This window comes from Anopheles nili, chromosome 2, assembly GCF_943737925.1.
Source record: "Anopheles nili chromosome 2, idAnoNiliSN_F5_01, whole genome shotgun sequence".
NCBI classification, from domain to species: Eukaryota; Metazoa; Arthropoda; class Insecta; order Diptera; family Culicidae; genus Anopheles; species Anopheles nili.
In genome coordinates, this window is record NC_071291.1 from 50004645 (window position 1) to 50075165 (window position 70521).

Genomic DNA, 70521 nt, shown 5'->3' on the forward strand with positions numbered 1-70521 from the left:
TAATACGTCGACACAATAGTTTGTATAAATTTAGCTTCCGCGACATAAAAAAATCTTTCTGTCCCTTTTTTTGGCGCGAAGCCCAGTATTATTCTTTATTGAACTACATTTATCTAGACACTATCCTAAGCCGTTATCCGCATCAACATGAATTAGGAAGTGGAGAGGACTAACTTAAACTGCTGCCCAAAAACACAAGAAGAATATAGTTATTAATAGTAATAAGCTATAAAAAGCTAGTAGCAAAGCACAACGCATTATATTTGTATTTTAATTTTTTTCTGCATGTTCAATATGATGTATCAGACTGGACCATAAGAAATTATGTGGACATTTACTGGAAAATAAATTGTATAAAAGGTACCTGATTAAAGTATAGATAGATATATAGATACACATAGATATATAGCCAGGAAGGAAGAACACATCTGCCGTACAGTTTGTATGCCTCCTCGTGTTGATTCAGTTTCATGTCGGAACCTTTGAGGAAAGCCACACACTCGTGTGCTCCATATTCCAACACAAATACCATACAAACTGATCCTCCGCTGTGTATCATTGGAGTATCATTGTGGAGTATCATTTTTAGATACCTCGATATTAAGTATAAACGTAGATAATAGGTGTAAGTATGTATGGTATGGTCGAAAAGCACCGATAAGGAAGCTTCTGATCGTAGATCGTTTGGTTGCGAGATGTGATATATGCGAGAGAATAGAAGGATATTTCATTAAACAATCATTTGCTAGTGTAATTGTTTCAAATATTTTTGGCTGTCACCATACGCTCATGAAATCCGTTGAACTGTAATCAAAACACCTGGCATGGATGGAATAACGGTGAAACAGTGATTAAGAAATTCATCATTATTCATCATCATTGCTACTTTATGATTGGAATCTCGGTATCATCTATGTCTTTACAAGGAAATGTAGATGGACTACAATGTAGCTACTACAGGTGTATTACGGTGTTGAATACCGCCTATAAGATTTTCTCCCTTGTTCTCCCTCCAAGAAAGTAATCAGCCGTTCTTATAATTATAATTGAGATAATTCGAGCACTGAGTAGATTTTCACTACATGGCAGATCTAAGAGAAGCCAACCCTGCTAACACATGCAAATACATTTTTATTCAGGAGTTTTATATAGATAGCTGACTGCACCTTGACGTCGTGCAAAAATTGCACCTATCTCGGTTCAAAAGTCTGCATCGACAGTTATGTTGAATTACGCGCAAGTGTACTGGCGTACATTATTAGTGCATGATAATGGCAATGGTAAAAACTACACAACATCCTCTTCCGTTTAATACCCAGCACTCACTAAGCTCATATAATGCCATACGGATCCTCTTCCTAAATAGTCGTGTAATCCCATATTAACCACTTAATGCGGTTTAGAAGTAATGCATAATTTGCCAGTGCTCCTAACAATTCCTGAGCTAGCATGACATCAAGACTTAAAATATGAGTTGTAAATTCATTGCCTTTCTGATATTAGGGAACAAAGCCCACGCTTTTTATTCATTCGACGAAGTATGTTTTTTACATAACATATACAATTATCTAAAAAAACTCATGCAGTTCATCTTGAATAGGGTTTTGTTATTTGAAAAAAAAGTTTGCTATAGTCTGGGAAACATTTCTGATTCACACTAGATACTAGGTACCAAAACGTCAATCGTCTAACACGCATTATGGCACAACCTTTTCACATTAAACTTGAAGTAAACCGCTTCCTCCTTGTGTTTATATTTTTTTACGTAGTTTAAACCTAAACACGCACTGACGCGCTTTTACAGTACAATTTTTGTTTATCATTTGCTCCATGGAATCGAATGATACGATCGATGATTCGGTTAATAAATTTAACCCGGTTTTAGATAGCATTAGTCATACCACTGATGAATCCAAAGAGGAAATACAAACCGATTGTAAAAATTATTACAATAATGCCAAAAAATATTGGTCGAACGTGTCACCTACGGTGGATGGAATGCTCGGAGGATTTGGAAGTATATCCTTCATCGACATCCGTGGTTCAGAACAATTCTTAAAGCATATCTACAAGCAAAAATCAAATCCCGGAAGTCGTAGAGCATTGGACTGCGGAGCGGGCATTGGAAGAATTAGCAAGAACTTACTGCTGCCCATGTTCGAGCAAGTAGATCTGGTAGAACAAGATGAAATTTTCTGCCAAACAGCACGAATCGAACTGGCGGATTTCGGTTCAAAACTCGGTACAGTGTTTAACGCGGGATTACAAGACTTTACTCCGGAAGAGGATCGGTACGACATTATATGGATTCAGTGGGTGCTTGGCCATTTAACGGATGAGGATGTTGTTCAGTTTTTTACACGTTGCGCAAAAGGACTTGCCCGTGGAGGAATGATTGTAATAAAAGATAACTTTACCACTGGCAACGAAGTTGACGTCGATACTCAAGATTCTTCGGTTACAAGACCTTTGCTACTGATGAAACAATTGTTAAAACTTGGACATATGCGCGTCGTAAAAGAGCAACGTCAATCAAGCTTTCCGAAAGAACTCTACCCTGTGTACATGTTGGCGTTACGACCAACGATAAAGAAATAAAACGAAACATGATTTGTTGCAAACAATAATTTCTTGTTACATTAATGTATATGAGGGATATATTATATCTATATTACACTGCATTGATGGTATCCTGTCATTTACCAGTTGTTAAACAACTGCATATCAAACAATTATATCCTCATTTTCAAATAACTCGCGGAGCAGTTAATGTGTTTCTTGGGTAGAACGTATTGTTGATAACTTTAATATCAATATGGCCAACCAAGAGGCTAACAACATCATTTGCACGACACGAGTTTATTTAAATTTGAACAATCGAATAGTGACCGCTGATATTTTAAACCATGTAATTTATGTAGGATCAAATTTAGTATAATTCTAGTTAGATTGAAAATGGATACATTCATAAACATTATATCTTCTATACAAAAATTGTTTCTGTGCAACAAAATTGTTTGAGATAAAACATAACTTTATATTATGTTTACAGACTAACATAGCAGTTCAATCTTTAAAAACTATATTTCAATACAGTCGTACTGTGCTACAATGAAAATTTGGTTTTATACCAAAAGACAAAAATGGAAACAAGCAGATGAATTAGCCATTGTTCTATACCACAAATTATGACACGATTAGAGTTCATTAATCTGTGGATAGGATAATATGAACTTGTACTGGATATGCCAGATGTTAAAAAAATCATTTTCTATATAAATACTGAACATAATGACAAACTGATCATAACTACTCATTTTTTTTAATATATACAATCCAATACCTCAATATATTTCTGACGCTGTATCCATTATACGTTCATAAAATAAGAAATTATCGCGTACTCAAGAAAACAAGTCTCATTCTTTGTTGTTAGATTTGTCTATCACACCTAATTTAATAGAAACAAGACAATACATAAACAAATAAGAAACATAAACTAAAAAAGGATTTCATTTAATTTCATTCATAAAACAAAAATTATCGTGTACTCAGGAAAACAAGTCGAATTCTTTTTTTAAACTTAATGAAATACAAACAAAACAATACATGAACAAATAACAAACAGAATAAATATATCTGCAATTAAGTTGATTTCTATCACTCTTCATACCTCTTTAACATAACTTGCTTATCTGCAGCAAACACTGATCACTATTGGAAAGAAATATAAACTACTTAAGAACAGCTTTTTAAATACCGTCCGAGCTAGTGTATCTTAAATGTTCTTTTTTATAATTCTAAAAAACCACACATATTTATGTTGCCTTAATTTCTACTATCTTGCCCTCTTATTACTTTCCATTGTTACCTCAATCCTAGATAGAATATTAACAACTTTATTCTTTTTCGCGTTTTTCTTTATGTTTTCTGCGTAACTGTTTTCGATGGTATTGAATCAATCACTAAAGTAAATGTCCTTTTCTTGTTCTCATCTCATGTTGCAAATGACGTGCAATTAAAAAAGCGCGCGCGCGAGTGAAACTTTTCCTGCATTTTTCTGTCCTTCATCAATTTGTGTACTTTAAAGAAAACTAGATAAGATAGCAATACTCAAGCTAAGGGTTATTTCTTGTAACATCAAATTCTTCTCAAGCACTAAGCACAACGAAGCTTTTTTTATGTTTTGTATCGGATGAGTGTGAAAAAGCGGATCCATTGTGCATACGGATTTTGTGACTATAATGATGCTTAGATGAGTACTTCAGTTTCACCGTGGCGCATGGTCTACTTGGGTATTAATCCTCGCGCTTTTGGGAACATTTTACCTGTTCCTGAGCCAGCTCCATGGCCACTGCTAATCAACACGGAGGAAGGAACCTTCTTGGTTGATACTGCAGAATGCGCACCAAACGCAGGAGCTGCCGATTTTCCACGACTATACATTGAAGACCGAACACGGATACTACTAGCACCAACAGGAGCCATTAAACCACTGCTGATTGCGCTACTGGTCGATCCGCTTATGGTAGAACCTCCGCCACTAGTGTTGACATTGATACTTCCTGTACCAACATTCCCCGAAGAACTCGTTATGTGCTCAGGGACATTACGCTTTGTAATTTGATCGAGCCGCATTTTCATCATGCTAGCATAATTTGATTGATCGGTAATATCAATGTCATCTTCAGTTTGCATTGCCTCCGCGAGTACGGCTTGTAACGATGCTGATACTTTAGGATTTGAGTACTCATAAGTCGTCCTCAGTGGCATATCTAGCTCGTAATCAATAATATTCTCTCCCTAAAATTACAAATTGTTAAAAAATAATCGATTCGACGCCGACGTCTGTATATTTACCTTGTAACGAATGGCATCGCTGGACTTTGATTTGATCATTTGAAGTGCATAATCGCTTATCGGTCGTCTACGATTCGGATTTGCCACAGGTCGTGCGATCATTTGATGGTTGTTTAACATTATGCATCCATTCAGGAACCATTCTTCAGCTTCATCATCGTACTTGGCTTGTGTATAAAGTCGAGACTTGACTTCGGCTGGAACAAAATTATCAATTATCAGTAACAAACGCTTTAACTCCTTTATCAATTCATTCTGAGTCATTTCAAGCTCGCGCCGGTCACGATTGTGTTCGTCACGGGTATCCTGGAGCTCTTGTTTCAATGCCATGCATTTGGTATAACACTTTTTCAGTTTTCGTGTTTTTAGTTCTACCTCCTGCTGGAACGATGTAAACGTTTCGCGAATTTCCATCGTCGATTCTTCTTGCAACTCTAGCTGTTGCTGCATTTCAATTTCTCGTTTTTTTCGTTCGGCGATTTCAGATAATTTCTTCTCCAACTCAAACTGTCGCTCAGTGTAGGTGTCCAAAATATTTTTGCCCCCTTTGACTAATTGTCCTTCTAGTTCCTGTAACTTAGCAGCCAGGGCAGCAGTAGCTTCTCGCTCTTTAAATAGCTCTTCTTTTGCCTTCGTGTCCAGCTCGTTGAATTCTTGCCCGTTTTCTTTCTCATAATCTTCCTCTTCTTCGACTTCTGAATCTGATTTCTCATCCGATGGCACGAGGCTAGGTTCTCGTTTAATCCTAATAGCCTTTCGCTTAGCTTTCTTTTCTCTGTGTACAGTTTTCTCTCGTTTCTGTCGTTCACTTATAAGCTTTCGTAATTCTGCTATTTCATTTTGATATTCGCGTAGTTTCGTGTCCTGTGGATCTTCATTTTTCACTGGTTTATTTTCGATCGTCTTTGCCCGATGAGCGTAACGAAGCGTCGTTAATGTTTCATTGTAGTTAAATTCAGATGGACCGATATTTGCGATCATAATCGTCTTGGAATTACCTCCAAGCGAGTCTTGTAACAAGCGCGTTAATTTGGAGTCACGGTATGGTACATGAGGAGACTTTTCCGCCAGTGCAGAAATTACATTTCCCAGCGATGAAAGAGCGCGGTTGATTTTGCTGGCCTCCTTTAGACGTTCAGCGGTAGCCCCAGTTTTTGATTGCCTTTCGCTACCGGCCAAATCGATAAGATTTAATTTTCCTACCTTCACTAATGTTGATCCTGCTTCGCACATTTCAATTTTAATCAAAAATATTGCATGCGAGCGTGAACTGTGTTCGTTCATGTTGGTAAATCCGACTGTACGGTTTTTGTTACCATGATGCATAACATTCAACATATCCTCAACGCTTTTACATAGTACAAAATGCAAATTCGGTACTACAATGCCACCATCACGCTCGCGTAATTCCAACGAAGAAGAAGAATTTGGCTTTAGCAGATCTCTCAATTCTTCCATATAAATTTCTAAATATGACACTGCCACAAGGAAGTTCATATTTTGAGCCCGATTGATATGAGCCCATATCTGCTCAAATGCTCTAGGGATAATTCCCTTCTGATCGTGGTCATTTTTTATCCCTTCCATAGTATGCGTTTTACCCGTTCCAGTCTGACCATATGCAAAAACACATCCATTGAATCCCTCCATAACGGAAGCAACTAATGGACGCACCACTTCATCATATATCGTTTGTTGTGTAGAGCTACAATTATATAAACATTTTACACATAATAATTGCACCGTTTTGGATTCAAAAATAACTGTAATGCTCACATGCAATCATATACAGCGTCGTACGTAAACATTTTTTTGTTTTCTCTTGAAGCTTCATTGCAGTTTAATATTTCTATAACCCCACGACTAGGGAAAACATCCACGACTTTTTGAAAATTGCCCGTCAATTCCTTATTGTTCAGAGGCCGACAGCGTACCACAACTTGGACACACTCGTTCTTCGTGGACTGTAGGAAAAAAGGACGTTATAATAAATAATTATTACAATTGGACGTATTCGTTTTTCGTGGATTGTGGGAAACCCGAATGTTGTAATAAACCAGTAAAATATTTTCATAGTGATATGGCTTCTTTTTTATATGGTTTAACGGATGTTATCCAATGAGTGTTCGATATATCGTTTACTACGCTGCTGTAACATCGATTTATATTATTTCAACACTTAGTGCTTAACAGCCTTCAGTCACATCAGGACGAAGTTATTCATGAACGAAGGCTAACACTACTATCGTTTTGATCGAATGATTTTTGTTTCTTTTTAACTATTATATATATGACAAATTGTTATTGTTATTTATTTAAGAACGGCCTGGCCGTATTTAGAATCTATATGACAAATAAACAGTAAAAAAAACTACAATCGTCATGTTTTGAAGATATACATGGAAAAACAATACGAATAGTCCCTGAAGCCAGATGCAAAGATGGTGCCATACCCCTTTTATCATGTCAATAAATGAACAATGAAAATCATATATATTTCTGCAACAAATACATGTAGTGCGAACGTACCGACAGGTTGTTTTTCGATTTTATGTTACGATCCATTGCAATGGTTTTCGAAATTTACTAACTGTACGCTAAAAAAGCCACTTTTCCCTGCTTAACTGTGATTTTTCATTCTGGAAAAGACAGATTTGAGAATTTGTTTGCGTTATTGATTCAGCTGGTATCCAACACAATGCCTGACGTATGGATGAAACAGAATATTGAAGAGTGAGCAGAAGAGCAAGTCGTCTGTCAACTCGAAAAATGACAATTTACACAACATTTGTAAGCTTCGCACTTGGCTAGTAGCAATAACAATCGGTGAAATAGCGAAATTCCTGACTATGGAAGTAGAACTTCTATTCACATTGATTAACAAGTAGCACAATGTTTAATATCTATTATAACAAATGAGTGATGGAACATTGATTTGGAAGAAACCATTTTCAAAACCTTTTACTACTTTTCATCATTTCATTCTCCAATATTCATTTCCTTCATTCTATACATTTTCCATCTTTCATAAATTTTTGAGGAATTTATTGATTAAAACACTGGTTCTCTGTGATTACACTCGAATCTGTAGAGATGTGCGACATATCGAAATTGTTCAGTTTTGCAAAAACTTCTGCCCGTAATATCGTGCCCAGTGCCTAATCAAGACAATCTTCTCTTGGCGTAGTAGCCAGCTACGATTGTGATCCATTCCGTTAATAAGTAAGAACGCCCTCTACTTGTGAATAGGTTCATGAATAACTGCTCGATTCGTTAGGGCAAGAAGCATCTTCTTCTTGCTCTTATTCTTTAGTAGCGCAATAACCATTGTCGCCCAGAGCATATCGTGTAGGATCTTCCTCAAATATCAAGTGGTATTAAATGAAAATGTAACGTAGCAAACGTAGCAAATTGCACTTTCGATGCGTTGAATGACTCAATATTGCTTTGTTATCCTTACTTGATTGCTATGTTATCCTTAGTTGTACTTGATTTAATACGTGTTTAAACTAAAATATCAATTAGTATTACTGAATATGGAATAAAACACTTCAACATTAGTTATAGCACTTACAAAAAAAATAAAAATATTAGCTATAGCACTTATGCATTTTTTTTCTTTCTGAGTTTTAATCAAATAAATCCTTGTAGATAGAGTTTCCTTAGTAATGTGAATCGTAGTGTAAAAAAAAAATGTCTTGTTATTTATTTAAGAACAGCCTGGCCGTATTTAGATTTGGATAATTTTTTGTGAGCTGTAAGGCATTTCCTCCCAACAGCCGCAGATAGCCTTATCCCGGGCTGACTCGGTTAAAGAAAATGTCTCATGAAGCAAATTTATGGAGACTTTTGTCATGATGAAATCATTTTGGAAAATTACTAATGACAAATAGTTTGTTACGCTAGGAATTTCCATTCATTTCATGACAAACTTATGGAAATAAAAAATGTCTCAACAAATCAATCACCTAGAATCAAACAAATCGTAACGCTGTATGGGTATAAGCGGAGATGCCATTACAGCATCGTGGGTGTCAAACTTTTCTGGTTGCCAAATACTTATCACGTCTTACTTATATCCTACTGGGTATTGGAGCTTTGTTTTTACAATAAAAACATCATTTTTTAAATTCAATAATTTAACTATCATTCAAAAGCTGTCTTTGTCAAACTCGTCAATAGATATGTATAGCCGCTTCGATAAAATAGGGCTATGAAGGAAGTGAGAGAAATTAAAATTGACTACAATTTTCAAAATACAAACGATTCGTACAACTTTTGCTGAAGATTTTTTCTTTTTCAATTTCACCCTTTTTCTTTTTATATTAAAAGGTTGCGCATTATCAAACTACTTTTTGAATACATAAATACATACATGCATAAATGTATAACCGGTTATATTTTGCAAACCATTGCCTCATGATGATGGACAACGCATGATACACTAAGTTTGACACGCTTGTGATTTACTCATCAATAGATAGAATGGAATCATGCAACTGTAGTGAACATGCAATGAAAATCAAACAAGTAAAAAATTATTGCATCAATGAAACAGTCACAAATATGGATGCAGTTTAAGTGCAGATGAGAGCATAATATAAATAAAAGAAACCCGTTACAAAGAGCGTTAGTCAAGTCGCGATAGTGTAACAGGAAAGAGCAAACTCAGTTATTTAAAGGTTTAAACGTGTTGTATAACAGATAGCATTTTCAAGTTTAAATTTTTCGTTTGCGCGTATCTACGGCATCCTGCTGCTTCAGAATTGCAATGGTGAATGAAAAGGTAAGTTTCAAAAAATGATCTATTAGTAACGTGTAGAAAATGCAACTGCGACTGGTTTTTGTTCAATCGAAATGTCTGTGAACAATAATGATTTAGTTTGTTATACTCAACTCAAGTGTGTAGCCTCCATCGATGAATAGTTTACCCTTAGTTTCAGCCTCTGGAGCATAATCGGATGAATGTTTTTTTTTAATCAATTAGTTATTTGATTGTGTGGAATTAGGAGAGGAGATAGGACATTAGTTTTTTTTTGCGATAACTTACTATGATGGACCGTTAGCTGTGATTTTATGCATTTAATTTCTGTTGGGGTTTGTATATTGAAGTGAAAATAATTCAAAAAAATAAATCAATGTTTATTAGTGTTTTTGTTTTTCACTTTTGAAGGTTAAATAAATTTAAATTGAACTATTCTTATAATATTCGGATAATAGAAGAAAATAAGGCGGTATTCATTACATATTCATATAACAAGTGTTTATCTGTATAAATATAGTGTTCATTCTGGGCTTGGTAGTATTCAAAAAAAATGCAAAATAGCTTTGATTGCTATTACATAAATGATACAATTAAACATACATTTAAAGTGTAAAAGGCGAACCAGACTAACCTGCGTAAGCAATTATGTAAACCAATTCGAAAGCAGGCCAATGATATCGTACTGAATTAATCTGTCCTAATGCAGTTGGCGTCACTCCACCTTCCAAAAGATACCTATGTCAATTGTGTATGTGAGGCTAAGAGCCAATTCTTATCTATTTTTTTATTTTTCAAAGCGGCTTCAACAAAATTAAAGCGCTTGAATTCCCTTTTCTCTTAAATTCATTAGTGAAGGATCAGTATTTGTTTCGTGTTGATAAAGATAAGAACAAATCTTGTCGTCATCATTGCGCTTAGTGTGTTGGCGCATTAGGCATATTGTATTATCATACATTACTAATACTAACAAGTACCAAATTTCCAATAAATAAGTTTTGTATTTTGACATATTTTGAAATCAAGCATGTCATAATTTAGTGGATTTTATGTTAGATAGATTTGTTCAGCATAACAACAGCTTATCAGCTAATTCGATTTATTTACCTGATACATAGCAACAACCACAATACGCAATCTATTACCGTTTGATTCTTAGTTTGAAATCAATAATCTGAGAAGTCTCATCAATGAAAGGCTCAGTTTTCTTAGTGTTTTAAAAATATATAAAGCAGAGAACTGTTACAACATCGATCGTGCTTGGGATAATGTTAAAAATGATAGGAAATTACGGAGGCTAACTTAGCTGCCGTTACATTTAAAAACTGTTACTGCACAAAAACAAATTGTCGGATATTGAAGCATTTGAAAAGTATTTGCTGCTACAAAACTTCATATTCTGTATATTTTTTTTATTTTCGATTTTTGGTTAAATGTTGTTCAATTTCTTATGAAAATACTGTCCAGCACCGAAGAATGTTTAAGGATATCTCCTTCAAAATACACGACTGCTGAATCTTCTGCATATAAAAGATTCTCTTTTTTTATAGTTTTACAAGCCAAACGATTAACGAGATTATGCTTTTCATTTCTGTGTATGCCCGTAGCAAAAAACTAGATATAGTTTAACCGTTATGAATATTTATATACTCATACCATGTGCATATTTTTGATAAAAATCTCAACATACACGGAATAAAGAGCAAACGTGCTTGTAATATAAAACATACAAGACGGAAGCGAGATAAACAATGATTATTAATGATGTTTGCGGAAATAGCAGTGGAACGCATATAAACACATGTACATCAATTTCACCGATAACGTTTAAGCTCTAGCTGAGAATAGACAAGCAAGATGAATCAGAATAAAGAAGCCTTACATACCAAATAGGACTATCACATTTCCGACCGATCATACAAGCATCATTGATCGTTGCTAATTGTGTGATTTATTGTAACGTGTTGTAAAGTACAATCAAAGGCAAGGTCGATTCACGCTAACTGGATTAAACCGATTTAGATCAGTTAGCCGTAATAAAAATGTTGTTGCATATTTTATGTTTCCAATCTATGAAGGTTAATGGGACGTTGTTATAATTATTCGTCTTCTATACACTTTGAACAGTTTACATTGATAATTGATTGGATTTCTATATGCCCTTCGAAAATAAGTTAATGCATGATGAAATAATGTGGGAATAAACATCCAATGCATAAAACTATTAGATTTCTTACGATACTAGAATAAGACAGATAACTTTAATTTATTTATGGCAAAAAGATTAATTTATTTATGGCGAAATGTTGAGATTTTTTTAAAAGTTATGTTTTGGTTATCTAAAATCTACTTACAACTAATCTAAAAAAGGGTAATAAAAAAAATCATGTCTCCGGTAGGTATTCTAAATAACTTCTTTCCAACTTGTTCGTTTTTTGTTTAGATCAAAAGTACGTTTTGCGTAATAGGAGCAGGAACGGCAGGACTATGTGCAGCACGGCATGCATTGCAAGCTGGAGGAAAGGTTACTGTCTTCGAGATGGGTACACAGCTCGGTGGAACATGGGTGTTTAATGAAGAAACTGGAAAAAATGAGTACGGTATCGATGTACATTCAAGTATGTACAAAGGGCTAAAGACCAATCTACCCAAAGAGATCATGGGCTATCCGGACTTTCCTATTCCGGACCAAGAAAGCTCTTACATTCCTGCTGAAGATATGCTGAGCTTTTTCCAACAATTCGCCGAATCGTTTGGAATTTTGGAGCACATTCGATTTCGCCACTATGTAGTAAGGGTAAAACCAACTATCGACGAAAACGGATGGGAAGTAATCGTACGCGATTGTCCAAACAATACTTTATTGACATATGTGTTCGATTTTGTATTAGTGTGTAATGGACACTATCATACACCGAATATACCGAAATATCCTGGCACCGCTATTTATCAGGGTAAACAAATGCACAGTCATGATTATCGCAGTAATGAACCATTTGAAAGTACGTATGAGATTTACTATTTTATGAGATTTTACAAATTTCTCGATATATTGTATACTAACTTTGTTTATTTGATTGCATTATAGACGAAACCGTTCTTGTAATCGGTGCAGGTCCGTCTGGGATGGATATGGCGTATGAAATATCGAAAACAGCAGTCCGTGTATCCTTGAGCCATCACTTGAAAGATAAACCTCAAACTAATTTCCCTAATAATGTTACATTAAAGCCAGATGTGGTGCGTTTAACTGAAACTGGTGTTGTGTTTGCAGACGATACTAGCGAAAACTTCAGCGTAATTTGTTACGGCACTGGCTATAGGTACACATTTCCATTTTTAAGTGTTGATTGTGGCGTTACAGTTGAAGAAAATTACGTTCAACCACTGTACAAGCACTGCATTAATATCCGTTATCCAACGATGGCGTTCATTGGACTACCTTTCTATGTGTGTGCGGCACAGATGATGGATTTACAGGCACGATTTTGCATCAAATTTTTTAGTGGTTCTAAAAAGTTGCCCACACAGAAGGAGATGAGTGCTGATACGGCAGCTGAGATGGAAGAGCGTTGGAAACGTGGCTTGAAAAAACGACAAGCTCATATGATGGGTCCGGTAGAAGATCGCTACTACGACGACTTGGCACAAACCGCAGAAATTGAACCAATCAAACCAGTCATTAAGAAACTGCACAAGATAAGCGCAATGCGGTTTTCTGAAGATTTAGTGAATTTTCGAAACGATAAATTTCGCATAATTGACGATGAAACATTTCAAAAAGTAAATTAAGTCAGATATTTCACTATTTTGACAGAAAAATGGTTGGAGATTAAGCATCAATTGGAAAGGAAAAATGTAATTTATGAAACTAAATATGTAAATTGATATAGGAATAACAATAAGCACAATTGATATAGGAATAACAAAATAACAATAAAAAACATCACTAATTTATTTAAAAGCATGGACAAAACTATGACTTGTACTACTATGATTTGTACCAGGGTGACATATTTCCAAAACCGTTGCACTATTCACAGCTTTTACAAAGTACTTTATAGAAAGACTAGCTGCATATTGCTTTAAAATTCCCATCTAAATAAAGTGTCAAGATGAATTAATTTAATTTGATTTTCTACTTCACCAACTCCGTCACCACCGCATAATAAGTGTTACAAGAAAATGTATCACCAGCAACAGATGGTATCTAATCTAATACCAGAATATGCTTAAAAACGTTATAAGCGTTTGGTGCGATTCGTGAAATTTTATGTTAGTATCTTGTTCGTTGTACAGCGGCGTTTGTTTCACTTGCTTGGTTGTCTTGTTATGTAACTACGATTACCAGAAAAGACAATTTGAAATTACTCTATACGTTTTGTTTATAGATGGCTACCATGAATCTTCCTATATCTAATTACCTTCTCCTTTACGATGATTTTGTTAAATGGATGGATTAGTAATTTGAACTTGTGAAGCAGTTGGAACTAGTCAAATACGAAGGCTTCGTTATACCATGAAAGCGTTGTGGTTTGTAACGAAGCGATGTTTATTTTTTTTAATCAATAAAATTTATTAGTGCATGAGTGCATGATTTATGAATTTTTGAGCGTACACTTTTTGAACTATTTTAATCGACATTTCTGGTTAAAATTATTTTACCTTATTTTATGTCATATAAAGTATTATTAATGTATTCAAAGTTGTCCTTATCAATAATTCTAAATATATCATTTCGAAAATCTATCAAATTATCGATAAATCGTTGACTACTTTCGTTGTGCAGCTTTGTCATAACTGGAGCAATTGTCTCAAGATCAGCTGTTCTTGCTAGTTTGTTGTAATATTGGTCCTGTTCTGGACCCATCATGTGGGCATGTCGTTTTTTAAAGCCGCGCCGCAAGCGATCTTCGATTTCTTCCATCATATCTTCGAGCATTTCGTTCTGGGTCGGTAAGCTTAGCTCGCCTTTGAAATATTTCAAGCAAAATCGCACCTGCAGATCCATCATTTGAGCAGCACAGACGTAAAAGGGCAAGCCAATGAATGCCATTGTAGGATGGTTTATATTGATACAATGCTTGTAGAGTGGTTTTACGTGATTTTCATCCACATGTATTCCGCAATCTACGCCAAGAAAAGGAAAATTATATCGAAACCCTGTACAGTACAAAATTACATCGTAGGATTCTTCATGCCCGTTGGTGAATTTTGCCCCGTTTTCCGTAAACAAAGAAACGTCTGTTTGTTGATTTAGGTTTGAAGGAAACGCAAAGGTTAACAATTCCATGTGATGACTAATTGTTACACGACGAGCCTTTTTCGTTAATTCTAACGCAATGTCCATCCCGGAGGGACCAGCTCCAATCACGAGTACTGCTTTGTCTATGATAAAAAAAACACATTTTTGTAAAGCACAATGCACTAGCGTTGCATGCTTTATTAGTACTTACCTTCGTAATGATCGGCGTTCCGATAATCATGGCTGTGCAGTTGCTGTCCTTGGAAACGATTACTTCCTTTTATGCATGGTATGTTTGGAGTGTGATAATGACCGTTACATATAAATAGAAAATCGAACCTATAAAAAAGTTTCTGCTGTTCCGCGAGATTCTCCACTTCGACAATCCATTGTCCATCCTTTGTAGGATGGACTTGTATAACATGGTGCGCAAACTTGATATATCTTTTGATGTCGTAGCGGTCAGCGTAAAGTCGAATAAACGATAATATATCTTTGGAGTCTATGTATGAATTCTTTTGTGCGGGTACAGGAAAATCAGGGTATCCCATCACTTCTTTAGGCAAATTTGTTCGGAGTCCTCGATACATGCTGGTATGAATGGGAAGGCCATAACGATCTGTTCCTACGTTATCGGTATATATCCAGGTTCCTCCTATTTGGTTGTTGCGTTCGAAAATAACAACCTCTTCTCCAATTTCGAACACACGTCTAGCAGCAGCCATTCCTGCCATTCCAGCTCCTATTATACAGTACCTCATGATCACAAACTTTCTGCTAGAAATGCTTAACGAACAGAGTAATAAAATTAAAGCCGATGCAACGCTCACGCAACACTATCTAGGACTACATAGATTTAATGTTATTCGACATATTTATAGCTTCTCTTTCATAAACAAATCTTGTCGCACGAATGAGTTGACGCAATCATCATATTCATGCACTTGTGGCACATCACAGTCTCAACACAAACATGATAAGATTATAGTGGATCCTATCCTATGCTGATACAGCTGTTTAGATGCAGTTCAAGCCTAAGCCGGATGAGTTTGTATTTGTGACCGATTCGGCTAAATGAATCGTCTAATATAATAATTATAGGTTTTAGTTTCCTCTCAATTTGTCCGGTTTTGGTTCAGTAAATTAGACTAGCACTTGAAGTGGCCGGTCCAGTATGTTCGCAGTTTTTACAATTAAAATTCCTTAACGAAAAAATTTCTTCCAATTTTCACAAATTATTACATATTTAGCAGTTTTTTTCACCAGTTTTCCAAAATTCATAAATCTTCTAACCAGCAAATTACCGCAAGTCCTGTCGTAATTATGAATGATAAAACACATCACTCCTAAAGATTGAGCTAAGAATTACTGAAATTAATTAAAATTAATTTTAACTGTTTCAAAATAAAAAATGTAGACTTCCAGCATCAAGTAGTTTTACAAGAAATTTAAATATGCAAGGAGCGGTTGCACTCCTAGAACCTTAATATGTTACGATCCCAAGGGAAATTTTCTAAAGAATCGGATGAGAAATTATCAAAGCAAAGATATGATACTTTAAGGGATACCTTAACGCAACAGAAATAGAGATTAGAACCGGCGCAAATAGCGGAGCTTTTCAATAGTAACAAAAGCAATAATTCTGATAGGTTCTTTTTAGTACGGTGTGGTGTAGCTCATCATTCTGGATTTGTTTTTGTTATCAGCTGGCGAAACTATCAAACTCGATTTGTTTTAGACTAGCGAGTATCCTATCTATGGTGAGCGCAGAGGAGTAGGAGGAAGGGAAGGAGGGGGGTTAGCGTGTTCGTTGGCTAGACCAAGTGAACAAGAACCAGACGGAGATAAGATGCCTATAATGCTGAGAGGGTGAGTAAGATTAAGTTTTTTATTAAAAACATATGCTTCGCATATGAACAAATGCTTGTCGAGTTTGTTTTTGGAAAACAAAAAGAGAACCTCGTTTAGTTTTAATTTTAACTTGTTACGAAATGCAAGATTTTCTGCTTTAAAAAATGTCAGTCGGCAGAAAATTATTATTCACATTTTTGCCTAAGAAATACCAGAAGTTTTTAACAGTCCACATAATCTAACAATTTTAATCGATTCACAATTCGTTAAGTTGTAATTCATTGAAATTGCGATATTGATTGGTATATATCCGACTTGTTCTAATACTATATGAATAGTACTTTTGTTTAATACATTTTGGCAATCGGTTTAGCATTACTCTGACTTGGATCTTAGGATTCGGCACGAAAAATGTTGTGGCCTTATTAAAGGCGTAAACCTCCATAAAATCATCAAAAAGTATTGTCTGCAACATAATTTCATCCCGCTACAACTGGTTTGACTTATATAACATTGTTTAAGAGCTACTTTAATTATAACCCCAACAAATAAAAAGAAAACCAAGAAGTTTACAGCATTATGAGTTTATTCGATCATGACATATAATGTAATCAAATATAAAGCGATTACAAAATTGTTCTTTTTTTTAAAACATTTACATCACCTGGGAAACTTCTTCCTCCGTGGAAATGTACTGCACTACTTTTATCCTAATGCACAACACAACAACAATATATTGTTAGGTTATATATGTATATGTATATATATATATATATATATATATATATATATATATATATATATATATATATATATATATATATATATATATATATATATATATATATATATATATATATATATATATATATATATATATACTATATATACTATATATAGTATAGATGTATATAGTTTTTGATTTCAATTTTATTAATCATTTTTTGTTTGCCTATACTTGATATATACTATAGATGTATATAGTTTTTGATTTCAATTTTATTAATCATTTTTTGTTTGCCTAACAAATGTCTCATCATCCAATATGCGATACACATCATCGCGATAATTTTGCAAATCTTCTTTTTTTCTTATACTGCTATCAATGTGTATATTTGTCATCACTTCCGGTATTGGCTCAATTTTTGCTCGTTCCGCTAGAGATCGGTAATATGTCCTTTGATATTCTGCACCCATCATGTGAGCCTGTCTCTTCTTCAGGCCCTTACTCCATCGTTCATTCATTTCTCTTTCGTAATCATCTAACATTTCTTTTTTACTAGGCATTGGTAGACTTTTATTATAAAAGGCTACACAGAATCGCGCTTGCAAATCAAACATTAGCGAGGCGCATACATAAAACGGTAACCCTATAAATGCCATCGTTGGTCGATTAATGTTTAATAAATGTTTGTATAATGGTCGCACCCAGTTATCCTCTACTTCAATACCACAATCAGAATGAAGAAAACGAAAATTGTAACGATAACCAGTGCAGTAAAATACTATCGTTACAAAATGTTTGGAACCATTCACAAATTCAACTTCATTTGGAAGAATGCGTAAGATATCTGGCACGTGAATTACGTTCGGTGGGAAAACTATTTTTTGAAGCTTATCTGGAACATGGTGACTAAAGAAAACTGTTTTGGCTAATTTTGATACTTCCAGCGTAAGATCTGTGCCACTTGGACCAGCACCAATAATTAGAACTACTTCATCACGAAATATGTCTGGGTTACGGTACTCATGACTATGTAGTTGTTTTCCTTTAAAGCATTCGATACCTTCATAATTTGGAATTTGAGGTGTATGGTAATGTCCGTTACATACGAAAATAAAATCGAACGTTTCTGTTACTGATAAACCGTTGACCAATTGACAAACTGTAACATTCCATTTTTCCGAACCATCCGTGAAAGGCCTGACTTCTACGACCAAATGCTGAAACGCGATTTTATCGGTAACATTGTAATGTTCAGCATAATCCCGAATAAACTGCAATACCTCGTCTGAACGCACATAAGATTCATCTTGCTCCGGCATTTTGAAGCCCGGAAACCCCATAATTTCTTTTGGCAAATTCGTCCTTAGTCCCTGATACATACTAGTATGAATTGGCAATCCAAAGCGATCATTACCAATTACATCCGTATAAACCCAAGTGCCACCAATCTGATCGGTTTGCTCGTATATCGTGACATGTCCACCGGATTCTAGGATGGTTTTAGCTGCGCAAATACCAGAGATACCAGCACCAATGATGCAATAACGCTTTTGCTGCAAATCAATCGTAGAAAAAAAACATAATTGTCGTCTAAAATCGGTTCATACCCACCATAACACTGTCCATGTTTGGAGATAAAACACTTCTGGAACACTCTAACTTGACTGAACAGCTTACATCCACATCGAGAGCAACAGCCAAATAAACGAACGGTTGATGAAGTCCCGTAAATAAATTCAACAATATACGAAGCCACAACGAGAACAAAACATCTGATGTGGTCAAAACTTAACAAAATATATCTATACATGCATAAATACATAGATTTATATACATTACGTATTGGACTCTAAATTCGCTATTGCGCAATTTTAAAACAAAAAAAAATAACATTTTTTATTTTCTATTTTAGAAATCAAAATCACTAATATGTTTTTGAAGATGACCAAAGTAATGTTTTTATTGTCATGTCATGCTGCTAGAATTCTAGCAGCTGCTGTCATTCCGAACGATCCCTGTACAGATGTAATACAACTGATAAAAATGGTTTTAGTCATAATGAAAAATCAAAATATTTTCAAATAACCATAAAAATATTTAGTTGAATGTTGTAAAAACTTCTATAGTACTACTATACTTGTCCGATGTAGTAACCACGTTATTTATAGTAACGATTTATAGTTTATCCAAATAAAAAACTTTTACAACATTATAACTTATTCAATCAGTAAAAAGTATTTGGCTATAATATCTGGCGTATTTGAAAAAATGAATAAAAAGAGAGCTCTCCGATCACTTCGATTTTTTTCTGTAGATCAATCGATTCCAAACAAGAAAGCGTTTTGTGAACAATCTTATCCTACATAGGGGTTTGGGTATATTTTTCTTGTTTAGTTTTTTAAGGGGACTATCCTTCTCTACGTATCTAAATTCATATCCCCCTCACAAGCATGGCATCATTCCTTAGTGATCTTCAACGCCCACCATCATATATTTTACAACCTCTCTCGCTCTTATAACCTAACTCTCTTGTCTCACACTACTTCTGGTCGTCAAGTTATATACAAACTTCAAGCTGTATTTAATAGTCTACCGCATAATATCTTGTTAATTGTACTTTTGGGGCGCTGATCGTTTCGTTATGCGATCATTTGCTGGTCTATCTGGAGGGCCTCGAAGATGTGGGCTCTCAGTTCCATTCTAGTACTTTTGTTTTGGTCAATGACTGCCCCCCATGTTTAAAAATCCTTTTATCAATCCAATCTTTTATATCCACACCTTTCACCTCCTCCAAACTATAGCATTTTTCTTTTTTTATAAATGGCTCAAAAACAGGGACTTCTTTGGCATGAAATTTTTCATGTAGCCGTATAAAGTCAGTTCTATATTCGAGGGAGATCCTGACGAGATTAGAACGTGGGAGTATACGGGTGTTTATACCGCACTCTAGGACTTTCTGCAACAGCATCATCAGTTTTTCGCGGCAATTCACAAACTCAGCGGTCCTATCTTCGTCGCATCCGTATGATGGACCTGGATTCGCTAGAGCTACGTTACTTGCATGCATGCATACACTTTTTTTCGCTTCTATGGTCATTATTATTTATTATACTATTTTCCAGTGATAGGGTATCGTTTCACATATTCTGAACCCCCCTGATATGCAATCAGCAAGATAATATCTCTGCAATAATATATGATCACTTTAAAGTATTTCGACCAATATGTTTAAGCATACCTATCACGTCTGATTTAAATGAAATGAGGCATAAAAGTCGTTGTAAACGTATGGGGCGCAAGCAATCCTTTTTTTTTAAATATTAAAACAAATGCTCAAAATTAGATATGTTGTCAAATTTAATTAAAACTTGGGCTGTACACTTCAACTCAGTCCACACAAGGAGCAAACCATCAGCTTACCCCTTACGGGAAAGGACCCATAGAGTCCCTTAAACATTTCATGGAACCCTCATTTCATGGAATGTACAAAAATCGCTCAACGATACAAATGTTTCTTTTGATTCTTTTTAACAAGTAATATTTTAATTGTGGAGTGTATTTTCCAGTATAAAAAAATTCACACAATAAAAAGACGCCGACAAATAGTTAAGTTTTCCTTATTCCTACCTCTTCACCTCTCTTAGGTTTAAATACTAAACTACACTAAGGAATTCAATTTAGCCTCTCTCGATGTATGTTATAATCCGAAGGTGACACATATTTTGCAACGTATAAATAAATAGAAGGTTTGGCACCAATTAAGTAAGAGTACTTTTTTATTCTTTGTGTTGAGTTTAAAAGGTGATTTCAATAAATTCAAAGGATGTGGAAATCAAAAATGTGTGTAGTATTTAGAGTAAGGAATTAGAATTTGGATAATAGAGAGTTATGATTAAGAACACAGAATGGCGTTTTCAATGGGAGTAGCAATACGAGTGTAAAGTAGAGAAGGGAAAATTGTGATGAAATAAGATAAAGATAAAGTGATTGGTAAGAAAATGGAAGAAGGAAAACCCAAAAAAAAACAGCCTATAGGGGAATGAATAGTTGAAATTTGCTCATTGAGATTGGGTTATCGGGAAAGAATGAAGATGTATTGAGCTGGTGGACAACATGTAAGGTTTTTAAAAACTAAATTTAACGTCAGTTCTAATAAGAAGAAGGATGAAGGCTCCAAGGGGTGTTTCGAATGGCGAAAATATAGTATAGACAGGTAACAGGTAAAAAATTAGTTAGAAAAATCAAGTTAGCAAAAACAAGTTGATTGTACGACAGCGAAAGTAATAGAAATTGTTGTTATGAAAAAGCCAGGCAAGATAGGATTTGATAGATAGGAAGATAGAAAAGATTCGTTAAAGGAGTCCAAGATAATTCGAAAAGGTGAGGTATAGCAAATTGTATAACCAGTTTTAAGATCGAGAGAGAAGGATCAAAACAGAATAAATGAATATAGAAATCGAAGGAAAACATAATTTTCGGATCTTCTTATTAGGCCAGACAGCAAAAGTGAATAAGACATTAATTAATATTAAGAATAAATTTAACAATTTCATTTAAAAGTAGCATATTTTTTCGGAATCATTTTTCTTACAACTATTTGTGTTTTTTTTTGTGCGATTCTTTTGATTGCGATAAGGAAATAGTTTTGTTGAAAGCAAGTTTCGATGAGGTGGAAAAACTCCACATTCTTGATATCATTCTACAAATGATACCTTACTTGCTTTGACACTTTTGTAACACAAATGAGTATTATTTTTTAAAGATTCTTCTTAATGTAAAAAATGAAAAAAAAAACATATAAATAGTATAAACAAGAAAATTATACTTAGCAAACCACATTTTCAATGCCTGGTATTGCACGTATGTGTTATTGTTTGTGCAATCACTAGAAGATGTACGGAATCAAGTTTATTGTTTGTGCGTATTTTTTTGTTGGAACAAGTTTACTATCAACGATAATTACAATTTTGTATAGCAGAATATGGAAGTAATAATGCATAAATCATGTAATAATTGTTTTTTGAACACCATTAATATATTAGCCCATGTTGTTACATTACACATGCACTCTTTTGCATTTTCATAGAACAATAAAAAAGAATAACCAGATTTTACATGAATCCCGATGTGAATATTCATTACATACATTTCTAAATGTGAATGTCAGTGTACATCAGTATAAATTTCATTTCTACACCTTTCTTTTCAATGAACCTTTTCCTACTATAAATCATCCATAACTTCTGACACAACATTTTATTTGAATGAAAGAGGTTTCTCAAAATATAAAACCGAGAAATGCGATTTACTTATAATTTATATCAAATATATCAAAATAACAGGCATTTGCAATAACGGTATGTGAAGTGGAAAGTCGGAGATCACCTGAAACTTTTTTAATCGATTCGACTATCCAAACATACATCTAAATTACAATAAGTATATTTCTAGATTAAATCTTCAGCTGATTAAAATTCATGTTGGAACTTATGTGTAACAATAGTAAAAATGTTCTTTTAACACAATATTTCCAAGGTGCGCCCATGTCCTCAATGAACAACGGAGTGTCTTTGGTGGCTTTGATGGCCAATAAACTATTATGGGATGAAAATATGCATTAAAAATATTTGTTCATCTTACTTGATAATTGATTTTTATGTGGTTTCCATCCAGTATGATCATGAGGAATACATTTAAAATTTAGTTATAACAAACGAACAAAAAAAGCCACAATTTAACGCATAATTTCAATACAGCATCACTGACTCATGATATCTGATGAACACTAAGCAGCACTAGTTTAAAGTGGGTTTTATTCGGAGGGAATCACAAGATGGAAGATTTCGTAATATGCTATACCCATATGCACAAGATACATATAACAAATATTAATCTCGATATTATCTCTCCTTAACCGTAGCGAGAAGATAACGAGTAAATATTTGAACGTGGTAATTAAATAACTATGTATTTATAGCCAAACTTTAATTTTCCAAGCAACAAAATGTAGTAGTACTTCATATCTTTGTACATTATTGATGTAATTTAGTCAAATTTGAACTCGCAATTTTTTTATGATGCATACAAATGTGTAGCTGCTACATGCATACAAACTTATACCTGTTGTCTAATAAATATGAATAATGCACTCACGAGCTTGTGAGTATAACCCATCAAAAATCTAAAAACAATTTAAACTATTTGACAAATTTTAAACAAATTCAAAAAACAAAAATAATAGCTAAAGTTAACTAAAACCATAAGAGTCGAATTTCATCACAACAACCCTATAGTTTTTGTAGAGTTAGTTTTTCGATATAATATGATTCTCTTGGTATAGGTCAGCAATATTAAAACAAATTTTATCCACGACACCCTATACTTGATAAAGAATGTATTTCATGCTCACTACATCTTACATTTTGTCTAAACTGCTAGCGGTAGAATATCAGTGCATTGCTAGCATTCAAATGTGTAGATAACCATAAGAATGCTCATATTACAACTACATCAAACAAACTGAGGTCGGCTATAGGATGCAAACACGATTCATATCAGATCTGCAAATAAGTTTGTGGAAAAAATATTTATATCAGAATACTGTGGGTTTGTTGTCTTTGATATCAAGATCAATAAATTCAATGTTTAGTTTGTTTTTAATATTATTAGTTATGAATGCATTGTGTGTCGGATTTCAATGTATCTATTTGTTAATAGAATGTGCTATTTTATCTATGTATTACTGAATAGACTGCATTTGAGGATGCTCATTTTCTACACTTATATAATAGTACAAGGTATCGATTCAAAACTCTCGATAATTTCAGGATATAAATACTGGAAATTTGGTATTTAACTACTGTGTTTGCTATGGGAATTTTTCAGTCATTATCATCAGTACTGAGTAATTGGTTCATGATTGTGTATACCATTGTTAGTGTACATGATAATTAATTCAAAATGGTTAACTTATATTGCACTATCATAAGCATGTTGTCTCTTCCCAGCCTCGAAATGTTACATGTTTGTTTAAACTGGTACAAAATAGCTAATTGGCAAACACATGTAACAAACATGATTTTTAAATTACATAATTTGTATTTGATACCTTAATAAAATACGGACGGACACGAAAACCTCACATAAAATGAAGATTTATAAAAATTTGAAATAAACATTTTCAACTTTTCTACACAAACAACTATGCAAATCAAATGAGTTCAAAGATGAAGAACTATTATTGACGAACTACCGAAATGCATCTACAGATGCTTCTGCAAATTTAACTTAATTTAACTTAATCTACCGATGCTTCTGCAAACAACTGACCAATGTCTTTATTTTCCAGTGTTTCAGGAGAAAATGGTTCCTCATAAGTTAAAAAACTATTTGAGTTAGATATGGTCGTTTTACGACGGACATTTTTTGTCTTTGCACTAAAAGACGACGATACCGGTATTGTTGCTGATTTCACAATACGCCCCTCTGTACTAGAGTCCCTATTGGAGATGATAGATGATATTTTCCGCTTTTCTACGCTATTACCTTCAACCCCAACAATGGAAAGATGTTTAGTTGGCTTCCTTCGTTTGCTATTTTCGTGCTTCCGACTTCCTGCATTTTCAACAATAATAACATCTGAGCTTGATTTAGATTTACGTTTGACAAATTCTTCAGAGATAAAAATCAATTCAACATCGTCATGGCCACCTTCCGATGATTTAGAATGGGAATGTATTTCTTCTCCTTGATCCGAACCGAAAGAAATATCATCAACGGATTTTGATATTGATTTAGAAGTTTTTCCATCCTTTCGTTTATCAACAGCATTGACTACAATTGTGAGCATATCATCAGTTTGATCAACTCCATGCACTGAGCGAGGCATTTGCAAATTTCGTATTTCCACTGGTTGCAATGATAGTGTTAATGAATTTCGCTTGTCAATACTTTCCATGGATTTAGATATTTTTTTCGGGCTTCTTTGCACTCGTATGGATTGCTGATCGCGTAACGACTGTCTTCTGAATTCATCAGAAATTATTATAATTTCTTCCGCCTGTGCAATGCTTCGCCCTAGCGAACGCAATAGAGGAGCTCGTTTTCGATTTTGTTTAGATGCATGTTGTATTCCGATCGAACGTCGTTCTACTGTTTCGCTGTGACGTCGCTCAAGACAACCAAGTATCGGTGTTGGGGAATTAGGAGAGGGAAGTGGAGACGTTGAACTTCCAACCAGCGAATCGGCTCGTAGGCCTAACATTGAATCATCGATTGTTAAACGACACGCTGGCGGACAAGGGTACGAGTCCTCTCTACAAGGCGAATTTGAATCCTCAACAGCCGAAGAATCATTTTTCGTTTTAGTATTAATGATTTGTTTCAATATATGCTTCACGTCTAACGATAATCTACACTTTGTACAAGATGAGGATAAGTTGTTCGTAGAATTATTCAGCTTATTCATTAAGCTATTTAAGTTGTCCCTGTCTAATGGTAACATTTTTCTTTTACCTTCTTTTTTGAACACACCAGTATCCGAAATGCCTTTAGGTGGTACATTCGAAGAATCCGTCATACCTGTTGAATTGCTACGTTGCACGTCTTGAAGATTTTCTTTAGAAATGTTAATACTGTTTTCATTGCAGGTGCACTTGCGAAATTTCAGATTTAACTCAATCATGCTATTATCCGAGGAGTATGCAATGAAACCATGAATGTCGTTATTATTGCACTGAGAAGTATATTCCTCGTCCACATCAGAGTTCTGGTGAAAGTGATCAACAGCAACGCCATTGATATTAACGGTAGCTTTCAAATTTTCTGTGGCATTTTGTTGTTCTTCAGTATTTATATTAGAACGACGGTCATCATCTAACGAATTATTAACAGTACTGAATTGTTGTTGTTCATCGGCAGTATCCCTGCCATCACCTTCAGAGCGAGAGAAGGAAGCGGGAGCTATTATAACGGAAGAAGCAACATTTAAGTTGCTTCCTCCGGCCCCCCGATGCTAGAGAAGTTTATCGGCAGTCGAGGCATCATTAGTAGAATTTGAGCTTAATGTTATTGATGCATTTAATATTTCATCATCTAGGAAATGTGTGGAAAGATATGAAAAGCCAAATGTTAATAGATATATATACACATATATATAATATATGTTAAAATATATTATATATATACATATATATATATACAAATATATATATATATATATATATATATATATATATATATATATATATATATATATATATATATATATATATATATATATATATATATATATATATATATATATATATATATATATATATATATATATATATATATATATATATATATATATATAAATATATATATATATATATATATATATATATATATATATATATATATATATATATATATATATATATATATATATATATATATATATAGAATATATATATATTTATATATATATATATATTCTTATAGACATACATACATAACAAAATAACCATATCATGCGCTGGTCAACATACCCGTATTTAAATCCTCATCTTCATCATGATCATTAGTATCATTATCTTTCATATTCTGTTTTCCGTTTTCGTTATCATCTTTCACTTTTGCACGCTTATCTCTGCTGGCACTGCTAGAGTGCTTGTTCAACTTTTGTCAGTTGACGAGCTCAACTGAAACAAACTGTTTCAGACGCTCGAGATATTGACTATACATTTCTACATCATTATGACCAGCTCCTTCCACCCACAGCGGCTCTACTGCTCGAGGACATTTTTCGTAGATTGTCATCCCGTGTGAAAAATCTATCACTTCATCTTCTGTACCATGAATAACCAATACTGGTGATGTAACTTTCGGTACTTTGTCGATACTATACTCATGAAAGAAATTATAAACATAAATTTAAAACATAATAGTTATCTTAGTCATAACATTACATATAAAAATAGTACAAGAATCATTTGCCAACAAACCTTGGAAACGCATCGAAAAACCATGTGCGCTTTGTAGCAGGAAATGCAACTCGCATCCCAGACATTAGTGGTGAATGCAGAATTACCGCACCGACTTCATATCGGCTGGCAAGATCCACTGTCGGAACCGTGCCTATGCTTTGTCCGTAAAGGATAATATTCTCAGGACTTATTCCGTACCGTGTTCGCAAAGCTTGCCATGCAGCATCAATATCTGCGTAAAGATTTTTCTCTGTGGGTTTGCCAGAACTTTGACCATATCCTGAATAATCGTAGCTGAAGATGTTACAGTTGATCCGTTGGCCTAAGCCGATAAAAAACGTTGTCATCTGTCCAAGATCAACCGCATTCCCGTGCGAGAAAAGCAGAGTAAATCTTGAAAGAAAGAACAAAGTGAACATTATTAAGAGACATAAAATAGGAACTCGTCAGCTTCTTCACACGGAATGGCGAATGCGTATTTTATTTTGAAATATGAATTCCTATAAATTAGATCCGACTGTCATCTAAAAATCTATCCGAAAGGGAATCCATCGTACAAATATTCTTAAATTAGTAAGTTTAAGGCAAAGCCTTACAGCATCGATCAAATTATTCAAAATATAATACAGCTGTAACTCATATGATCTTTTACGACTTTTCAACATAAAAGTTATCTATGTGCCTATCTACTTTCAACCCTTAGGGTTTAAAACAAGTGCAACACGCAGACCAACCAGCGACCTGAAAACCGATAATGATGATTGAAGCAGGCTGAACATTTATTTTGAGACATGATTAAACCAGAATTTATTCTGGTTTCATTAATGCCCTTCTTTATTTTAATCAACAGGTATTTGAGTATTTGGTTTTAATACATGGATGAAGTTTGTATAGAAAATCAGTTAACTGTATCCTTGCTCTCACTTTCCAAAATCAATACAATTTATACGCTAAAATTTGCCGTATAAATCAGATAAGATATCGGGTTCCGTTGTCAAACATTTTTCAAGGTAGCGATCTAGATCGAAAATGGATGAGACACCCCGGCATTTAACGTTAAAAATTATCCACTGCAACGACCAACTGTGCACCGAAATCAAAATAAAAAATCGGCTGGAAAATTTTATCTTAACCACTTGTAAGGTGTTTGATATAAAACCAATGCTACTGAAAATAAACTATTTCAAGAATAACAATACAACGTAATAAGAAGTATGCTTCACAAAAATACAGATAATTTACCTTCTTAATAACATAAGATGTTAATTTTTTGTATGTGATATGATTTAAATTGATTGAACAATATGATTTAAATTGTGTAGTCTTGCATAATAATTATAATAAATTAGTCTTGAATTCTTGTATACAAGTCTTGTATAATCTCTGTTTTAATTTCTTAGTCATTTAGTCTATTTGACTTTATTGTAAATTAAAAAGCTTCTCCTTGCAAATCTAGATAAAAACATTATAATCCTCTTAGAAAAGCAAACAACACAGATACATCATCTAATTAACTTTTTGTTCAAAGTAGTACTTTGATTTTTAATTCTTTTGGTTAACTTGAAATATCCAAGGCTCAATCTAGCCTTTTATTGCAAAAGAATTTTTTCTGATAAATTGAATAAGAATTACTTACCGAGCGTTCACGCTACATTTGACGAATAAACAAGCAATTTTGTTTCCACGTGAAGATCGTGCATAAAACACTTCGAAACATTCTTTTTCTCGATCGGTGTACTGCCAATCGGCTTTATCGTATAACGTTAGAATAAATTTACTGTTGTTGCTATCGGCTTCTGGTTTCAGATCGTAACTTGCTTCAGGAGGTAAAAAAGCTAACTTCGACGCTATTTTTCCTGGGCAAGGAGGACAACAAAATAAACAGCATAATTCGCTGAAGCTTAAACCATTCATCTTTTTGCTAGTGCCAGATGCTGTCGTTTCCACTTTTAGCGTTCCTGTGGATGTAACTTTCACGCCTCTTACAAAGAAACAGGAGCTGTTTTTGTTAATTTTGTTTTGCTTGTTCTAGTTTTCGTGCGATTTAAATGTACTTTATAGTTGATGAGGTTTGGATCTAAAAATGAAATAGTTAACGTGGGCAAACAATAGCTAACATCGTCAACTAGTACATAATGGAGCAAAACGATTTGTATTACACTATTAATGCATTTTTCACTTAGAATTAACAAACGATACTGGAGACAATCAATCAGGATATTTGTAAAACTATCAACTGGAAGTTAACAATTTATTATAAAATTTTGTTTGTATATTTATTATTGTAAGCGCAAGAAATCATTCGTCTCTCAAGTAATGAATGAGATGACATCCACTGTTCTCTTATTTCTTTTTCAGCTTAGTTGTTTTAACCCGGATAATGTCAAATATCTGACAAGAGTGCATTTGATATTGTCTAAAATAATAACCGTAATTGTATGAATATAAAAATGTTGCTTTTTTGCTATTGAATATTGGTTAGCAAATATAAAATTGAAAAATGTCATATCTTGTTTTTAATTTTATTATTAATTTAATTAATTAAAATAACAGAACAGAAATAATTGAAAATAGGTTTTAAGGCAAGACTGCAGGCCGAGCAAAATCCGGTGGGGATTATTTTCCGAAAAGTTTAAATTGAAAATCAGAATAATTGATACCATACGAACACATTTTTCTATCGTTTTGGACCGGCTTCAAACTAAGCAAAACTTGTATAATGTAAACACGCTCAGCTCAGCTGAACGAAACGTATTTGTATTTTATAAATTTTATTTGAGTAGAAATTGGACCAAATCGATAGAGAAATTATTTTTCTTTCGCATGGTATTACTTACCCTGAAATTTGTTTGAAAATAACACTTCTCGTCCGATTCCGCGCGATCTATGTAGTTAGACCTCAAATAACTACTATATATAGAAACCTTGCGCTGTAGTGTCAAATAAACAGATAACCAAGAATAGTGGTTGTGAATTTGCTAACGTTTCAGTATTCTTTGAAACATCATGGATATTATATGTAGGTGAGGAATGATGAATGAGTAATTCGTTTCTTACTGGACATATTTTGTTATCTTATTATGTGAAATTGTCCAGTATATGTTTAGTTGAACATTTGTCATAAATCAAAATAGAATCTAAAAAATTGCCAGTGTTCATGATGTTTAGAAAGACTCCTTTTTATGGAAGCTTCATAAGGGTTAAGAATAGAATCACAACCAAATGAGTGTTATAATTCATCTATCATTACGTAGTTTTAACATTTTTAATTGTTTGTTGTCTTTTCTATAGTTGTTTAGTAAGTAATAAAATAAAGCAATTTTGTTTTCCGAGTGCAGTGAGAAGATAGTCGCAGCGATATTGTCTAATGTCAATGTTGATATGTCATTTTTGTGCAGTCACGTCCTGAAAATCATCTTACAAAGAAAAATATTTTCTGAGAATGTAAAATCATCCTCAGATCTTAAAAAAATGTATTTTCATCCGATATTGTGAAGGTTTTTTTTATCGTGGTGACAGTGTTTTACTGTGCCGGCTGCTCACCTCATTTTCTACATCTTTACTGCAAAATGACGGGCATAGCAAATCAGCATTTTAGTCATAATATTGTTAATCAAAACACTTGTTGGAATACAGATCAAGTTGTTAGGAAAGTAGATATATTTTCACGTGCAAAGAAAACAGCCTGTTCTGATATTATTGCAGTATGGTACGGCTGTGTTTTCTGATAGATTCATAGTCGTAGTAAGAGAATATTATTTGATTATAGAAACACTGAATTTGATACAGCGCGCGCCTGACTTGCAATGTGTTTGGGGCCTGTGATTGTATGAGAGAGAAGAGAAGGAGGAAGACAAAACAACTGCATTCGCCTGATGAGCTGAGAGAACAAAAGAGCGAGCAACAACAAGCGAACGCTGCGCGTGTGTGAGTGCTGTGTTGTGATGTGTTTGTAGATTAGTTGGATGATTTTTCAGTCGCAAAAGCAAAGGATACCATTGTTAAGTTATCGATAGAGCGTATAGAGTGAACAATTGAATTTGAATGGTTTTCGGTTGTACAAACTCATGGCAGTCTCACCATTTATTTTTGGCATAGCAATATTTCTATCGGAATAGTAAAACACATGAGTCTTTATTGAACAGGTTTTCGTGTTGTATATAAGTTGTATTAGGAAAGTGTAAATTTTCTTCTTTGAGACAAAATCTTATAAGAAACGCGTTGTCATTGGCATAGAAGTGAACTGATAAAATGGCGCGACCGATAGTGTGGCGGTGGATAACGGTATTGCTAACCTGGCTTTGTCTGCACGATGTGATAGTGCCGACAGAGCAGCATGTTATGATCCGGCACGGATTTCCACCCGCTACATTACACGTAGAGCCTGATACCGAGGCAAACCACCGACTACCTCGTATGCTGACATTGACATCGGCTGATATAGAGAACGATGGTTCTGATCCCCACGTAACCGCACTGTTCGCTCGATCCCCATTTATTCGTGACGAACTGATGCGAGTTCGGCGCAATGTACCGCCGAATCTGAATACCGGCGTGAATGAAAATAAAAATGCCTCTGCATTAGGCAATGTCACTGCTTTTAGTAATATATCGACAACAACCAACGGATCGAAGAAAAACGTAACTTCGGATTTTGTCCCGTCACCGGTAATCAAGGCAAAAGTAAGTAGACCACTATTTTCTTAGTAATGTTTTGCAACAGCTTTATCACAATTGTTGTAACCTAGACATTTGTATGCAGCTTGTATTGCGTACTTCCTATGCTTCCAATAATGGATTAAATTAAATTCGAACCCGCTGCCAGTTTTACTTTGCGGTAATGATGAGACCAAACAATTAAATATATATATATATATATATATATATATATATATATATATATATATATATATATATATATATATAATATGCATCGAACAAAGAAAATACATAACACGAATGATAACACGAATTGACGGTATTTGGAATGGTAAACTAACATGCATGCATCCCTCTCCTTGAGTGTAAGTTTGGACGTTTCACAGCTCTCATATACTCATATTCTGTAGTATACGTATGCATTTGTATGACGTTTCATTTTTTACCTGTGGTGTTTAACTTATTTTGTAATTGCAAATGGCGAAAAATATATTATAAAAAATAATCTTGAGACGTCCTAGCTTTAATCAGGCAGGAACCTTTCTCGTTGGCGTTATCATTGGCTGCAGTAAATATATGAATTGGCATTGATAACGATTGTACATTACAATACTTTCTTTTTTTTTATAGTTGAATGTACCATTCAAATGAAATACAATTCACTGAAACTTGATCGCTTACTATATAAGTTATCATAAATGCGATAAATAACAATAAAGTTAAATGTGTCTATTGTCACAAATATTGTTACAAAATAACATGACCGCGAGGCATATTTTTATGATATTCCTTTAGAAGTTATTATATGAGCTTTTTTTATTATTATTTATTTACTTTTAATTTTTTTTATATAGATAGTATTCGCAATATTCACTGTTTTGATGTTCATAAATGTAATCCATTTTGTCAGTTCATAATCAATAATATTAAAATATAGTATGGATTTTCTGATTGTGAGGCAGATCGCAAAGTGAAATGCAATTCAATGGAATTTGAGGAAACTATTTAATTTAAAAAAAAAATCTTGTTTCAAATTACTTTGTTTCGCTTAGTTGGTCAAAAACCACATTCTAGAACTAACACATACTGGTTTCATACATTTATGGCGTTATTTGGATTCTAACAGAATGCTTAAGCTGCAGATCTTAAGCTATCATTGCCACTAGAGGCTCGTAATTCTATCCCGGATGTGTTTAATAAAGCCCAGATCTATCGTAATATTTTTCTCAATTGAGCCTTAGCATTTAAACCATTTGTTCTCTCTTGGCTTTTATTGAAAACAATTCTCAATCTCTTTTTGCTTAGGAAATTTGTTACGTAAATTTGTATTTATTTTACATTTGCAATCTGTGCGAAAAAAAAAATTAAACACAAATGCTTGAGTGGAGTTTGCTGACTAGACAAGGCTCCTTTTAGGTTTTTGCATTAATATGCTAAGTAGATTGATACCTCATTGGCGATTTTGTTGCATATACAATCAGCGAAAATAAGTTGAAATGAATCAATCCTCAAAGATGTGGATAAATAAAAATGAAATTATTTTAAAAAAAACATACACAGCTCATCCATACAAAAACAATAGAATTCTGTTGTTGTTATTAATGATGTAATAGGTTGATTAATTTCTGTTAAGTTTAGTTTGCTATATTATTACATAGTTTCCATAAAATACGGCTTGTCTTTCCTTTAATAAATAAAAAAAACATAGTTTCTACACCGGAGTCAGTTTTGGCGATTTTAAGACGTGTTTCAAAATAAGATGCAGAAGTATTAAAAACGTTAGAAGTATTATAGTTATTCTTAGAGTTTTTATATTGTATTTATTGTAATATATGTAAATATATGTGATACAAAAAACTTCGTTCGTACAACTGTTTGACGAAGGCCGGTTGATGCACCATGATTCATTGCAGATACAAAATTTTACAGTCATTAAATTCTCTGCAAGCGTGTTGTATGTGATAAAGGATGAAATAATTGTAGCATTTTAATCTTGCAGCTATATCATCATGCTACTATTATTCAGAATAAATTGTGACTGTAATGACCACTATGTGGTCATATGATGATAGTAATATATTCTGTTGGATAATTATTATCGGCCAAGAAAAACAATCTCATCGACACCTATGACGCATCCTGTATAGCAAAAACGATCTAAACAACAGTTACCTAGATTTTCTACACATGGTTGCAACCGCGCAGAGGTTTCATTTTATATTTTTTTTCTGTCCTTGTAAAGCAACTTAAGCTTGGTGTCCCAAACTACGCTAACTTATTTGATGTAGTAATTATTTTTAATACTCCAATGATGGCATAAAAGACGGAAGTAAATATATATTTTATGTTGTTTGTTTTTGTTATTGCTATAGACGACTCAACTCAACGATTCACATGGGCAATTGATTGTACACTGGTTGGGTGAAGGAATGGACGTTATGATATGTCTGACTCGAGAACCTCCGGATACGGACATGAAATCACCATTGCCTTCTCCTTCGCGAATTTTCATCTCGCATGACTATGGAGATTCATTTGAAGACAAGTCAGAACAATTTATGCTTAATATCAATGGTACAATGACTAACTCTACAGTAGAACAGTTTTTTACCCATCAAAAATTCAATACTGTAAGTAAAATTTCAACGTTTTTTGTATTGCTTTACATTTAATTCAATATGAAAAAGCCATTAATAATAAAGATTAATTTATATTATTTTAGATTGTTTTTATTGATCCTCGAAATCAAGCCATTTTCACATCAGAAGACTACGGAAAAACCATTGTAATGAGAAAGCTTGATTTTACGCCATCGGATGTTTCATTCTATGATGCTGATAAACGAACATTTCTTATTTTAGATAAACGAGATGCTCAACGAAAGGTTTGTTCGAATCATTCAGAATGATTTTCATTCAGGGATTGATGATTTATCTGAAATTTTCAGCTTTATTACACAACCGATTTTGGTGCTTCATTCTCTATTCTCCAAAGCTACGTAAAATCCTTTGTCTGGTCTTCCGGTGAAGGTAATCCAATTCATCTTTATGTGGAGCGCAAAGAGCCGACAAGTAAGCCACATCCATATTTCAAAACAACCTCTATATATACATATATGCTAAATTACTGTCACTTACATATAATTTTATCCATGTCTTGCAGATACTTCTTCGGTCATCTTTTTCAATGCCGCCGATTTGTACACCGGTAACCGACAGTTTAATGTATTGGTCGAAAAGGTGGAAGATTTTCACATAAACAAAGATTTTATGTTTGCGTCACAACGTCTGCCAAATAACACACAATTGTTAATTTCGTACAAACGAGGAAAGTTTGTGAAGGCAGATTTCCAAACCGAATTAGATATTAGAGGCTATCATGTGGCTGACGTGGAAGGTCGTCGCATTATGATTTCGGTGGTTCATACTGAGCGTATCTCACATCTCTATGTGTCGGAATCTAACGATGATATGACGGATATCAAGTTTGTTCCAAGTTTAGAGAATATTTTCACATATATCCCCGAACTGAATTGGCGATCCAGTTGGTTGGTGTAAGTATGACATGATAAACATTACAAAGGGTCGAAACGATTTTACGATGGTTTATTCGTAAAATTTAACATAGAATGTCAATTATATCTTCTTGTTCGTTTACTTATTTAGTAAATCTTCTGAAACCGCTTTTACTGATCTATATAAGGTGGAAGGATTGAAGGGAATCTATATCGCTTCGAAAATGAACCGTATTCCGGTTGCAGAAACTATAACTCCAGATTACTTGGTATCAGTAATAACATTCGATCATGGTAATACGTGGCGACCAATAAAAGCCCCAGACACTGATGATGAAGGACAGCCTTTATTAAATTGTGGCAAAGATTGCAGTTTACATTTAACTCAAAAATTTTGCTATTTGTATCCCGTCACAAGGTTTGTGTTTAGTGTAATGTCAGTTCTTCAAACGACTTTTCAGTTTATTCATTTTTTTTATCTTTAGATCAGTAACCATTATGAGCTCCAAAACGGCGCCGGGTGTAATAATGGCATCGGGTGTGGTCGGGAAATCATTAAAAGGTCATCCTGGCGTATACATTTCACGTGATGCTGGACTTACATGGAAGCAAATACTTAAAAATTATCACTTTTTCCACATGGGTGACCATGGAGGTTTGTTGGTGGCGGTAAAATACTTCAAGTCGAAAGGAGAAACAAATGAGATCCTATATTCGACCGATGAAGGTGAACGATGGCATTCAACACCCTTCATAGGGAACCAATTGAAGGTTTATGGTTTGATGAAAGAGGCAAACTCGAATGGAACCATATTTACATTATTCGGATCGGAGCAAGAAGAACACAGGTGGTTGATTATAAAAATAGATCTCAAGAATGCATTCACTTCAAACTGCACCGAAGACGACTACAAATTTTGGGCACCAGGGTCCTATTCAGGGGATTTCTTTATGCCTTGTGTGCTAGGTCGTCAAGACACTTATCAGCGGCGTAAACCACATGCAAACTGTCACAATGGTATTGGTTATGAACGTCCCATACGACAGGAAGTGTGTGAGTGCAACACCTGGGATTTTGAGTGTGATTACGGATTTGTGCGTAGCGGTCAGAAGCGATCGTTTTGTGTGCGCAATAAGACAATGTTAGATTATGACCCGTACGCCGTCCCAAAAACGTGCAAGCCTGGTACGTATTACAATCGTACACGAGGGTATCGCAAGATAGAAGGCGACATTTGTATCGACGGGTTTTCTTCTCGATTTTTGCCACAATCTGTACCCTGTCCCATAAAGCAATCAGGCGAATTTTTGGTGATAGCTCAACGCGAAAAAATCTCTCGAATCGATTTGCGCAACAACAATTCACGAACGGAGTTTGTCATTCCTGGGCTGAAAAATGTGATCGCCGTTGAGTTTGATCTAAAGCGAAATTGTGTCTTCTGGGCAGATATATTGACGGATGTTATAGGGCGACAGTGCTTCAATGGGAATTCTACGCCTGAAACGTTAGTAGACAATGCATTATCATCGGTTGAAGGAATGTCATACGACTGGATATCAGAGGTGCTATACTTTGTGGATGGAATGCGGTTAATGATTGAAGCGTTACTTGTTCCTCCGCCGGGAACGGTTTCTCCTATCGGATCATCACGTACGCCAATTATTCGGCATACGATTATTGACAATAAGCATCTTAACAAACCCAGAGGCATTGTCGTGCACCCAATGGAAGGCTATCTATTCTGGACGGATTGGAATTCAATACGTCCTTCGATTTCACGTTCTAACATGGACGGTACTGATGTTCGGGAGCTGTTTACAAAACCACAAGTGGCCTGGCCAAATGGAGTGACTATTGACTATATGGCGGAGCGATTGTATTGGGTAGACGCAAGCAAAGATTATATTGCTAGTAGCGATTTGGATGGAAAAGAATTTCACAAAGTTATGCAACAGGATCCGTACGTGCAACATCCGTTCGCGGTAGCTGTGTTAAAAGATGTAATGTATTGGGACGACTGGAAGCAAAATTCGGTATTCTCTGCTGATAAGGATCACGGCATTATGGTGAAGCTAGTGGCGGACAATATGGCAAATTTAATGGACATGAAAGTGTATGGCCATACTATACAAATGGGTACAAACGGATGTTCTAACAGCAGCCAATGCTCGCACATTTGCGTTGGTGGTCCAAAACATACTTATTCATGTCTTTGCCCAGATGGAATGGAATTAGTTGGTCAGCGATGTACATGTCCGGCTGGAACGACTGCACAAGCTAACGGATGTGCGCGCACTGGTGAAACGTGTGGTCCAAAGATGTTCAATTGTCATAATTCGCGTTGTGTCGCACTCCTATACAAATGCGATGGAGAAGACGATTGCGGCGATCGCAGTGATGAGGAAGGTTGTCCTTCCACTAAACCAATTTGCCCTCCACATATGTTCAGTTGCAAAATGGACCAGCAGTGTATACCAAAGCACTACGTGTGCGATTTTGATCGTGATTGCAAGGATGGAAGTGATGAAGAAAATTGCATGACACATCCCTGTAAGACGGACGAGTTCACCTGCAACAATGGACGCTGCATAAGGTCAAGTTGGGTGTGTGACGGAGAGGATGATTGTCGAGACGGCTCGGATGAGAAGGATTGCCGAAAGAAAAATATCACTCCGGTGGAGTGCAAAGCGGATGAATTCCGATGCAATGTAACGAATGCTTGCCTGCCGAACCAATGGTTTTGCGATACAGAAAAGGATTGTCCAGATGGATCAGACGAGCTGAACTGTAGTAACAATACTTGTGATTCATGGATGTTCACGTGTGTAAGTGACAGAAAATGTATTTATAAGACATGGCAATGCGATGGTACAAAGGACTGTAAAGACGGAAGCGATGAAAAGGATTGCCATGTGATAACTGGCGAAACTAGCACTGAAAAAACGGACATACCAACCAAAAAACCGGCTATTAATATAATGCCAGGACAGGAGTGTCATGATTGGATGTTCAAGTGTAATAATAACCGTTGCGTTCCATACTGGTGGAAGTGCGACGGAGTTAATGACTGCGAAGATCACTCAGATGAGGAAGGCTGCAGTGAAACGGGTAAGACTGTAAGTAACAATACCATGGTACCGCAATCAAGTTCACCGATGCCACCGCGCCATAAAGATCGAACTTGTGGGCTGCACGAATTCCGATGCGATTCGGGTACCTGCATCCCGAAGAGATTTGTTTGTGATAACTACAGTGATTGTCCACGAGGGGAAGACGAAGAGAATTGTCCAAGCCATAAGCTGTGTAGTAATTCCAATTTTCGATGTCGCGTTGACGGTATGTGTCTTCCAATGGATCGTTTTTGCAATGGTATTCAGGAATGTGTTGATGGTAGTGATGAGGAGTGTAACTTCAAGCCAACAACGTAAGTATATCCAAATGAGAGTAAAGATTATAGAATCCAATAACATTAATACTGGAAGTTAACAATAACATGTTTTTGAATTGTCATTAATGTATAATATTATTTACAATTGAAGATCAACCACTACAAATCAAAATTGTACCACCAACCCTGGAGTATTTCCTTGTGATAACACATGCTTCGCACTAATGGTGCAATGCGATGGAAAACCTGATTGCTATGACGGAACGGACGAAGATAATTGTTCCGGAAATCGCAACGGCCGCCATTATCAAGTATGTGTTAATATAACAAAATAACCGAAAAGAAACATCAATAAAAACTAGAGCAATTTCTTTCATATATAGGTTACTCAAATTAGCGTCGATCAACGTTCGCTAAACTCGACTAGTTTCCTTATCTTTTGGTGGATACCATTGCCAGTCGGAGTGGCATTAGAATATTTACCTTCAATCTACTATAATAATGAATGGAAAAATATTTCCAACTGGATCACGCAAACAGAGTATCGTTTTACTAATTTGAAACCTTACACGACGTACAAGGTAACCACGTATGTTAGAGCAAAGAATCAATCTAGGATTACAGCGCCTTATGTTTACTATGAAATTTCGACCACAGAAGGAAGTAAGTAGCAATTTATTTATCTTCTATAAATCTTCAACCATCTTAACAAAATACATTTTCCCGTTTGCAGTCCCTACAGCTCCGTTGAGCGTATCTGTTATTCAACAAAATGGTTCTCGAGTACTAGTGAGTTGGGAACCACCGAAGGAAACAAATGGTCATTTAGAAGGCTACACTGTAATCTTTCGATCACAATCTAAAAATGTTATCCCAACACAAAATGTAAAGGTAGGCGCTTCCGAAACAAGTGTAATTATCGATAAGGATTTTAAACCACACGTAGTTTATGAGTTCTGGGTAAAGGCTCGCAATGGTAAGCACGAATCCCTTTCGTCTATTATGGTACCATTGACATTCGATGGTACCTCCTTTGTGGAAAAAATTACGCGCATTGAGGTGCTTAATAAAACGACGAAATCAATAACCCTGCAATGGAAACCAGTCAATAATGCTGATGGTTACATGGTGGTTCCGATATTACCTCAAACATATCCCATGTTGCCAACGATTAAAGTACAGAACACAAGCATAACGCTAGACAATATGGTTCCCGGTACGCAATATGTCATCAAAGTAGCGGCATATGTAAAGAATTTCTTTGGACAACACGAGACCACCATCGTTTCATTTGGCGGATCACCACTACCGGCACTGAATGTTGTTTTAAAGGAAAAAACCGATATGTATGCGCTATTGGAATGGAATGAACCAAGTGGTATTGAAACGGCAAATTTGATCTACGGTGTCTATTATGGTACTAGTATGGATGCCCTATTTGAAGGTAAGTAAATTTTACGTGTAATATTTGTTTGAATGATATGTAATATATGTGAAATATGTACAATTTCACGACCCAGCAAGCTTGTGGATATCCCATTAAAACATGATATTTTTCAGCTGCTCGCATTAATACTACCACCCGTAGTGTCAAATTAAGTGATTTATTGCCGTGTCAATCCTATCTGGTTAGTGTAGGCATTGTCGGTCCAATCGGGCCTGGACCCCTAGGCCGCAATCCTCTAAAATTGGAAACAGCTTACAACCGCATGCTAGCACCAAAGGAACTAACAGTTGATATTAACGAAACTAGTCATGAAATGACCATCGAATGGCAGCATAGCTGTGCTTTAGATATGAGTGTTTATCCAGCATATATCGTAAGTTGTTTTGTTTCGTATTTATATTTCTTAAATTGATAAAATATAATAGTGTTTTCAAAATAACAAACAACCCTTTCTTCCATCAGATAACAGTACGTGAATTAACTCTGAACAAAACGTCAGTTGTAACGGTTCAACCTTCGACAAACCGAACCATGGTGCACATTTTCCGTAAGATCCCCATGGGTGCTGCCTATGAAGTATTTGTCTCGACCGATGTACCAAATGCTGAAATGGCTAGCACAATAGTGTACTCGGCTCCATTGCCATCACCAGTGCAATTACAAGTTTGGCCTGAAAGAAATGGTACACATGTAGTTTACTGGAAGCCCGTGAACGATTTCACGAACGATAGGTAATTTATTTTTATTTTACCTTAGTACTTGATTCCTTTATATCAATATCACTTAGATAAAATATACTGATTCTCAACAAAATTTTTCTTTGATTCAATATTGTGCTTTGCAGACAATTTAAGAGTAGAGCATGTGAGCTAGATGCGCACTGTAATATTTTTGAATGCAGTCTGCAATAGAATTTACTGGAAAAATACTAGAAATTCGATATTTTATATTTATCTCATATAAATGATGATAATGTAATATATTCCGACAAACTAAAGCCCTTAATTGATGTACAGGTTTTTAAGATTTTTAAGAAAACTTGTTCTAATTTTCCTGCTTGCACTATTGCGAAAACATCTTTAAATATTCTGCCTATCCATCAGAGAAAACTAACTATTTTTTTAATGCCTTGCAGTTTCATTTACGAAATAATCGTTCATGAAGGACAAGTTGTCAACAATTCGATACCACCAATAATTACTATACAATCAAAAGCACCACCTGCTTTTATACAGCCGGATCAACTAAAATCAATACCAGATCAAGGGGTCTTTACTGTCGGAGTTCGACTAAAAACGAATCAGGTAAGTAATAAAAATGTAGCTGGTACTGCTGATATATTGCTAGTCATTTTTATCTTTATGAATATCAATATTTTACCAGGGTTTGTACTCGGACATCGTTGAGACAGAGTCGTTCACCAAATACAATTTACAAAGCTTAATGCAACCCTCGACCTCATCCGCTGGCACAGCCTGGAAATGGATTGTTCCAACTGTCGTTGCTGTTTTACTTTTCGCTGTAGTTCTGTATGGATTCCAGAGACATCGACGATTGCAAGGTTCATTCAGTAGGTTTGCCAACTCGCATTACGATACCAGAACTGGTGCTACACGTATAGGCTGTACGCTGGAGGAAGATGAACACGAGCATCAAGAAGTGCCTCGCAGCTTCTCTGACGATGAACCACTAGTGATAGCCTAAGGTAAATTGATGATCCAAGCTTAGACGGGTTGAGAAAAAAAATGTTTTCTGCTACAGTAGATCTCGATTGAGTGTCTCCATTCATCTGTGGGACAGAGTGATGAAGCAGGAACGAATGAGGAATAGGATGGGAAAGTGAATATTGAATATTGAAGTTGGTCAACAGAACTGAAACACATACGAATCCAAAATATTATGTCCTTATATGCATTATGTACAATATATCAATGAGACAGCTTTCAGTAAATAATTAACAATGTAAAAATACACGGAGGAAATATGCTGAAAATTAACTAACTAAAGAAAGCGAAAGAAACTAATGGATAAAATCTTATCCGAAGCACTGTAAAAAAGTTATAAGTGAAATCAAACTAAAAGACTAAAATATTTTTGTATTTATGTGTTGTTCGTTTTACTGAAATAGATTTATTTAGTATAGAAATGCAAAACGATATACAAGTTGAAAAGCAAACTAGGTGTGATGCGCATATTATCAAGAAAGATAAAAATTTATTTTGCAGTAGCTCATCTATAAAAAATACTTTTCTTATAGTTTGTTGTTAACAAGAGGCACCAATTGTCAACTAAGTTATGTTAATGTTTGTTTTCATTTTTTTGTGAACATTTGCACGGATCGCATGGCTTGAACATGCCAGTAAGCACCAACATTGCGGTTAAAATATTATAAATACAATTTATCTGCCAGTCGAAAAATTATGAATGCAATAATGCATATGAAAAGTTTAGTTGTTCGAATCAAAAATATAAGAGCATTCGCGAGACCTGCTTTGGCCGAAATTTAAATCAATATGCTAAACAACCATATTTGATCATATATTGCATTATGCATATGTACAAAGAGCAGTGTGTAGTTGTTTATAAAAAGACGTAAACAAGTAGTGAAATTTATCAAGGGAAGGGTCTTGGAATGTCCATTTGAAAGATCATGTTAAGGTACTTTGAATGCGAATATATATATTTTTGTAATTGTGCTCTGATAGCGAAAAACAAAACAAATGCAAATACCATACAAAATGATTACAAGACAGATATGTAAAATAGATTAAAGCAAACATTGTATTTTAATTTGCAAAATTGTTTGTAATGTTGAGATTCAAGATATTCAATCAGTTCGTAAGGTTAAGTAGAACTCAACGCACATCAAGGAAAATAATTGGAACATTTTAAATCATCGGGCGTGTTCTGTAATGTTGCGATATAAAAGTAGATGTAATTATCAGGACAGGAGTAAATATTTCAACATAATACGCATTCTAGACGATTAAAGAAATGCATATGTGGAAGTATTTGTAAAATAGGATTGGGAAAAATAAAATAATCCAAAATAATCTTGCAGATCAAAGCCGATAGTAGAAATATAATAATAGACAATTTCCTAACAACTATACAACAAAAAGGGATAACTCTTGTTGTGGTGACTTGAAAATGTTTTACCTACAACAATGAAAGAGTATTGAATGCGGGTTTAACGGGTAAGCATAAGGGCATCTAAAGTTCTTCCCTGAATGTTTTGGTTTCGACCTCTACACATATTATACATACATCAATAATTCCCTTGTGCGATGTAGTTTTAATTGCATTTTCTTGCAACTATAAAAAATCAGTTGTATAACGATCATTTTTAAAATAAGTAGCCAAACAATAAAATGCAGCATCTCTATTACGATCCTACATCAACACCGTTGGGTATTGGCCAGCTAGTGATGTAAGATATAGATAGCAGATGTTGTGATAAACGGTACAGAAAAAATACTGTTATTTGTTTTCCCCTCACAGGACTAAATTAATTTAATAATGAGTATAAACTTTGCGATGCTTAAGAAATCTGACTTATCTTTTTTTTGTTACATTTTTTATGATTTTTGTTACGACGGGCATTTGCCGTATCGGTATTTTACTATCTGAATTATATTTTCCGTATTTTCTAAAAGATACATAAAGTTTTTAAGCTTCCCTTTCAAATAGACGGACACTAAGAAATCCGAGGCGATATTGTATAAACTTTCTATTTCCGCCTTGAAACCGAGCTGTCGAAGTAGCAAAAGTTCACGTTGTATGAGATCTTCAGTGTACGGTCGCTTAATTATATGTCCGATTCTTCTCAATTCAGGTTCTTTCAACGCAACGCCTTGAAGTCCCAAAAGCTCTATATCCGAAGGAAACAAACCAATCCAACGCATGGATGGTATGGCCAACGATTGTTGCCGATGTGCCATAGCCTGATTGGAAACAAATATAATAATTAACGAAGTTTGTATGATGAGAATGCAGTAATTAATAAAAAAAAAACTACGTACTAATGCACCATATTTATAGACACAAAATATTTCGATCCCATGGGGGTCGGCATCCATTAACCCAAAAATTGGAGCCTTTGAAAAGTCAGCGATCTTTTTCAGCAATAATCTAGTGGATATGTCAGGGTAGCCTTTTCCCTGCGATATAAATCAGAAAAATATAGAATTAAATATAATTTTGCTTAGGTATAGTTTTTGCAGCAATATTATAAATAAAAATAAAAGTCATGCTATGCTGTAAACATAGCAAAGATGGTTGATGGGTGATTAACATAAAGTAAATACCGTTATAAGCACAAATGTACTGGGATATTTATCCAGTAAACCATCTTGAAGTAGCCTTTTAAAGACGGTGTCCTTTTCTACGACTAGCACTAGTTTGGCCGAGAACTGAATATCAACGACACTGCCAACATCCAAGGGAACTGACGTACCCCAGCGAATGTTGCAATCGATAGTGTGACCACTGTTAAGTTTCAGCATCATTGGCCCAGCGATTAATCCTTTCGAAGTGTTGAATATATTCATTTCCCAGGCATCTACATCTAGAAGTGCACATATGTCGTCAAGCGTGGAGTATGCATATGCTGGTGTCTGTGCTAATTCCACATGTAGGTAGTAAAGCTCTCGCTTTGTACAACTACTATTGGTGACAAGAAGTTGATGGATGCTGGCCAACATACGTACTATCAATTGAAGCCGGCGGGTGTTAATCGGTTTAATATTTTTTTTTCTCTTTGCGTTATCGTTCAACTGCAGGCTGAAGATGTAGGCAATACGTAGAATAACGAAGCTATAAGAGTCATGTATTTAAAATACCTACATGCCATCCTTCATTGAACACGTATTCCACCGAGGCTTTCTTCGAACCGTCAGCGGAACTGCTTTATCGACGCTTTGCTCAATTAGATATAAAAGATCCACGATTCTCGCCAAAATATGTCTCTGACGTTCTGAAATTTGACTAGAATCAGTTTGATTTGATAGTGGATCTGGTGTTCTCTTTTTTTCATTATTTCCAGAGTTCTGTTTACGATAAGCCATATATCTGATATCATATTTATCACCAATCCTAGCATCTTGAGATGCAAAAACACTATTTTCAGTACAGTTTACCACTTCTTCAGATGTGTTGTAATTAGATATCTGTAGAACTCTGCGGTGAATGTGAGAATCGTACAAAACTGGTCCATTGGTTTGCTCTATTGTAATATTTTTAGCAAAATATTCGAGCTTAGATTCATCGACATTCCAAAGATTTACTGGAATCGCAGAGTTATTTTGACTGTGATTTTCCACTTCTTCAGGTGGGATACATTTGAATTTGTTTGGATCTGTGCAGTGAATAGGAGAAGCAATAGACAACTGAAAGTCTGCTGCATTATTTTTCTCTCGCTCGGATTGAAGCTCCCGTAAATTTCTTTTCTCGGATGAAATATATTCGTTTTCCTTTCTATCGTGGTGATGATTCATATCAGAGGATGTTGATGTTTCCGAAACTGATTTGTTCGGATCTAGTGCTTCAGGTTGCCTGTGTTGGGTCAACATAAAAGTCTCATCGAGTTGTGATCGAATATTGTTCTTGAAAAACAATTGCTTTGATTGCCCGTCTGTAATGTTCATCGGTGTATTATTTAAGTTTTTTCGATGTTCTTCAACATCCTGATGAAATGAATCTACGCATTCGTTAAACTCTTGAAATAACTGAACTAGATTTTTGTTCCAATCTGGAGCACTGAACAATAAACTATCTGTAGGATTATAGCTGGAGCTAAATGATATACTTGAAAGACTAGAGGGTAGAGAAATACTGCTTTTCGTTTTGGAATCCCACTCATGATTGTTCTAGAAAAAGCATGTATTAAGATTTAAGCGACACGCCGTTCACAAAAAAAAAATCTTTTGCTGACTTACCTCGCAGTCGTGAAAGAAGTTACTGCTTCTTACAAACATTCCTCAAATAGTAGTAACATAAAAGAAAACTATACAGTTAAAAACTTGTAATCTCACCAGGATAATATAATATAAGCGTTGAAACATTACCTGCTTGTACGATAAATTCGTCCATGTTGTGTTCTAACTTGAACGATTTGCTCAATGTGAAATTTCGGTTGGGATTGAAAAATAACTTATTGTATGAGGCTTCCTTTTTTCAATCCAAATGATCAAAAATTGCTTTGCCTACTTTTCTAGAAAAAGATAGTTTTCAAAACCATTTAAAACTCGGATACTGAGAAAACAAAAAGATTTATGAGATAGATAAAAAAACATCACAGGTTAATATAATATAAATGTGCACCAAGAATATAATAATAACTAATAATTTATTGTGCTTGAGTGCTTCTCTTTATTTTAATTTTGAGAAAGCCTAGAAGAGACTATATGATTCGGCCACAAATTAAAACGTTTTAAAGTTTAAGGGGTTTATTTAACTATTAAAACGAGATAGATAATGATAATCACACATTTATCTTTTAACGGTTGAACTTTTTTGGCCGGTCTCTATCGAATGTCAGACTAAAATTAAATTACTCAGAACGCAACTAAGCGTTTTTTATTAGGGAACACACACACACACACAAATCTATTCTATGCACTTCTTCTACTTCAAAATGATTCTACAACCGGTGTACGATCAAGAAGTGCTTTGCTAAGGTTTTCTATAAGTTGAATTTTTTACGCAACTGGGTAGTCAGTTCCATATACGGGAAAAAACTCAGTCAAGATTTGAACCTGATACCATCGTGTGTTTATGCCACACGCTATTGCTTACAATGTTTTATTTTGCAACAGGGTGTCTCAATGTGAAATCAATCGACGTTGTGGAATATGTTAAAAGATTTGGTATCGAACAGTAAATAGAATGAAGGAAACATACTTGCTCAAAAATAAAATGGGAGAGGTAATACAAGGGAGAAAAATATATGATTGGTACCTTTTATCTCCGTTTTGAGCGCTACCAGCGCTCTTTAATACAAAGTAGCGCGAATACCGATATCGTCGATTTAAACGATATTTAATGACAAAACCAACTGATGTGCTCCACAGGGACTCCTTTATGGAAGCAATGAGTTCCGTGACGAGGAAATGTTACTCGTTGGCATTACCCTCGGCATTACTTTCGATCGATATTCATAATTTTTTCTTTTAGAATAATTCAAATAACCACTGTCTACCATTCAGCATAGTTCTGACAGATTTCATGCGAGGCGTAGGTCTCTAATAGCAATATCCGTGGCACGATTTACTGTCAGTCTCTTCAATTGATTGGTATCGCGGATGACATCGGAAGGACGACGGTGAACGGAAACGCCAACCAGCAACAATTTTATAGATGATCATGCGATAAAGAAGACAAGGCCCTTAATAGGTTGGGTATGGAAGCCTCGTATAAGTTTAGAACGACATTCTCGATCTAGTACAGGAGTTCTGCTACATGGAGACGATGAAGACTGCAGACAACTACGAAATCCAGATAGGTATTGTTCTAAAGAATGGTGCCTTCCACTGGTTCTGCGATCTTTTCTACGATCCAGTATATGAAATGCGAGGTATATCGTACATTGATACGACCAATGGTTCTCACGAATCCAGTGCAAAATTTAACAGCTCTAGGCGTGTTTGAGCGACCATCCTTGTCGATACATTCTAGAACGGTATGTGGAGGAAAAAGATGAACCCTAGGATGCTGAGGTGTTCGACTAACTGGACATCCCAACAGTGCAAGTTGGGCATTTACCGGGATAAAAGTCCGAAAACTAAAATCGGATTTTTGATAAAGTTTAAATGGTTTCTCAATCTACAGGATTGAACTAAGAAAAATGTGTAATTTTATATTTGTAAGTCTTTTAGTTTTTGAAATACAAGCCCGCATAGTCAGATTTTGCTTAAAATGAAACTCAAAATTACAAAAAAAATTAACATTTTAAAACTACTATAATTTGCTAGATAGATAGTCGATAGGACGATTTAAAAAAAATTATGTCAGTGAAAAACCATACAAATTCTTTGTTTGACCTTGTGCGAAAAAAAGTCCTGATTGATCCTAAGGTTTCATCTTTCGCAAACTGTTCTGTAACTATTAAACTTCAATTTTATGAATGTATTAGGTGCGACCACCCGTGACGAAGAAAATTATTCAAACGTGAAACAATGCATTGCCCTGATGTCAATGACTGGGCAACTCCACAGGTGATTCAAGTAAAGTTGTAGTATTGCTGCCTGGACAGTTACTGATCAAAGATACTGCTGCTACGCAATTTACTGAATACATTATGATACTAATTGGTTCACAAATTTCTATATATAATCTTTTGGTAACTGAAACTTAGCAGATGAACTGCTAAGCGAAGGAACACGAAGGGAGTATAACCATTACTTGATTTGCATCCGTCAAAGCTACCTTAACACATTATTGGACATACAGTTTTTGTTTGATTAGGTATTCTATAAGTAGTTATGCGTATTTTAAGAAACCTCTGTTAAGATCTTGCATGTTGAGATGTTTGATCTTACATAAAGCTCAATTTTCGAGGTGGTGATGAATATTCCTAAAATGGTGTTTTCTATGTCCTTTGTACACTTTATACCGAAATAATTGAAAATCTATATGATACAATAATAATTTTTTAATATTGAAACAATGTTTCATATTTCTGCTTAACTCATAATAGCAGAAAACGATAGAGACGTGGTAAAGCTTTCTAGAATCCGTTGAAAAATTAGTTACTAAACAGAATCACGGAACGGCTTTTGAAATCCTTTAAAAAATTTCAATATTAAAAATACGTTAGCGGTTTGTTATATATTATTATATGACTATAACAATGTAGTTATTACTATATGCAACACAAATTACTCTGCTTCAAAAATTATTCCAAATTCGTAATACATTACAAATGCATAAATTCAGGCTGAAATTTACATGTAAAACAATATTATGCAGATTTAATGTAAAATTGAGAAGTTATTAACTTCAATTTGTCAAAATTAACCTTCTAGTACATGGAGTTTCGCTACATGAAACTTGTGTAAAAGAAATGATAAAAGCCTGTAAGAAATTATTTTCTTCGTGATAAATGATAAACATTTATAAATGATGGCACATCTTTTCAAGCGTTCATTAAACTCGTTCGCTAAAACAGTACCATAGATATAATAAAAAGAGAACATCAAGTTATGAAAAGTGGAGTAAAGGTAAAGCCTTGAACGAAATAATATAAACATTCATACAAGTAGCATTATCTGACGTTGATGTATGAAAACAGAGCTAGACGGGTGCACACAACTTTACACTGAAAATTAAAAACATATGGCCTATCATTGCCGGTCCAATCACTCACTAAAGCCGCTGAATCGTTATTCCAAACACCGATTACTACAGGTATACGTAAAAAGCTGAATCCCTCCGTTGTACATCTGAATCTGTAAAATTTACATATAAAGAAAAAGCTTCATTTTTTCGTTCTCAAGTAAGTCATGAACCGAAGTTGCCAGATTACAGTGCAACGTTGTTTTACAGTCTTCGTTAAAGATGAAAATACATTTACTTTATTTCTTTTTTGTTATTTTCCTAGGGTTTTGAATTGTTGTCGCAATACAATTATTGATTGTTTGTTGCAGATAGTTTTATTTGTTTTGAATCTTTTTGAACGTCTTTCCTGTAGAAAATATGGCCAACATTCTGTTAAGCGAAGCAGAAAAAACTTACATTCTTCATGGGATAGAGGTATTTATGGCATGGTATAATTTCAATTCAATAGCCTAAAAATACAACTTATTATATTTGTACAGAATAATTTTCGCAATGATGGACGTACTAATCGTGACTATCGACCGATGGAACTAGAATCAGACATTGTGATCCATGCTTCCGGATCGGCACGCCTTCGCCTGGCAAATACTGACATACTAGTAGGTGTGAAAGCGGAAATAGATACACCTCACCCAGATCGCCCAAATGACGGAAAAATCGAGTTTTTCATTGACTGTTCGGCTAATGCAGCACCTGAGTTTGAAGGACGTGGAGGCGAACAATTGTCAACGGAAATATCAAGTACCCTTGCAAAAGCGTACGAATCTCAGCAGGGATTTAATCTGTCATGTCTATGCATTTTGGCTAAACATCAGTGCTGGAAGCTTTACGTTGATGTGTTAATTCTGGAATGCGGAGGGAATCTCTTTGATGCAGTATCGCTAGCAGTAAAAGGAGCGCTGTTTAATACTAGAATTCCACGTGTCTCCACAGCCATGTTAGATGGAGGATCGATGGATTTAATTCTCACCGATGATCCGTATGACTGTGAGAAGCTGGATGTAACAACGGCACCAATACTTGTGACAGTAGGTAAAATCGGTGATCAATGCGTCGTAGATCCGTCCGCAGAAGAGGAAGAATGTAGTGCTGTTAGTGTGACGATTGGGATTTCATGTTGCTCAGATGTCAACCAAGCCGTTACTACGGTGCGTACATCAGGAGAAGGCTCCATCCGATTAGACACTCTAAAAAAATGCATTGATTTAGCTAGCAGTGCTGGCGCATTTCTGGATAAAGCCCTAATGAGTGCTTTGAAAAATGATGAACAAAGAAATTCAAAAGGGCTTGGTAAGCGACAAATATATGGCTTTTTAAAATAAAAGTACCTATCTAACAAACATTATTATAGCTATTTATGTATAAGTAACGTTAGTATATTTTTCGGGAAGTAAAATCCCATTTTAGTTTAACTGCAAATTCTTCAGAGTGTAGACTTCGAATGTGCGTAAACAGATTGACTCCATCAAAATTATTATTTTTCGTATCAAATTCAAAAAATTCGTAAGCAAACTAAGAAAAATTGAATTAGCAAAATTAGAGTTTAACGTATTTAATGCAATCGGAGGTAAGGTTTTCAACTCACATTTTTTGTATATTTTAAAGTACAGATTTATTTAGAAGCGGTTTTCAAGAATTTTATAACTGTGTTGACTTCTATCTTTAGAAAACTATGTTATTAATAATGAAAAAGTATTCCGCTTAAATTCAAAAATTCTATTCAGCCTTCACACATTACAGCTTTCTTGAACTACATTTCAACAAACACACAGCACTTCCGATCATCAAGCAAATTGAAACTTTAACCATTTTTGAAAAAAAATTTACTTTTTTGTGTTTGGGTTTAACATAAAGCACGGGGTTTGGAGAAGACAGTTTATGCAAAGTGTTTATTTGAGATTTTACATCTCGTATTTTGATGAGAAAATTTGCCAAACTTTCGATCATGGTTGAATTTTGAATAGCATGAGAAAATGCTTTAGAACCATTCGAGCTTGTTAGCGTTTTAGTGAACACCACTGACCCATGCATAACTGTGAGGTGTTTTAGAATATTTCCAAAAGCTTCTAAAAGATCATAAAAACTAAAATAAAAAAACGAATTTCAAAATAGTTAAGTGAACAACTTATCTACTTATGCACAATGAATACTTACTCTAAAATAGATTGCTTGGACATTGTCCAGACACTGTTATTTGACCATTTTTGTAGATGAAAATCGTACAAACCCAGAAGAATACGTTTCCGCTCGATGGGATACTTCATATTTAGGAATTGAAGTTTCTCGTCGGTTAAGGTTAAAAATTCAAATAGGTTCATATTTGCCTGGGCAAAAATAGCAAGTTTGCTTTCGCTGTTCATGCCAAACAGCATCAAACCGATGTCAGGACAATAATTGGGTGAAGCTTTTTCATTGTCACCATGAATTAAGTTGCGATAATTCTTATAGCATAAAAACTTGGATGGTAATTCATACGGAGTTTCTTCTTCAGGAAATAATTCAGCTATGTTTTTATAATTTTTGTTAATGGCACACTGCCTCGGGGTACACCCCTGCCCGTTCACGATGTGTGTAAGAGCTCCAGCATTAAGCAAAACCATTACTATTTCGTAATGGTTGTTATTTACTGCATGAAAAAGTGCCTGAAAATGAATTTAAAGTAAGATAGTATTTTCATTATACAAACCAGGCTAAGTAAATCCTATGCTTACAGTGTTTCCATCATTATCTGCTGAAAGTAAAGATGATTCACCCACAATTTCTTTGACAACCTCTAGGTGGCCTTCTTTGCAGGCTAACATGAGCGGCGAGTATCCGTATTGATCAAGCAAGCCTATGATTGCACCATTGTCTAATAACAATCTAACAATAGGATACACCTGCTCTGTAGCATGCGTTGAGCTACACGTAATCATAAGGGCAGATTGCAGATTGTACAAGCGGTTCACATCCATCTTCAACTCCTGCACAAGATATTCTACGACTTCGAGTTTGGCTTCAAAACATGCATAAAACAATAATGGCCATCCTTGTCGAAGTATTTCACCAGCTCGAAAATATTCATCCTCCTTCAAAATTCGTTTTATCTCTTCTAAGTTTCCGTCCAACACAGCGTTATAAAGGAGAGTATCGAAATCGTCAATGGGTGTTTGCATGTTGACCAATGTGTTCGGTTTAGTCTACGACACAACTGTACTGATTACGAAATAATGTCAATGAATTTTACTAAAGAATACTTACCTTAACCCCAGAATAAGAGCTTATGAACCCATAATCATCAAAATCATCATCATCAGAATCATCATAACCTGCTGGGCGATACATATCGACGATGATCTTAAAGCAACGAAATGAGGAAAAGCTGTAAAACAAAACAAAGTTTGAAAATCTTGGTTATGTATAAATTGGGTGAAGTAGTAATGCAATTTAGTAATTTTAGTCTAGCGTTTCGCTATATAGCTGGTGTATGAACTATGCTGGGTACATTTAAATCTCAATATTACAATATAGTATAAATATTATTTTACATATAACGGATATTAGTACGTAAATGAAAGTTTAGAAACCAACTTTGATTTGGTTTAGCATAATTTCCGAAGATTATCTTAGAAGTCGTAATTAAGCACCAGCTTAGCATGAAATTAGTGAAACACGTTTAACCGGGTGTTACTGAATAGCAACCGTTAGTGCTTTACCGGCATCACATTGTGAACAGAAAGTGAGTAAGGAAAAACTTAACTTAATGGATTAAGCTAAGCAAACTTATTGCAATATTAAATACCTAATTTGGATTTAATATAACGGTGAATAATATTCCCTTCCCAAAATATGACTTGAATGTTTTGGAAACAGTAAAATTTCACCAAACGTAAACAAACGTCAGAGTTAGAGATGGTCATTCGGGTTTGCATCTTAGTTTCTTGACGAAAAATTGCTTCGTCGAAATTGTTTCGAAAATTTGTTTACATCATGTATTTTAAAACTGTTTGATAATATTGCATACATCCAAAAAGTAGAACAGGTCTCATAATTTTGCACTGATAAGTACTTCAGCAGTTGGTATTAATAAGATTATTAGATGTAAATAGTAAATGGGGAAATATATATATATATATATATATATATATATATATATATATATATATATATGTTTATATATATATATATATATATATATATATATATATATATATATATATATATATATATATATATATAAGCCATTGAGACAATGTAATGTGTTAGTAGTTATTGTTTTAATATTTTATGTTCAAATGTAATTTTCATGTGAATTAATCATTTGGAATTCCGCACGCTACATTCAAGTTATTGAAGTTAAAGCAGTTTTAACTTTTTTCTCATGTTGTAACTGTTTGCCCACCTCTAGTCCAAACAAATTTGCCGGTACATATTTCAACTCAGTATGTAAATTTTATCGCTTTATGCTGATGTTGTTTACCTATCAATCATGGTTGTCAGGCTACACTACTTCAGACAAGTAGTGTGAGACGTTAATGCATGTTACCAAGCATATGTAAAAGCTGTATATTGTGTCCATAATTAACGTATTGGGTCTCTGATCGGAAGATCATTTTTAACCATTTTAACCATAACCAAATAAGCAATAGGTTAAATCATGTTAAATCAGGTTAAGTTTAATTTTGTTCAAAATTGAGCTATACATACAGTTTACTATGATAAATACTTTATCTGGCATTTTTCAACAAGGAAGACTCTGTTTTAGTCTCAACGGTTTGTAAGACATCTGATTAATCACGGGAAATTTCGAATTCTTTTTACAATAGTTACCAAGTTCGATGTTCTATGCCAAGGGTTTTAGTGCAAGAGAGCGAATCCTTTTAATTTCGCCTTATTTATACATTTTTGTGAGTGCCACTCAAGCGAATGGCAACTCACTATTTACTTGACGAAACTGAACGAGTGGCAACTCACTATTTACTTGACGAAACTTATTTTGTCAAGTTTAAGCATCTTGTGCCAGTTACAGTTTATCACTCAAGGCGAACAGTCATCTGAACGCATAAACCTAACTACAACAGTAAACTCGTGCACCTCAAAAAAAAAAGAAGACAACGACAAAAAAGGAACACTTAAATAACAGACCCAAAAACTCACACTACTAAGACACTAATAACAAGAGCACATTACTAGTGCGATGGGGGTCGAGGACCCCGGGGGAGGGCCGGCTTTTGGCTCGTATTACGAGCCATTAGGTCAGAGTCCTAGCAGAAAACAAAAGAAAAGGAGAATCAGAGGGGATAGAATTCCTCTAAATGAATTCTTCGCGGAAGAGGAAACATTCATGGTTATCGAAGGATGTACTCTCGAGAAACCTCTTAGAGCAGCTAATCCCTTCCTAGTACAAAAGGCCATTGAACTTGCTATTAACGAAATGCCAAAAAAGGTCACCATTTTAAAAGATGGCAGATTTCTGGTACTAGTAAGAAACAAAAAACAAGCAGACAGACTAAAGAAAATTGATCTTAAATCCACCAACGGAATCGAAACTAAAGTGTACAAGCATGAGGCCCTCAACTCCTCTAAAGGCGTAATAAGATGTGATGCCATCACATTTACCACTAAGGAGGAAATAATTGCTGGGCTTGCTGATCAAAAAGTAAAAGATGTAGAGATAATGAAAAGAAAAGACAAGGACGGCATATGGGTCAATACCCGTACGGCCATACTAACGTTTGACTCTGTCAGTACCCCTCATAAAGTGAACTTTGGCTATTACTACGATTTGAAAGTGGAGTTATACATTCCTAAGCCGATGCGATGCATGAACTGCCTAAGACTGGGGCACACAAAAAAGTTTTGCAAAAGCAACAAAAAGTGTGCAAACTGCGCAAATACGTATCACGAGACATGTGATTATGAAACTAAATGCCTAGAATGCGGCGAAGCCCACAGCACTTTAGATAAGACATGCCCCGTATACCTAGACAAACTAGAGATAAAGAAAATCCAAACCACAAATAGAGTTACCGCAAGAGAAGCACGAGAAATCAGAAGATCCCAAGCTCCGATAATCCCACGTAAATACATAACCAAAACATTCACTGAAACTGTGAATACCAGACACATTCCACCACATTCAGAAATCCGCAGTTACGAAAAGACAGATAGCCCCAACCCTCACCAACGAGAACCAGGAAACCCTGATAACACAAGCCCCCACCATAAAACCATAAATTGCACGCCCCCAATTGAGATCACTAATCCAACAGAAATCACAAAGATCAATACTCACACAAATACTACAGACAATTACATTCTTTCCGATAATGAAATTCCACCGTACAATAACGAAGAAATTGTACCGTTTGACGAGCGCACAGTATCGCCAACGGACAAACAAGCATCAGACATACACAGAACACTCACACTCTTATAAAGAGCTAACATAATAACAACTACCCAATAAAAACAAAAACCCAGCCTAAACATTACAAGCATCCTCAACGCACCCACTAGCATGTTTAATTTAGTCCAATACAATATTCAAGGACTAAAAAACAATTTGGACGAATTGAAAAAAGTAGCAACAGAGGCTAATTTGGATGCCATTTGCTTACAGGAGATATGGACAAATCCAAATTCTAACACACCCCCAAAAATGAAAGGTTACAACATAATATATCAACACCGAGAAGACGGCTACGGGGGTAGTTGCATCATATTAAAAAACCGGTATTAGTTTGAAGAAATTAATATTTGCAAGAGTAATAAATTCATACAAACTACCGCGATTAAAGTAGCAAACCCTAATATAATAATAATATCGATATATGTAAAACCCACAACTCCAAAGAAAACATTTGAAAAAACTATGCAAAAAATTCTAAATGCAACCAACCTACACAAAAATACGATAATTACTGGAGACTTCAACGCGCACCATGAAGCGTGGGGGAACCCATATACAGACACTAGAGGTAGAGGACTATTAAACCTCATAAGTAATTCTAGCTTTTCTATTCTGCATAACAAAGAGCTAACCTACATCAATTCTGACCCAAGAAAAAATAATACAGCCATAGATCTGACTATCATACCGAGTAAGAAAACTCTAGATATAACTAGAGAGGTAACTGAGCAACACTTAGGAGGGAGTGGTCACCGCATGATAAATATCAAACTAATTACCCCAAACCGCCCGGAGCGAAGAGTAGCCTTCAACAAGGCTAACATAGACAAACAAATTGCAAACTTAGATCATGGAAAGGATATTAACACGATCTCAAAAAATATCCAAAACATAATCAAAAACAATAAATATACCAAGGTCCATACTCCTAAGAGCTGGTGGACTACAGAGCTGCAGCAGACTTGGGAAAGAAAAAATCTTGCCAGAAACAAATACAATAAACATAGAACATTGGAAAATCTAATAATATTCAAAAAGAACCTCGCTAAATTCAGATTTCTAAAGAAACAACAAAAAAAGACGAAAACTGGCTTGAATCGATAGATTCAAGTTCATCCACAGCTATGGTACATAATAAACAAATGCCACGGGAAAAAAAACATAGCCCCCAAAAACAATATTATTACAAATAACCAGCTAAAAGCCAAAGAGTTTTTGAAAATAAACTTTTCACACACTAAGCTAAGAGACCAAAGAATAACAAATAACTACGAATCTGAAAAAGAAATACTTAATTATGAGTCTTGGCAAAATATCCTCGAGAAAAAAAAGAATACATCGCCGGGATCTGACAACATATCCTACAGAACACTAAGTCTGCTAAGCAAAAATAACACTCTATCCATCATTAAGGAAGTTAATAAAATGTATCAAGTTGGCAAAGTTGCAGCTAAATTAAAAAAAATCAAGATAGTAGCCATACAAAAAATGGGCAAAGACCCTAAAAAAACTGAAAACTTCAGACCAATTGCCCTTCTTCCGACAATTACCAAAATCACTAATTCGGCAATCCTAAAAAATATTAACCACCAACTGGACAAAAACAATAGCATACCGGATACTAGCTTTGGCTTCCGAAAACACAGATCATCGCTGACTATAGTTAGCAACACCGAGATCGAGAAGTGATCTATATCGAAACCGGTACAAGACACTTCAGACTAGACAGTTTCCCTTCAGCAATATTGAATTCAAGAGAGACAAGATCGAGTTCTCCCCAACGGAAGCCATCAGGGTCAAGATCGTGTGCACCCCAACGGAAGCCATGAGAGAGTCAATATCATGTGCACCCCAACGGAAAACGACGAGACTGTCTCATCAGCAACGTACACACTCCAACGTGATGTCCGGATAAGTCACATGAAGATCGTACGCACCCTACGGAAGCGTAAGCCATGAGAGAGTCAATATCATGTGCACCCCAACGGAAGACGACGAGACTGTCCCATCAGCAACGTACGCACCCCACGGATGTTAGGGCTATTGCGAGCGGAAATTCTAAAGAACAGACAGGATCGAACGCGATCAAACCTTATCAAGACTTCCATATAAACGAAGATCAGAGACAGGCCGAGTGGAGTTCGATAGTGAGGTTCAGCTAGGACGGACGTGTTGTCCAAACCGAGAAAAATAAATAAAATTATTTTTTATCTGAATCGAGCTATCGTTTTCCATAACTGGCGCCCGAATAGGGACCCTTCAAGGTAAAGTCAACGGTTCGCGTTAGAAGTAAAAGATCGAGTGGTAAAATCAGTGAAAATAACGTGTAATCAGTGTTTGAAAGTGTGAAGTGAGTAAATCATTTTTTACCGTCACCGGACCGCTACAAGCAGACGTCAACCAGCGACCTAAGTCACCTGGACAGCTAATCACTCGCTTCAGGAAAAAAGGGACAACCGCAGTTGCACTGGAAAGGAACGACGCATTTAACAAAAGGACACCATGAAGGGTTTGGCTACAACCATATTACTGTAAGTAATAAATTCAAAAGTAGCATCAACATATTACTGTAAGTAATAAAATTTGTGAGTAAGAAGAAACGATAAAAGTGTTTTGAGGAATAACAGTGCTTTGAAAAATAAGAGTGTTGAAAAAGAAGAAAGTATTCTGAAAAGCTTTTTAACCCACACTAAAAAAGGACATACGTATCCTTAATAATCGTGTAGTTATTCTTTTAAGCTGGAAAGTCTTATTTGTCAGTTCAAAAACTTAAAAATTAAAAAAGGACAGGAAAATGGAAAACCAAATCCAACAAATTCTGTCACGATTGGCAAATTTAGAAAGTGTCTCAGCAGGTATATCATCTACAAACTATGAAGATCCTCCGATATTTTTCGCAGACGCGAATGGAGTAGCCATTGACACAACTTCATTCGAAAAAATTCCGGACACTGTGAAGGATTTACCAACTTTCACAGGAGATCCCAGGGAACTCAATTGCTGGATAGAGGATGCAGAAAGCCTAGTACGGCTATACCAGACAAACTCTAGCTTTCCTTTGGCCCAACAGAACAAATATCATATGATATGCAAGGCCATACGGAGGAGAGTTAGAAATGAAGCTAATGATGCATTAGTAGCATCTAATGTTGGAATCAATTGGTTCCATATAAAGAAAACTCTGTTAACATATTACGGAGAAAAACGGGATCTAGAAACATTAGACTATCAATTAATGAGCTCAAAACAAAAAGGACGAACACTGGAGATATACTATGATGAGGTCAACAGAACGTTGTCGCTCATCGCAAATCAAATAAAATCGGATAACAGATTCAGTCATCCTGAAGCTACCAAAGCACTTATCGAAACATATAATCGAAAGGCCATCGATGCCTTTACTAGAGGTCTGGATGGAGACCTAAGTAAATTTATACGAAATTTCGAGCCAAAATCTTTGGCCGCAGCTTATAGTTACTGCATTGATTTTCAAAATGCAGAATATAGGAAATCAATCGTGAGACCTTGTCCGCAAGAGACAACATACACACCAAGAAATTTCTCAAACGTGAGAAATAATTATCCACTATTACCCCCGAAGCCTGTTTTCCAACAAAGGCCAAACAATCACGATAATAGGAGATATGTTCCTCCAAATACACCAATGAGAACATATAATGCCCCCAATTTTATGCCCAAACCGCATAGGCCATTCCAACATTCCAGGCCACAGCCAATGGAAGTTGATCCATCTATACACTCGCGACAAATTAATTACGCAAATCGGCCAAACAATTCTAATCAGCATCGTCCACTTAAAAGGCCAAGAATGTTTAATATGGAAGCAAGACAAACCCACCAAGAATATCGCAATGATGAGTATGAATCAAAATGCAGAGCTTAATTTTTTAGGCTAAAGTCCTCGTTGCCATATTTTCTTTTTTATGGTAATCGAGGAGAGCCATTAAAAATCCTTATTCAAATAAAAATTTCATCCAATCTAAATACGCGAAAATTTCGCATCAAGTTGAAAAACCATTTTTTGTTTCTTCAGTGGGAGGAGACATAAAGATAGAAAAGTATTCTCAAGCAAAATTTTTTGAGCCTTATTCGGATATAAATGTGATCTTTTTCCACTTAAATGGACTTAAGACATTTGATGCGATAATTTGCCATGACACATTAACAGAATTAAAAGCAGTAATAGACACTGCTGCACAAAAACTAATCATTAACAAGAAAGGAGTAATACCTTTAAAATTGCATACTTTCCAAGAAATTAACAAAATTCAAATTCGGGATGAACATCTATGTTCTAAAGAAAAAGAAAAATTATACTCGCTACTTGATAAATTTCAAGATCTTTTTCAGCCACCAGACGAAAAACTGCCTTTCACTACGAAGATTGAAGCAACTATTCGGACAACGGACAACGAACCGGTATATGGTAAAAGTTATCCTTATCCCCAATCCTTAAAAAATGAAGTGGATAAACAAATTAACAAAATGTTAAATGATGGTATTATTAGACCATCACGTTCACCTTATAATTCACCCATATGGGTCGTACCAAAAAAGGTTGATGCTTCGCAAGAAAAAAAGTATAGATTGGTCATTGATTACAGGAAAATAAATTCAAAAACAATTAGTGACAAGTATCCTATTCCAGATACTTCAGCTGTGCTTGCAAATTTGGGACAAAACAATTTTTTTACTACTTTGGATTTAGCATCGGGATTTCATCAGATTCCATTAGCTACCAAAGATATTGAAAAAACGGCATTTTCAGTTAATAACGGAAAATATGAATTTTTAAGACTCCCATTCGGATTAAAAAATGCACCATCAATTTTTCAAAGAGTCATGGATGACGTTCTTCGTGAACACATTGGAAAAATATGTCATGTCTATATAGATGACATAATTATATTTGGAAAGACAATCGAAGAACATCTAACTAATATTAAAATAATTTTTGAAACATTGAGAGAAGCAAATTTTACAATTCAGCCAGATAAATCGGAATTTTTAAAAACAGAAGTCGAATTTTTGGGATTTATTGTTTCTAAAAATGGTCTTAAACCCAACATAAAGAAAATTGAATGTATCCAAAAATATCCCGAGCCAACAAATGTAAAAGAACTTCGTGCATTTCTTGGACTTTCAGGATATTATAGAAGATTTGTTAAGAATTATGCAACAATCGCAAAACCCTTAACAAAACTCTTAAGAGGGGAGGATGGCCATCGCCAAATAACAAAATCTCAATCAAAAAATTATCCAGTTAAATTCGACGACGAAGCAAAGAGATCATTCCAAATTCTTAAAGACATTTTATCTTCAAAGGATCTACTAGCATATCCAGATTTTGAGAAAGAATTCCTTTTAACCACTGACGCTTCAGATAAAGCTAATGGAGCAGTTTTGTCACAAAGATTTGATGATGGAGAAAGACCCATCACGTTTATTTCAAGAACACTATCGAAAACTGAAGAAAACTACGCGACTAACGAAAAAGAGATGTTAGGTATCGTATGGGCATTGCAATCCCTAAGAAATTATATTTACGGAGCAAAACTAAAAATTTTTACTGATCACCAACCATTAACATTTGCTATCTCCCAAAAAATAATAACGCAAAGCTAAAGAGATGGAAAGCGTTTATTGAAGAACATGATTATGAAATGAATTATAAACCTGGTAAATCAAATATAGTTGCAGATGCATTATCGAGAGTGCAAATTAATTCATTAACACCTACTCAGCACTCTGCAGAAAATGATGATAGTCATTATATACTAGCAACAGAAGCTCCAATCAACGTTTTCAAAAATCAATTAATTTTTAGATTGAACAATGCTTCAAATTACGAGCACAATACACCATTCAATGGATTTCATAGACACACATTTGATGAACCAGAATTTACTAAGACGTTTCTGACGGCAAAAATGAAAGAATTTCTAAATCCCAATTTAAGAAATGGTATATTATGCAGTGAACAAACAATGGGAATAATTCAAGAAATTTTTAAGGATTTGTATAATCCTAAGACAATGAATATTCGATTTACTCAGAAAATTGTAGAAGATTTGAAAGAAGAGGAAACGCAATTAGAAAAAATAAAAGAGATTCATAATTTCGCTCATAGAAACGCGAAAGAAAATTCCCTACAATTTATTAAAAAATTTTACTTTCCCAGTATGCGAAAGGTCATACAGAATTTCACTAAAACATGCGAAATTTGTACTACCCAAAAATATGATCGAAATCCTCAAAAATTTATCCCAGTGAAAACACCAATTCCTACATATCCTGGTGAAATTGTGCACATAGATATTTTCGCATACAATGCACACTTTTTATTTATTTCATCATTGGATAAATTTTCCAAATATTTGAAAATATTACCAATTAAATCTAAATCAATAGCGGATATAAAAGAAGTACTAATACAATTGATGTATAATTGGGATTTACCAAGCATGATAGTGTCAGATAATGAAAGCACATTTAACTCAAATGTAATCGAACAATCAATCCGAAATCTTGGAATAAAAATTTTTAAGACACCTGTGAACAGGTCGGAATCAAATGGACAAATCGAAAGATGCCATTCTACTATACGAGAATTGTCAAGATGTATTAAAGCATTAAAACCAAATATATCCATTCAGACGCTTATACAAGAGGCAGTGTATAAATACAATAATTCGATACACAGTGTAATTAAAAATACTCCAAAAAATATATATTCAGGAGAAATTTGTGAAAACTCATCATTCAAAGAGAGAGCTAGGCAAAGAGAAGAAATTGATAAACAAATTTTAAAGATACATCAAGAATATCAGGAAAAGATTATTGATAAAAAATATCAAGATTACGAACCAGATTCTACTGCTTACGAGAAAGTTAAATCAAGAATAAACGTGACTGTAAGTTTAAATTGATAAAAATCAAGGAGAATCATCCTACATTTGTAATCGATTCAAGCAATAGAAAGATACACAAAGTTAATTTGAGGAAAAATCGTTAAAAAACTATACTGATTATTTCATTTCAGACTTGCCATACATGTATCACAACAAGCAGACAGTGGAGAACTAAATATATACGATTTAAATAGAAGTCCTCTCGCTGTTATTCCATTAGGGAAAGCATATTTGATTGAAGGATATTTAAGAGTAGTTTATCCATTTGAAATTTATAAAATCAAAGAAATCATAAGTAGCAATAACGAAAACGTTATGATGAATATTAACACTAGCCCGTATGAAAGGATTGTTAAATACAAAGTACGAAGGCTACAGGAAACATTAGAAAAAATTAACCCTATCGCGCACATACATAAGAGGTGGGACGCAATAGGCACGGCATGGAAATGGATAGCTGGAAACCCAGACGCCGAAGATCTACATATTATAAACGGCTCACTTAATTCTCTCATTGCTGAAAATAACCGTCAGTTACTGCTTAATTATCAGATTAATCAAAGAATTCAAGAAGTAACCGATATTACAAATAAGGTCCTCAAAATGGAAAGTACACATCTTATGGAACAAGCATTCTTGATACATCATATGTTAGTGATGTTAAATTTCGATTCATTACAAAATCACCTAGAAACGATAGAGGAAGCAATCATATCTGCAAGACATGGCATTCCAAACAGTAAACTTCTATCGCTTGAAGATCTTAAACAAATGGCTCAATTTCTTTCAAGCCATAATATTATTGTATCATCAATTGAAGAAATGCTCGCCAAATCAACGGCTCAAGTAATTTTAAATTCAACACATATAGTATACATGTTGAAGTATCCTCATCAAATGCCATATACGTATGAGTATAACTATATTGATTCTATTATAAACAATGATAAGAGAATCTTGCTACAACGTAATTACATAATTAAAAACAATACACATATATATGAAACGATGCAACAATGCAAAGAAGAAGAAACAGGCACATATATTTGCGAAGGTATCGATATGCAACCTCCTAACAAATGCATTTACAATCTTTTACAAGGACAACATTCTAATTGCACATATGAAAAAGTTTATGCCAACGGAATCATTAAACGCATAAACTCTGAAAAAATACTGATAAATGATGCAATGGTAGAAGTATCTTCTAACTGCAGCGAGGCAAGTCAATCACTAAAAGGTTCATTCCTCATTCAGTTCGGAAAATGCAACATATACATTAATGGCGAAGAATTTTCGAATTTCGAAACAATCATGACAACAAAAACATTAAAATCAACTGTAGGATTGATGGCCGACGAAACTGAAACCTTCGACATACCGCCAACTACGTATTTACAAAACCTCACCTTAGAGCATCGAAAGAAATTAAATTTTATAAGTTTGCAAAATGAATCCTTGACTTTTAAGATAAATTTATTTGGATCCATTGGAGGAATAATACTATTGCCTATAATACTTGTTGCCATGGTACGATATATGCCACGATGTAAAAGAACAAATATCGAGATCGATATTCCATTGCAAGAAATAAGTACACCGCGAATCGAAACATTCACTAATATCCCAAACTCGTTCCAAACATTTAAACATACTTTGAGGACAAAGTAATTTAAGAGGGGAGGAGTTAGCAACACCGAGATCGAGAAGTGACAAGATCGAGTTCTCCCCAACGGAAGCCATCAGGGTCAAGATCGTGTGCACCCCAACGGAAGCCATGAGAGAGTCAATATCATGTGCACCCCAACGGAAGACGACGAGACTGTCTCATCAGCAACGTACGCACCCCACGGATGTTAGGGCTATTGCGAGCGGAAATTCTAAAGAACAGACAGGATCGAACGCGATCAAACCTTATCAAGACTTCCATATAAACGAAGATCAGAGACAGGCCGAGTGGAGTTCGATAGTGAGGTTCAGCTAGGACGGACGTGTTGTCCAAACCGAGAAAAATAAATAAAATTATTTTTTATCTGAATCGAGCTATCGTTTTCCATAACTCTATGATAGAGTTGATAACCAATATGGTATCAGCAAACAGGCGGGACTCTCTCCGCACTGGTATAATTTTTATCGACATTAAAAATGCATACAACAGTGTAGCAACAATACAACTTTTAGAGGTCATGCGCCAATCCATGATATCGGAGGAAGATATCGGATGGATAGGCAGCTTTTTATCCAATAGAACATTAGAGTTGCACTCCGAAAATAAGTTGATCAAGAGAAGAGTAAATAATGGATTACCACAAGGTGACGTACTCTCACCAACTCTCTTCAACTTATACACTGCCTGTTGCCACGCCATAAATGACAATAAGACTAGAATTCTACAATATGCAGACGACTTCACAATCATTGAAGCAGGAAAGACGACAAAGGAGGTTGAACAAAAATTACAAAATACGGCCACCTGGCTTAAAAACACTCTGAACTCCTTAAATCTAAGCATTAATGTAGAAAAATCAAAAGTTATGAGCTTCCCCAATGATAAACATATCTTTAGATAAACATATCTTTAGGAAATACGCTCCTAGAGCAAGTCCGCAACCATAGATTCATAGGAATAACTATAGACAGCAAACTAAAATTCAATCTGCATGCCAAAAACTTATTACTCAAGGCTATTAGTAGACTAGAAATCATGAAAACCATATGCGGGATAAACAATAACATAAACCCTGAAAAGGCAGTTCAGGCTCACAGAGCGATTGTAAGAGGGAGCATCGAATATGGAAGTGGGCTCTGTCTAAACTCGAATAAAATAAGACAAAACGCTCTAGCTACTACATTAAACCAATCCTTGAGAAGAGTCACAGGATGTACTAAAAGTACTCCCATCAACTCACTATATGCGATTGCTGCTGAAAACCCTCTACCTATCAGATCCAAATTCCTGGTAGCTAAACAACTGGCCAAATCTGTAGCGCACTCCAAACCAAATAACAGCAGATTAGTCAAGCTATTAAACCAAAGAACAGGAAACAAACACACAGCGCAAGAAAATATTTACTTGGAGTACAAAGAAATATAGATAGCTATCGCCAACTTTGATCACAACACTTATCTTAACTCCAACATTGAATCAAGAATCACAACCGACATTCCAGGTGTCAATAGTAAAAAACAGATGAACCCAACAACTACAAAACTACTTGCTCTAGAAATCATAGACTCCTACCCCAAAGACATTAGAATATTCACGGATGGCAGCAAGAACCTAAATGGATGCGGTATAGGCATACACATTAGGAAAGCTAACGAAGAACCGCTAAACATAGTCCACAAACTAAGCATACCAACGTCTATATGCACCACTGAGCTATAGGCCATAAAGGAAGCACTGGAATTTGTAAAAAAGGAGGGTATGAGCCACCCAACAGTGTTCACAGACAGTAAAGCAACCTGCACCATACTAAAAAACTCATCTACGGAAGATGTGACAGATGAAATCATAGGAGACATACTATACCACTGTGATACAACCCAAGCTAAAATACAATGGATCCCGAGCCATGTGGGGATAGAGGGCAATGAAATTGCTGACCAACTCGCCAAAGAAGGTACAAACTGTGATACTAGGATTAAGAATAAAATGAGACTAGTAGATGCCATAACCGAATTCAAAAACAAAGCCCAAATAGAAGCCGACAAGTGGTATAACAACATGTGCCTAACCAAAGGAAGAACATTCCAAAAATTACAACCGCACCTTACTAGAAAAATGTGGCATGCAAAATTAAACTTGGCAGCAAAGGACATTAAAATGTTAAACAGATTAATATCGGGTCACGATTACAGTAACTACTGGCTACATAAAATGAAACGTATTGACTCTGGAACCTGTGATACATGTAATTCCCCAGACACAGCAAGACATAAGATATTCTACTGTGATAAATTAAGATTGGAAAGAAGAAAGGCCATGAGCTTAGACGAGCAAACCTTTGAAAACGCGTGGAAAACAAGTGACACCAAGAAAATGAAAGTTCTAATAAGGTTCATAAGAGACAACAAAATTAAATTTTAAATGACAAAAAACTCCCATAAAAATTAGAGACAAACAGAACAATCCTTGAGTAACGCACACCAGATTGTAAACCCATCGGAATATAATAGTGAAGATGTCAACATCAATCTAATTCAGAAGAAGAGATAGTTCAAGAAAACAAACAAGCAAATTGCTAAGCAAATGGACATATGGCCATTAGTAGCCGGTCCTAGTTACTACTAAGGTTGAGTGGAGTCAGTATACGGATTAATACAGGAGGGCCCAGGTAGCTGGACTTCTGCATCGTACCGTTCTAAAACCTTAGTAAAGAAGAAGAAGAAGAAGCATCTTGTGCGAACATCATCTTTTGAGTCAAAGCATAGGATGAGAGATTACGATGCAGTTTACGGGAGAGGAATAGAATGAAGTAGTAGTTTTTAATTCAATATTACATTTATCTAGATTGTTCGTAGTGTTATATATTAAACGAAATCAAGAAAATTAGCTCCTATTTGGTTTTTCAACTTGAGTATTTGGTTTTGTTTACCTATTAGGCAGCTGTAGAGCTACAATTATCCAGTATGTATCTATATTCTAGTGGAAATACCTAGAAAGATAATATTTCTCTGAGGAGCGAGGTCTTAAATTATGGCTTTGTTGCTTTGAATATTATTTAAATATCTTGCATGAAACAACTCCAACTAAATGATATAAATCTGTTTTCCTAGTGAATCGGGTAGTAATCATAATTATGCGCATAACGATTTGATTATAAATTACCAGATTGTCAATGTTTGATACTAAAGGTAACGGGTCAATTTAAAGGGATAGAGAGACAATCATAGGTAATAAAATAAGGGAGATAGGGGAAAAGAACGAATTACTACATAAAAGAGTTTGTTGTTAGTTGTTAAGTAAGATTGGATTACCGGAGAAAAGAAGAATAAATAATAGCTTGTTTAGTAAAATCAGGGTTTTCTACTACAAAGATTAAGATGTAATGACTTTAAGATAGGGTAGGAGGATAGATATGGTGGTTTGAAATATCGATTGATGTGGAATGCGTAGGAGACATGTTAATGCGCCAGGTGAGAAATAGGAAGAAATATTGGAAACAATAGATGGATGGAATGCGAGGATAGGGTAAATATAGAAAATGATAGGATACGTAAATAGGGAAAAAAAGTTATCCATCTTGAGATTATAAAAATTCTTCAAATTTTAAAAGACGCTAAGAAACTATTGAATTTCCTCAATTACTTCTTTCTTCATCGCTTGGTTAAGACATTAAAATTAGCTAAGACTTAGAATTCATTCTTTTCCATTCATGCAAATATGCGATTCGGAAATATATTTTCCAACATGTAAATGAAATATGTTCCTCAAAATATAAATATAGTAAAATTAGCACGAATTTAGTAGGAGTACTTTCCCAGTCATTTTTCAAAATGTGAAATTGAATAAACTTGAGAGCGTGCGAGCATATGATGCATGTATGATCAAAAACAATATGTTTTTTTTTTTCATTATAATTAATTGTAATTTGGATCAATGAAGAAAGAATAAAAAATGGTAAAAAATATGGCAGAAAGGGAGCAGAAATACAAGTGCAAAAATAAAAAGTAAAAAATGTAAAGTGCCTTAGACACATCAATGTTTCCATTGTAATTGTAAAGTGGTCGCAAAAATGTAGGTTAATAAACCCTATAACATTGATAAATAAATAATATTTATATATTGTTCTCAAATACATGATACCTGGATGTACGAAAAAGTAATTCTCTTAAAAGCATAGATCCGAATGAAATGAAGTAAACCAGCTAGTTGGCTGTAAAATCTTCATTCATGTATTTACATAAATAAATCATATACATATATGTGGTTTTGATGGAATCAGGAACATTTTCTTTTGGATGAATACAGAACTCTGACCACTGCATAATCAATACTGAAATCAATCAACTGCTTTAATCGGGGTTTGCCTTTTACATGTACTTGTTTATTACAGGTCGACCGATGTGACAATGTTCTCACTGTTAGATCTTCGCAGTAAGATAATTTGCAAAAATTCTCACCGTTCTGCAATCTTTGTAAACCAATTACACAAACTCGGTACTGCACAGCACTGTTCTTACAAAAAGAATCATTTCCATTTCAAAACATGGTTTGTTATCAACGTTACTAGAGTGAGCCAACCAAGCAACCGGAATGGATAGCACCAACTGCGATGAAATTGAAGTGAGAAGATTTATCTAACAAATATAATTTTATGGTCCCACTGTAACTAGGGGATATTCTGCAGCTGATATGCGAGTATTTTAGTATTACTATAACAACTGTTACACTGGCATTTCTTATCTGTTTCAAGAACTGTAGTATGAAACTTACTGTCGAAGGTTGGTTGAACCAAGTAGAGCGTCGGAAACAACTGGAATATACGGCTGGCTACGATTCCTGCATGGAACAACAAATGAACGATCAACCGCTCACCAAACGAGGTTCTTGGACCGGGAAATACGATTTCTTACTGTCCTTGCTCGGGTATTCGGTCGGATTAGGAAATGTTTGGCGATTCCCCTACCTATGCTACAGCAATGGTGGAGGTAAGTTTGACCATTGATAAGTATTAAATTATTCCGAATAACGTAAAAATAATCGTATTTGCTCTAGGTGCTTTTTTGATTCCATTCACGGTCATGCTGATCATTGCTGGGCTTCCACTGATGTTTATGGAGCTCTCCTTGGCACAGTATGTAGGTTTAGGCCCAGCTGTTCTTTTCAAACGACTTGCTCCTCTTTCGGCTGGATTAGGATACGGTATGATATTGATCTCTGGCATGGTAATGCTTTATTACAATGTCATAATTGCCTGGACCATCTTCTATATGGTGGTTTCATTCGAGGAGCCACTACCGTGGAGGGGATGCCAACACGAGTGGGCTACAGTTAGTTGCTTTTCATACGAAGAGGAAAATGATTGTGTAGTGAACAATGGATCATACTACATGGGAAATTGCCTTTCGAAGGAGCAATTTCGCTTACTCAACACTACAATTCGAACATCCCGTAGACCTCCGGCAGAAGAATTTTTCAAGTACGTATGTTCAAGTGCACAAACCACGTTTGATAATTTTGATTATTCTTTGGGACTAGTGTATATATCGTAAAGTGTATGTGAAATTAATACATTAAGTCAAATTGATTAAGCTTGTTTAACCGAGTCAGCCCGGGATAAGGCTCACAGCGGCTGTTGGGAGGAAATCCCTTTCAGCTCACAAATAACTATACAAACTCAAATTCGGCCTGGCCGTCCATAAATAATAAAGTTAAGCTTGTTGAAACAACAAGCGCGAAATTGCTGTACGAGTAGTCTCGCTTATCACATAATA

The 70521-nt window shown here is 35.0% G+C and overlaps 12 protein-coding genes across 12 annotated transcripts in view; 5 read left to right on the top strand and 7 right to left on the bottom strand.

The window, feature by feature from the left end:
- Positions 1-1830: 1830 nt before the first annotated feature.
- LOC128725171 (N-terminal Xaa-Pro-Lys N-methyltransferase 1) lies at positions 1831-2598 on the top strand. The gene has a single exon (XM_053818897.1). The coding sequence runs from the start codon at positions 1831-1833 to the stop codon at positions 2596-2598; it is 768 nt and encodes a 255-aa protein (XP_053674872.1).
- An 888-nt stretch (positions 2599-3486) lies between these two features.
- On the bottom strand, positions 3487-7530 carry LOC128720985 (kinesin-like protein Klp68D). Its single transcript, XM_053814685.1, has 4 exons — positions 7390-7530; positions 6637-6824; positions 4861-6565; positions 3487-4803 (listed from the first exon to the last, which is right to left on the bottom strand). The coding sequence occupies exons 1-4, from the start codon at positions 7423-7425 to the stop codon at positions 4288-4290; spliced, it is 2445 nt and encodes an 814-aa protein (XP_053670660.1). The 5' UTR covers positions 7426-7530; the 3' UTR covers positions 3487-4287.
- A 2101-nt stretch (positions 7531-9631) lies between these two features.
- LOC128720990 (senecionine N-oxygenase-like) lies at positions 9632-13415 on the top strand. The gene is made up of 3 exons (XM_053814690.1): positions 9632-9646; positions 12066-12624; positions 12711-13415. Exons 1-3 carry the CDS (start codon positions 9632-9634, stop codon positions 13412-13414), a joined length of 1278 nt encoding a protein of 425 aa, XP_053670665.1. The 3' UTR covers position 13415.
- Positions 13416-14288: 873 nt separating this feature from the next.
- On the bottom strand, positions 14289-15628 carry LOC128725182 (senecionine N-oxygenase-like). The gene is made up of 2 exons (XM_053818909.1): positions 15079-15628; positions 14289-15010 (listed from the first exon to the last, which is right to left on the bottom strand). The coding sequence occupies exons 1-2, from the start codon at positions 15626-15628 to the stop codon at positions 14289-14291; spliced, it is 1272 nt and encodes a 423-aa protein (XP_053674884.1).
- Positions 15629-17713: 2085 nt separating this feature from the next.
- LOC128725193 (senecionine N-oxygenase-like) lies at positions 17714-19130 on the bottom strand. Its single transcript, XM_053818920.1, has 2 exons — positions 19123-19130; positions 17714-19035 (listed from the first exon to the last, which is right to left on the bottom strand). Exons 1-2 carry the CDS (start codon positions 19128-19130, stop codon positions 17721-17723), a joined length of 1323 nt encoding a protein of 440 aa, XP_053674895.1. The 3' UTR covers positions 17714-17720.
- A 5612-nt stretch (positions 19131-24742) lies between these two features.
- LOC128725202 (uncharacterized) lies at positions 24743-27027 on the bottom strand. The gene is made up of 3 exons (XM_053818930.1): positions 26976-27027; positions 25057-26379; positions 24743-24990 (listed from the first exon to the last, which is right to left on the bottom strand). Exons 1-3 carry the CDS (start codon positions 27025-27027, stop codon positions 24743-24745), a joined length of 1623 nt encoding a protein of 540 aa, XP_053674905.1.
- Positions 27028-27111: 84 nt separating this feature from the next.
- Positions 27112-29327, bottom strand: LOC128720995 (alpha/beta hydrolase domain-containing protein 17B-like). Its single transcript, XM_053814695.1, has 3 exons — positions 29050-29327; positions 27432-27806; positions 27112-27328 (listed from the first exon to the last, which is right to left on the bottom strand). Exons 1-3 carry the CDS (start codon positions 29325-29327, stop codon positions 27112-27114), a joined length of 870 nt encoding a protein of 289 aa, XP_053670670.1.
- A 2337-nt stretch (positions 29328-31664) lies between these two features.
- Positions 31665-43881, top strand: LOC128720983 (sortilin-related receptor-like). Its single transcript, XM_053814682.1, has 14 exons — positions 31665-32096; positions 34445-34702; positions 34795-34956; positions 35020-35143; positions 35235-35625; positions 35738-36004; positions 36072-39011; positions 39127-39286; positions 39359-39638; positions 39709-40419; positions 40536-40795; positions 40885-41153; positions 41558-41726; positions 41806-43881. The coding sequence occupies exons 1-14, from the start codon at positions 31665-31667 to the stop codon at positions 42124-42126; spliced, it is 6744 nt and encodes a 2247-aa protein (XP_053670657.1). The 3' UTR covers positions 42127-43881.
- A 131-nt stretch (positions 43882-44012) lies between these two features.
- Positions 44013-46397, bottom strand: LOC128725214 (meiotic recombination protein W68). Its single transcript, XM_053818941.1, has 6 exons — positions 46359-46397; positions 46104-46289; positions 45268-45470; positions 44730-45204; positions 44445-44582; positions 44013-44366 (listed from the first exon to the last, which is right to left on the bottom strand). Exons 1-6 carry the CDS (start codon positions 46395-46397, stop codon positions 44013-44015), a joined length of 1395 nt encoding a protein of 464 aa, XP_053674916.1.
- Positions 46398-50115: 3718 nt separating this feature from the next.
- Positions 50116-51080, top strand: LOC128720993 (exosome complex component RRP42). The gene is made up of 2 exons (XM_053814693.1): positions 50116-50172; positions 50238-51080. Exons 1-2 carry the CDS (start codon positions 50116-50118, stop codon positions 51078-51080), a joined length of 900 nt encoding a protein of 299 aa, XP_053670668.1.
- A 412-nt stretch (positions 51081-51492) lies between these two features.
- Positions 51493-53082, bottom strand: LOC128725224 (ankyrin repeat, SAM and basic leucine zipper domain-containing protein 1). Its single transcript, XM_053818952.1, has 4 exons — positions 52999-53082; positions 52470-52937; positions 51913-52400; positions 51493-51841 (listed from the first exon to the last, which is right to left on the bottom strand). The coding sequence occupies exons 1-4, from the start codon at positions 53080-53082 to the stop codon at positions 51493-51495; spliced, it is 1389 nt and encodes a 462-aa protein (XP_053674927.1).
- Positions 53083-69340: 16258 nt separating this feature from the next.
- Positions 69341-70521, top strand: part of LOC128720989 (sodium- and chloride-dependent glycine transporter 2-like) — a 2963-nt gene continuing 1782 nt past the window's right edge. The window contains exons 1-3 of the mRNA XM_053814688.1: positions 69341-69370; positions 69501-69735; positions 69803-70226. Coding sequence (XP_053670663.1) covers positions 69341-69370; positions 69501-69735; positions 69803-70226 — 689 coding nt within the window. The remainder of the gene's footprint in view (positions 69371-69500; positions 69736-69802; positions 70227-70521) is intronic.

What these genes read in the sequence shown, in the direction of transcription:
- LOC128720993 (XM_053814693.1), top strand. Translation starts at nt 50,116, where the DNA reads ATGGCCAACATTCTGTTAAGCGAAGCAGAAAAAACTTACATTCTTCAT. An exon ending in ACATTCTTCATGGGATAGAG is followed by an intron (nt 50,173 to 50,237) that starts GTATTTATGGCA and finishes ATATTTGTACAG; the next exon opens with AATAATTTTCGCAATGATGG.
- LOC128725214 (XM_053818941.1), bottom strand. Translation starts at nt 46,397, where the DNA reads ATGTTTGTAAGAAGCAGTAACTTCTTTCACGACTGCGAG. An exon ending in ACTTCTTTCACGACTGCGAG is followed by an intron (nt 46,290 to 46,358) that starts GTAAGTCAGCAA and finishes TGCTTTTTCTAG; the next exon opens with AACAATCATGAGTGGGATTC. An exon ending in TAGATTCATTTCATCAGGAT is followed by an intron (nt 45,471 to 46,103) that starts GTTGAAGAACAT and finishes TATCGTAAACAG; the next exon opens with AACTCTGGAAATAATGAAAA.
- LOC128725171 (XM_053818897.1), top strand. Translation starts at nt 1,831, where the DNA reads ATGGAATCGAATGATACGATCGATGATTCGGTTAATAAATTTAACCCG.
- LOC128720995 (XM_053814695.1), bottom strand. Translation starts at nt 29,327, where the DNA reads ATGAATGGTTTAAGCTTCAGCGAATTATGCTGTTTATTTTGTTGTCCT. An exon ending in AAATGTAGCGTGAACGCTCG is followed by an intron (nt 27,807 to 29,049) that starts GTAAGTAATTCT and finishes CTTTCTTTCAAG; the next exon opens with ATTTACTCTGCTTTTCTCGC. An exon ending in TTTTTCGATGCGTTTCCAAG is followed by an intron (nt 27,329 to 27,431) that starts GTTTGTTGGCAA and finishes TCATGAGTATAG; the next exon opens with TATCGACAAAGTACCGAAAG.
- LOC128720990 (XM_053814690.1), top strand. An exon ending in CAGTAATGAACCATTTGAAA is followed by an intron (nt 12,625 to 12,710) that starts GTACGTATGAGA and finishes ATTGCATTATAG; the next exon opens with ACGAAACCGTTCTTGTAATC.
- LOC128725224 (XM_053818952.1), bottom strand. Translation starts at nt 53,082, where the DNA reads ATGTATCGCCCAGCAGGTTATGATGATTCTGATGATGATGATTTTGAT. An exon ending in CAGATAATGATGGAAACACT is followed by an intron (nt 52,401 to 52,469) that starts GTAAGCATAGGA and finishes ATTCATTTTCAG; the next exon opens with GCACTTTTTCATGCAGTAAA. An exon ending in TCCAAGCAATCTATTTTAGA is followed by an intron (nt 51,842 to 51,912) that starts GTAAGTATTCAT and finishes TTTTTATTTTAG; the next exon opens with TTTTTATGATCTTTTAGAAG.
- LOC128720985 (XM_053814685.1), bottom strand. Translation starts at nt 7,425, where the DNA reads ATGGATCGTAACATAAAATCGAAAAACAACCTGTCG. An exon ending in AATCGAAAAACAACCTGTCG is followed by an intron (nt 6,825 to 7,389) that starts GTACGTTCGCAC and finishes TTTTTCCTACAG; the next exon opens with TCCACGAAGAACGAGTGTGT. An exon ending in GCGATGCCATTCGTTACAAG is followed by an intron (nt 4,804 to 4,860) that starts GTAAATATACAG and finishes TTGTAATTTTAG; the next exon opens with GGAGAGAATATTATTGATTA.
- LOC128725202 (XM_053818930.1), bottom strand. Translation starts at nt 27,027, where the DNA reads ATGAAAGATAATGATACTAATGATCATGATGAAGATGAGGATTTAAAT. An exon ending in AGATGAGGATTTAAATACGG is followed by an intron (nt 26,380 to 26,975) that starts GTATGTTGACCA and finishes CTCGCTCTGAAG; the next exon opens with GTGATGGCAGGGATACTGCC. An exon ending in TATTGTTGAAAATGCAGGAA is followed by an intron (nt 24,991 to 25,056) that starts GTCGGAAGCACG and finishes TTGGGGTTGAAG; the next exon opens with GTAATAGCGTAGAAAAGCGG.
- LOC128720983 (XM_053814682.1), top strand. Translation starts at nt 31,665, where the DNA reads ATGGCGCGACCGATAGTGTGGCGGTGGATAACGGTATTGCTAACCTGG. An exon ending in TGGCGATCCAGTTGGTTGGT is followed by an intron (nt 35,626 to 35,737) that starts GTAAGTATGACA and finishes TTACTTATTTAG; the next exon opens with TAAATCTTCTGAAACCGCTT. An exon ending in TGTAACTTCAAGCCAACAAC is followed by an intron (nt 39,012 to 39,126) that starts GTAAGTATATCC and finishes TTACAATTGAAG; the next exon opens with ATCAACCACTACAAATCAAA.
- LOC128725182 (XM_053818909.1), bottom strand. Translation starts at nt 15,628, where the DNA reads ATGAGGTACTGTATAATAGGAGCTGGAATGGCAGGAATGGCTGCTGCT. An exon ending in GAACGCCGATCATTACGAAG is followed by an intron (nt 15,011 to 15,078) that starts GTAAGTACTAAT and finishes TTTTTATCATAG; the next exon opens with ACAAAGCAGTACTCGTGATT.